Genomic DNA, 71,780 nt, shown 5'->3' on the forward strand with positions numbered 1-71,780 from the left:
CGCTGCGCCGGACTCACCCGTACCCATGTTACCCCCTCGTGCTATTCCTACAGCAATCCCGATTAATGATCATCGCATGCGTACTAGGGCCAAATCGGGATTTCATCAACCACAAGAGCGCCTAAACCTTGATACCACCATCTCTCTCACTTCACTCCCAAAGAATTACAAAACTGCTCTACTTGATCCCAATTGGGCCGCTGCCATGCAAGAAGAATATAATGCTTTACTTCAAAACAACACATGGCAACTTGTTCCTCGTCCTCCCAATACAAACATTGTTTCTGGCAAATGGATTTTTCGCCAAAAGTTTCACTCCGATGGGAGCCTCTCATGATATAAAGCCAGGTGGGTTTGTCGTGGCTTTTCTCAGCAACAAGGAATTGATTACGATGAAACCTTTTTCTCCTGTTGTTAAACCTAGCACCATTCGTACCGTTCTTAGTGTTGTTGTCTCCTCTTCCTGGCCTATTCACCAACTTGATGTAAAAAATGCTTTCCTCCATGGTTCCCTTCAAGAAACTGTCTACTGTCAGCAACCTCTAGGTTTTGAAAATCCATCCTTTCCAACTCATGTCTGTCTTCTTCAAAAATCTCTCTACGGTCTTAAACAGGCCCCAAGAGCTTGGTTTCAATGCTTCTCCTCCTTCATCCAAACAATAGGCTTCACTCCATCTCTCTCCGACACCTCTCTTTTTGTGTATCATCAAAATTCTGACACTGCCTATTTACTTCTCTATGTAGATGATATCATTCTCACCGCATCCTCTCAAAAGTTCTTAGATCATATTGTCTCTCTTCTTAGCTCTGAATTTTCTATGACTGACCTAGGACTCCTTCATCATTTCTTAGGCATTACTGTTGTTCGAGATTCCTCCAGCCTTTTTCTCTCCCAACGCTAGTATATTCTTGATCTACTTAATTGTGCTGGTATGCTTGACTGTCAATCCTCTCGCACTCCTGTCGATACTAGTTTTAAACTTTCGGCTGCCGATGAACCCTTTTCAGATCCTACTCTCTATCGTAGCCTAACAGGTGCTCTCCAATATCTCACCATTACTCGTCCTGAAATCTCTTTTGCTGTTCAACAAGCATGTCTCTATATGCATGATCCACGGGTTCCTCACTATAATCATTTTGTTTGTGAAAAGGTTGCTCTTGGTCAGGTTCGGGTGCTTCATATTCCCTCTACGGCTCAGTTTGCTGACATTTTCACCAAGGCACTGCCTACTAAGCCGTTTCAAGATATCTATTTTAGTCTCAATGTCGTCGAGCCTGCCGTTGATACTGCGGGGGGATGTTAGAGTAGTTACTATCGTATACGACTCCAAGTCCAAGTCAGTTTTGTAACCTTACCCCAAGTCGGTTTGTACCCTCTTATATACCCCTGTATGCCGCACTAAATCAATTAATAAGCATCAGTTTTATTCCTCTTTCAGCGAGGAGATTGGGAGGGGAGGAGGAGTCGAGGCCGGCGGCGGCTAAGGGTTTGCCCACCGCTCGCGGGAGAGACACGGGCACGATTGTATGGACGGGGCCTGGTGGATGAATGCATGATATGGGTTCTGTCGTCCGTCGCGTGTGCATGGAAAAAGCTGGCTGGCATACGCCTGCTCTGCCTATAGCTATAGGGGCTAGTACCGTAGTACCCTGGTACAGTTTGGCCAGAGCGCCTGTACACGCACGCTAGACTGTAGCCACCTCCTTTGGCCTTTGCGTGTGACTAGAGTTCTTGTGCAGTTCTCTGCCACCCCACCGAGGATTGGAAACGGTGGAAAAGCAGTGAATAAATGGCGGAGGGCGTGAGTGCAACACCCTACAACTTTGCGAGGCTCGCTCGATGGTCCAGCGAGTACTCCAGTCCAGATAGACCAGTCTATGGTGGCGGTGACAGTAGCGCAAGTGCAACACTGCTGTACCCAACCATGAACTACTAGACATCATTGGGCCCTCTGAAGGAAATATGCCCTAGAGGCAATAATAAAGTATTATATATTTCCTTATATCATGATAAATGTTTATTATTCATGCTAGAATTGTATTAACCGGAAACATAATACATGTGTGAATACATAGACAAACAGAGTGTCACTAGTATGCCTCTACTTGACTAGCTCGTTAATCAAAGATGGTTATGTTTCCTAGCCATAGACATGAGTTGTCATTTGATTAACGGGATCACCTCATTAGGAGAATGACGTGATTGACTTGACCCATTCCGTTAGCTTAGCACCCGATCGTTTAGTATGTTGTTATTGCTTTCTTCATGACTTATACATGTTCCTCTGACTATGAGATTATGCAACTCCCGTTTACCGGAGGAACACTTTGTGTGCTACCAAACGTCACAACGTAAATGGGTGATTATAAAGGTGCTCTACAGGTGTCTCCAAAGGTACTTGTTGGGTTGGCGTATTTCGAGATTAGGATTTGTCACTCCGATTGTCGGAGAGGTATCTCTGGGCCCACTCGGTAATGCACATCACTATAAGCCTTGCAAGCATTGTGACTAATGAGTTAGTTGCGGGATGATGTATTAAAGAACGAGTAAAGAGACTTGCCGGTAACGAGATTGAACTAGGTATCGAGATACCGACGATCGAATCTCGGGCAAGTAACATACCGATGACAAAGGGAACAACGTATGTTGTTATGCGGTCTGACCGATAAAGATCTTCGTAGAATATGTGGGAGCCAATATGGGCATCCAGGTCCCGCTATTGGTTATTGACCGGAGACGTGTCTCGGTCATGTCTACATAGTTCTCGAACCCGTAGGGTCCGCACGCTTAACGTTACGATGACAGTTTTATTGAGTTTTGATGTACCGAAGGAGTTCGGAGTCCCGTATGAGATCGGGGATATGACGAGGAGTCTCGAAATGGTCGAGACGTAAAAATCGATATATTGGACGACTATATTCGGACTTCGGAAAGGTTCCGAGTGATTCGGGTATTTTTCGGAGTACCGGAGAGTTACGAGAATTCGTATTGAGCCTTAATGGGCCATACGGGAAAGGAGAGAAAGGCCTCAAAAGGTGGCCGCACCCCTCCCAATGGTCTGGCCCGAATTGGACTAGGGAAGGGGGGCGCACCCTTCCTTCTTTCTCCTTCCCCCTTCCCTTCTCCTACTCCCACAAGGAAAGGAGGAGTCCTACTCCCGGTGGGAGTAGGACTCCCCCCTTTGGCGCGCCTCTCCCCTTGGCCGGCTGCCTCCCCCTTGCTCCTTTATATACGGGGGCAGGGGGGCACCCCAGAGACACAACAATTGATCCTTGAGATCTCTTAGCCGTGTGCGGTGCCCCCTCCACCATATTACACCTCGATAATACCGTTGCGGAGCTTAGGCGAAGCCCTGCGTCGGTGGAACATCATCATCGTCACCACGCCGTCGTGCTGACGAAACTCTCCCTCAACACTCGGCTGGATCGGAGTTCGAGGGACGTCATCGAGCTGAACGTGTGTAGAACTCGGAGGTGCCGTACGTTCGGTACTTGATCAGTCGGATCGTGAAGACGTACGACTACATCAACCGCGTTGTGATAACGCTTCCGCTGTCGGTCTACGAGGGTACGTGGACAACACTCTTCCCTCTCGTTGCTATGCATCACCATGATCTTGCGTGTGCGTAGGAAATTTTTTGAAATTACTACGTTCCCCAACACCCTCGGCCTAGCTCCAAGAAGAGGTAATAGCACTGCAGGTCCCAAAACTTGCATGTCAGGTGATGGTTTGATCCTTGAACTTGAAAAAGTGGATTATTTCATCCCTCAACTTGTCATGGATGTGCAAGTTTAGTCCACAGCCAATCAGAACTCGCCAAATGGATCCAGCTGGGCTGGGCCGGTCAGCGCCGTGAGTTTTTCAGTTAGCCCCCTGCCTTTATCACGAATCAACCCGCAGTACTCCTCGTCCCCCTCGAAGCAAAAAACACCTGAATTTATTTTGTCCCCCTCCCCACCCCAATCATTCATCCACTTGGCTTGGTTGCTGTCTTGCTCGCGCCGACCGCGTGCGCCGGGTGCTGGCTGACGTCAGCAACCATGGTGGCGTCGTCGCCGGAGTACACCGGCGGTGTCGTCCCTCCTCCGACCGCGCATCAAGTTCGCCCGGACGGCGTCTTTCCTCCCGACTATGGTGCGTCCTCCTCCCCTCTCTGCTCTGTTCCTCCCTCCTCCTCTGGTTTGATCGTCCTGCCGTGTCATCCGCAGCACCGGCGGATCACCCCCTTTGGATAGCGTTGCGGGTATTTACGGTGGATTTCTGTGTCTATACAGCTTTCGGCGCTGCGAAGCTGGTTATTGAGGTGGTCGTTGATTTCAGGCTAGGGTTTAGGCTGTGAGATTTAGGATTTCGCCAAGAAGCTAGGGTTCTTGTGTTTCATGTTGTTTCGTGCACAATGTATTATTTTGACCAGTTAACATTGACCAGCAGAACACATTGGTGCGAAATTTGTTTTGGTTGTAGGGTTGACATTGAACAGCAGGGCGCATGTTTGTACTTTTAAAAACATGAAATTTGTAGTTGTAGTGCTGCTGTTTAGTAGTTGCTCAGCAGTTTAGTAGTGGCACTACATCATTAGAATGCCTTTTTGTTGTTTTATCTTGCTAGATCAGTTATCTGAATGTAGTCAGGTAACTGAATGTAGTCAGTTAACTGAATTTAGTCAGTTAACTGAATTTTCAGGTAACTGAATTTAGTCAGTTAACTGAATTTAGTCTTGAAGATACTATTGTTGACTGTGGTTGGTTGAGTTTGGTTGAAGATTGTGCTTACCCTGTTTCTTGCAAAAAGAATGCATAACTGAATTTCCTGAGTGAACTTGCAGCATGCAGTTAACTGAATAAATTCAGTGAACTTGCTGCTTGGAGTTAACTTGCAGGTTACACAATTTAGTCATATGAATTTATTAAGCAGAGTTGCAGTTATTTTACTGTTCAGTTATCTACTTAGAGGTTGTTTGAGATGTGATATGCTTTGTCTTACATAATGCACTTTCTTGCTGCAGTTTGTGATTCAGCAATGGGACAGATTGTGGACACCCCTTTCTTTACACTGGAACTTGAGCATGGTGGGCTTTTCTGTGGACCAAGAAATAACATGGAGTACTATAATCCTTCTGTGAAGGTGATTGACTATGTTGATGCTGGCACATTCTCATATTCAGCTATTGAAGAGCACTTGCTATGGTTGGGATATCCTGTGGCTGAGCACATAATTTATTGGTGCATGCCTGACAAAATGATTTCAGATGGTATGTTGAGAATTAGAGGTGATGAGGATGTGCAACACATGATCAGAGCTAGTAGTCAGCATAAGGTGCTTGCACTAATGGTTGACCATGCAGATTTCATCGGTAATTGCAGGGAAGATTTGGTATTGACAGTGCCAACAGTTCACAGTTCTGTCACGATGGCCAGGTCAAATGTTGTTGCAGCAGCATCTTCTCACAGCCTCATTTCAGTAAATGTTGAAGATTCCATTTCAGAGGTGGCAGCGGATAACATAGAAGCAGACAACTTGGTTGCTAATGTAACAGAAACAGAGACTTTGCTAACTGATGGTGCAGCAGCAGATAACTTGCTGACAGATGGTGGAGCAGCAGAGAATGTGCTGTATGATGGTGCAGAGGATGCAGTGCTCTCAGATTCAGAGTTCAGTGATAGTGATTATGACATAGATGATGGAGATGATGATTTATATGAAGACAACATTGATTTTGATGTTGATGAAGAAGCTGAGCAAGTGGAGGAAGAGGTGGAGCCAGACTATTTACTTGAGGATGAAGATCTAAACCTCTCTGTTGAAGAGCAAGAGCAACTGAAATACAAGTTCAAAGCTTTCAATTCCAAGGTGGACATGAAATCCCCTATATTTAAATTAGGGATGGTATTTTCTGATGTGGTTGAGCTCAGGAAAGCTCTTACTGCTTATTCTATAAGGAACAGAGTGCAAATCAAGAAGGTGAAGAATGATAAGATGAGATTAGAGGCTGTTTGTCAGAGAGGTTGCCCATGGCTGCTTAAAGCTAGCAAGGACAACAGGACTGGAGGATTTGTCATCAAGGCCTACTTTGGAGAGCATCTCTGTCAGAAAAAGTGGAAGTTGAAGGATTTGACAGCTAAGTTTCTTTGCCAGTTTTTCTTGGATGAGTTCAGAGATGACCAGAAGATGTCACTTGCAACCTTTTCAAGGAAAATTACTAAGGAATTCAATGTTACTCCTAACAAATGGAAGCTTGCTAGGGCTAGAAAGCAAGCACTTAATGAGATTCATGGTGATGAGGAAGAGCAATTCAGTAGGCTTTGGGACTATGGTCAAGAATTAAGGACCAAAAACCCTGGGTCTACATTTCTGGTCACAACCTCACTAGTGAAAGATACAAAATTTCCATTTGGCAGGAAATGTTTGAAAACATTGTACCGGTCATATGATGCATGTAAGAGAGGGTGGCTAAAGGGCTGCAGGCCAATCATCTTCATTGATGGTTGTCACATGAAAACAAGGTTCAAAGGAGTGCTACTCAGTGCTGTTGGTATTGATCCCAATGACTGCATATTCCCAATAGCAATGGGATGGGTGGAAGTTGAATGCACAGGTTCATGGGAGTGGTTTCTCACCACTCTCGGAGATGATCTCAACATCACTAACACTGCTCCTTTCACAATCATGAGTGACAAACAGAAAGGTTTAATAAATGCAGTGCACAAAGTTTGGCCAGATTCAAAACACAGGTTTTGTGTCAGACATATTTACCAGAATTTCAATGAGAAGCACAAAGGAGAGGTACTGAAGCAAGACTTGTGGGCAATTGCAAGATCTCCAAACAAAGTGAAGTGGAGAGAAAACTGTCAGAAAATGGATGACCACAGTTCAGCTGCTTTCCACTGGACTGAAAGACCAGAGTGGAAAACTTGGTGCAAAACATTCTTCAGTGAATTCCCCAAATGTGACATCCTTCTCAACAATAACTCTGAGGTTTTTAATAGGTAGTTTGGTGGTCAGTTTGCTAAGTTGTTTTGATTTTAACATATAACCCATCTGTACTGCTAATTATCATATCATACTAACATGTTTTCTTCCTATCTGTATGCAGCTACATCCTTGAGGGGAGAGAGATTCCAGTGCTCAGCATGCTTGAGTACATTTTCTATAAGATGATGAACAGGATTGTTAGCAAACAAAGAGAAGCTATTGAAAAGTGGACAGGCCAGAGAATATGTCCCAAGATCAAGAAGAAGTTAGATAAGAACACAGAGTTTGCTGCTAACTGCCATGTAACAGAAGCTGGCCAGCAAATCTTCAGAGTTCAGTCTGGTAACAATAGCTACACTGTGGACCTCTGCTTGCACACTTGTGATTGCAGGAGATGGCAGTTATCAGGAGTACCATGTGGCCATTGCATAGCATGTTGCAGGGAGGAGAGAATTGACCCAGAGACACTGGTTCATGACTGCTATACTGTTCAGACCTTTCTCAAAGCTTATGGATACACTCTTGTCCCTCTTGCAGACCCTAAGGAGTGGGAGAAACAGAATGGCTATAAGGTGTATCCACCAGTGTTCACCAAACAGTTGGGTAGACCCAAGAAAAACAGGAACAAGACACCAGAGGAGAAGATCAAGAAGGGTGTTAGGGTTTTGAACAAAAAAGGTGTTACAATGCACTGCTCTATTTGTGGGAGAGCTGATCACAACAGAAAGGGGCATTACAGATGGCAGGAGGCTCTCATTGAAGAAGGGGTAGAGGTTGTTGATGAGAACTATGATGACCCAACATTTCTTCAGGTGCATGCATTTTACAATACTTGAATTCAGTTCAATTCATTTCACTGAATTTTAATGCATTTGTTGTACTTATCTGAATTGCACTACATTTCACTGCATTTTACTGAATTTTACTGAATTTGTTGTACTTATTTGAATTTGTGCAGAACATCTTCCCTAACCAACCAGACCCTTTACTGGATCCAATTGACACACCATTCAGTATGGTCTACAACATGACTCAGAGAGAGCTTGCAAGAAGAGCTCCTCAGAGGGTTCATGGGCCACTGCCTGAGCAATCTGCATTTGTTGCTGCTGCTGGTGCTGCAATACCCCAGCTAAGGGTTACTACAGAAATGAACATAGGTAGACAGACAAGGGCAACCACAATAGCTGACAGAGGAGAAGGATCTGGTAGGGGAAGAGGAAGAAAAAGACAAAGAAATCCAGATGCAGGCAGAGGAGCAACTACAGAGAGAGGAAGAGGGTCAAATTCAGTTGTAGGCAGAGGAAGAGGGTCAAATTTAGTTGCATGCAGAGGAAGAGGAGCAAATGCAAATGCAGGTAGAGGAAGAGCAGCAAATTCAGTTGCAGGGAGAGGAGAAGTTCCATCTGCAGGGATAGGAGCAGCAGCAATAGCAAATGCATATGCTTGGAGAGGAGGGGCAGCAACAGCAAATGCATATGCTTGGAGAGGAGGAGCAGCAAATGCAAATCCAGATGCTTGGACAGGAGGATCACTGCCATTTGTAGGGAGGGGAGAAGCAATGCCATTTGCAGGGAGAGGAGGATCACTACCATTTGCAGGGAGAGGAGGAGCAATGCCATTTGCAGGGAGAGGGGGATCAATGCCATTTGCAGGGAGAGGAGGATCAATGCCATTTGCATGGAGAGGAGGATCAATGCCATTTGCAGGGAGAGGAGGAGTAGCAACAGCAAATACACATGCTTGGACAGGAGGATCAATGCCATCTGTAGGGAGAGGAGGAGCAGCAACAGTTCCATATGCAGGATGGAGATGGCTTCTGTTTGGAGATCAGAGGACAATTCCTGATCTCAATGCTCCTGATGATGATTTCATGGCACCACATGAGTGATTTGGTGACAGTTATTGTCTGCCATTCTTTTTTGTTAAGGCCTACAGTAATTTTAAATTATGGACATGCCATTTTTTATAGGCAAACAGTGGCTTATATTGCCTACAATGGCATTCATTGCCCTTTTTGATGGCAAACAGTGGCTCACAATGGCATTCATTGCCCTTTTTGTAACTAAATTTGATGATGCATTTCAGTGATGTAGTTTAAGTTGGAATTTACATGGATGCAGTGTTAGTGATTCAGTTAAGTTAGTGAATTGAAGATGCAGTTAACTTAGTTAACTGGATTTTTCTGATTTTTGTTGTGTTAACTGAAATGAACATTGCTTCTTTTAACTGAAAAAGGTTTAAAATAATATCTTCAAAAAGAGGTGCTAGGTTAACAAAATCATGATATGTTTTGGAGTGAATACTGCAGTTGTGAACTAAAAATAATTTTCCCAAAAATTGGTTGTCCTGGGGATCGAGCTCAGGACCCTTTGTGTGATAGGCTGAGCTCCATGCCAGTGCGCTAGTACTAGTGATCTGCTAGATACTAATTGCCACGTTTATTATAGTGATATAAACTGTACATGCTGGTCAGAGCGGTGCCGTTCGCTCTTCCATTCCTATTAAGAGGCCACCACCCACCACCCACCGCCCCCACTCACCACTACCGTTTCACGACGCCTCGGGCTCTACGCTCCCCACCTCGCACTCCACCTGAGAAGAAAACCCTCGCCGGCCATCTCGACGCCGCCGCTGACGCCATGGACAGCCACCCTGCATGGCAGAGGATGGTCGACAAGCTGGCAGGAGACGACCAGGTCGCGCGCGCGGAGCTCCAGGAGATAGGCCGGTGGTTCCCCAGCGTCGACATGCTTAGAAACCATGCGCGGGGTCTCATCGACCAGATGACCGACGACGAGAAGAGGCGCGCTCTCGTGGACGGCCCAGGTACGCCTCCGGCCAACATCCTCCGCTTCGCAATGGCGGAGACGTGCTCCGACGATCCGAGGCAGCGCGCGCGTTGGTGGATGTACAAGTCCGCCACCACGCCGCAGCCGCAGCCGGATCCGACGCGCGTGTGGTCGAGGATGCAACACGTCCACGATGTGGTTCTGGCCCTGCCTGCGCCGGTGCCCCTCGTGCACGTCGACGACAAGGACGTCTCTCTGTCGTCTGACTCGGAGTACTGCAAGGTGGACTCCGACAACGACTCGGGCTACAGAGGGGATTCTGACTCCTCTGCGTCGTATGCCTCGTCTGGCGATGAGGAGGTGTCCGTCGTTGTCCTGTCGGACAACGAGGAAGAGGACGAGATCCAGATGATGGCGCCAGTCCACAACGCCAATGAGGACGACATAGACCTCCCAATTGACGTGGAGGTGCTCCCAGATGTGCCTGACATCGTCAAGCAGGAGGTGATGGATGATGCAGAAGAGGAGAAGGTGGCAGCGGCACCACAGAAGCCGGAGAAGACGAACAAAAGGCCATTTGCAGGGGAGGTGCGCCGCTCGGAGCACCTCAAGCACCTGAAGAACTGAAGATGATGGACAAGAAGATGATGCAGTAGTTAGGTATGCTGACTAGCAAGAAAATTCAGCATATAAGTTAGTGATATTTTGGTTAGTTTATGTTAGGTGTGCTCTATATATGCAGAGCACATAAGTTAATTGTAATGTTGCACTTTTGCTATATTGTCTGAACTTTCCTGCAATGTTTAGGACATCTGGATGCTATCTATATAGTTATTCTGCTTTGCAGTGCCAATTATGATGTGGCATGCTGCTGCTGCTTTGCAATGCTGCTGCTGCTTTGCCAATCTGCTGTTGCTGCTGCTTTGCCATGCTGCTGCTGCTGCTTTGTCATGCTGCTGTTCCTGTGCACTTAATTTTTGCTAAATACATAACTGAATTTTTGCTAAATACATATCTTTGTTAACTGAATATAACTCATTTAAATTCAGTTAACTGAAAGATTCAGTTAACTGAAATTGTAGTTAACTAAAGATATCTGATTTAAATTCAGTTAACTAAAGATTCAGATAACTGAATTTGTAGTTAACTAAAGATTTCTCATTAAAATTCAGCTAACTGAATTCTTCAAATAACTCAATTTGTAGTTAACTAAAGATTTCTCATTTAAATCCACTTAACTGAATCTTCAGATAACTCAATTTGTGTTTAACTGAAGATATCTCATTTAAATTCAGTTAACTGAATCTTCAGATAACTGAACTTCAGTTAACTACAAACTAAGTTAATTGACACTGTAAAAATTGCACTTATCTGGAGACATTCAGATAACTAGTAACAATAAAAGCAGTCATACAGATTTAGTTAACTAAAAGCATTCATACAAATTCAGTGCATTACATAATACTGGCATTAAACCAACAAATTCAATACAACTAATTAATAGATCTTCTTGAATGAATTACTCAAATTCATCTAAGATCTCCTTCACCCTCCTTATCTTGCTCTTGGTCTCCTCCTTGTGCCTGAACAAATCACCAATCATGTACTCTAGTTTCTTCTTCTCCTTCTTCAGCTCATCCCTGTGTGACACCACTTTATCCAAATCTTCCTTCATGTTGTCCATCTGTTGCTTCATCTCATCCCTCTCTTTCTCTGCCTTAGCCCTCACAACCTGATGAATGCTGCTGGTAGATTTATCAGACATCTTCTTCTTCTCAAGCTCTTCCTTTAGGTCAGAAAGAGCAAGTCTTGCATTGCCCAATTCAGTAATTGCCTGCTCCTTGTCAGCCACCATCTTAGCAAAATCTAGTTTAAAAAACCTCAGATCATTTTCCATCTTTTCCTTCTCTTTCACAACCCTAAAATTTTCTTCAGCAAGAACTACACTTTCCCTGAGCCTTAGCTTCTTCTCATCATCATACATGCCCCAAACCCTAGCTAAACTCATCTTCACAGTGGCAGGCCATTCAGGGTCAATCCACTCTACAAAGTTGCATTTAGGTATTTCCTACCAAATAAGAAAAGAATACAACTTTAGATAAATGAAAATGCTTAGAGCACTATTGATTCATTTATATTTATTTAAATTCAGTTAAGTTCATTGAACTTCATTTAAATTCAGATAAGTTCAGTTTGTTGATTTACATTCAGTTAAGTTCACAAACAACATGTTGTTAACTGAGAAATTCAGTTAATTTAAATATTGTTAAATGAAAAAAAGATGTTGTTAACTGAAAAGTTCAATTAACAGACTGCAGTTTTCTTCAGTCAACTGAATTTGGATATAGCTGCAGTTATATTCAGTCAAATGAAAAATTCAGTTAACTAACTGCAGTTTTCTTCAGTTAACTATATTGCTGCACTCTTATACAGATCACAGTGACATGACACATTCCAATAACTGTAAATCTACTAACCTTTTGTGCACAACCAAGATACCTCCTACCACTGTCAACAGATTCAAAGGACACAAACTTCTCACAGACGCATTGGTGTTCGCATCTAGCTGAAAGATCTGGAGCAAGGCCACTCCACTCTGAGCAGAAAATAGTGGCAGCAGCAGGAGCCTAGAACACATTATTGTCAGCACAAAATTGCCCATTTCTTAGCAGCAGGAGCCCTAACCCTAACTACCAGTGAGTATGTATGTACTGGAGGTGGACGAACTAACCTCACTTGTCACAGAGAAGTCGTCCGACGACGAGTTGGATCCTTCACTCCAAGAAACCATGGCCGCGAGCTGGAAGGTGGCGTCGAGATGGACGGCGGCGGCGATCTGGAGCAGACGAGCTGAAGAAGAAGAAGCGGATAGGAGAGTGGAGAGGAGAGAGCCGACAGGATAGGATATTCCAAAGGAATATACCCACAAGTTAACTCAGGTGTAGTACTGCGGGTTGATTCGTGATGAAGGCAGGGGGCTAACTGAAAAACTCGCGGCGCTGACCAGCCCAGGCCACCTGGATCCACTTGGCGAGTTCGGATTGGCTGTGGACTAAACTTGCACATCCATGACAAGTTTAGGGACGAAATAATCAGCTTTTTCAACTTCAAGGACCAAACCATCACCTGACATGCAAGTTCAGGGACCTGCAGTGCTATTACCTGCTCCAAGAAGCTGACAACGACACGCGGCAGGCGTGGAGCCCAAAGCAATCACCTTCAGTAGCCGGCGATAGCAGCTTCTTGCCAGTCTCGCTGGGCTGACGGGACGTCCACGTGCCATGCAGTGCAGGAAAAATTGCCCTGCTCGTGCGCGGCCAGTGCGCCGCCGGTGCGGCTGCCTTTCCCCCACGGTGGAGCGTGGCATCCATAGAAGTTTTTTTATTTTCTCCGTTTCTTTTTAGTCATTTTTTCTATTAAGGATCATATGAAATTTGTCTGAGAGTTTGACTAGCTGTATAAGAAAAAAATATCAACATTCACAATATGAAATTATCTTTCATACTGTATAACTTTTGTATTGTAAATTTGGTCAAGCTTTATGTAGTTTGACTTTAAACAAGTTTTATACGCAGAGTAAAACGAAACGGGGGGTAGAAGTTATTATGACCTCCTTCGTCTATGCAAAAAAAAGGTGTGGCTTCGAACATGCATCGTTACTTCTGTTGGTGTAGACGGAGCCCGCTCCACTCCTCGACGGGGCCAGCGCATGCAGTGCGACACAAACCACCGTGGAGATCTCGGCGGCACCGCTTTTGGGTTTGTTCCGGCCCGGCCGGTGCATGCTGCCGAACCGGGACATGCAAGAGACAGGAACGGGGGCGGCAACAGTAGTGGGACTGGAAGGCGCAATCAATCAATCGCTCGACGCGCTCGCTCTAGGTAGCCACCTCTACCTCTACCTAGCCCTAGCCGGCTAGCTGCATGCGACGACGTGCACGCGTCGCGTACGTACCCTGCGCCGCTGCCGGCGGTGGCAGGGCGAGGCAACACGCTCAACAGTTTTGTTCGAGCCTCGGCTCAGCTCCCCTCCCCTCTATTTCGGTTTCTCTGCTCGTCAGCGCGCGGCGCACGCCACCACGCAGGACACGCGGCCATGCCCTGTGCGTGCCGCCCGATCGGAGGTTTTTCTGTGGCCTGCTCGATCTGACAAGGGAAGTGAGTTCAGCTCGGCCTCTGCTGCAACTGTGGTCGGTACTCGTACAAGCCGAGCAACGCCCCAAGCCCCCAATACTTCGCCAGAAAGTACGCGCAGTTGTGTAAAGATCACGGCATTGAAAACGTACGTGCAATTCCACCAGAATCGCCCATGCTATTGCTAGCTGCTGCTTCTGCCTCCAGTTCTGCCGGTGCTCATGAGCTCATTTACCGCTGTGCATAAGACTTTTTTTTTCATGGAGGCTTTCATCTGCATCCGAAAGATGCATGCGGCCATATTATTAAAAATTACGAAAAAAACCATAGTCTTAGATCCAGTACAGCTTACAAACGAAGCAAAAAAAAAATCATTGCCACAACCGGCCGGAGAATAGGACAAGATCGCTAAACACATATCCTATTATGAGACCGTCATCCAAACCGGTTGAAGATACTCCGTGCTACCATCTCTCACTGGTTGCACCCAGTAACCAAAGGCTCCCTGGTGTCCGTAGGAGTGAGTAACGACCACGTACTAATCCATGCCGTAGCTCTAAAGATAACCTGTAAGAAATTTAAGATGTTTTGTCTGTTAAAGATCATATCGTTCCTGATCCATATAGCCCCGAATACAAGATGCAGTAATATGGTCTACTCCAGTTATCCACGTCCCAAATAACGCATCAATACTACCTGGAGGAGTAATGTTAAAGGCTATATGAATGGTTCGCCAAAGTAATTTCGCGAGAGGGCAAAATATGAAGAGGTGTTGTATTGTTTCGCCTTGATCACAAAAACAACATCGTGCACTACCTATCCAACGTTGCTTTAGCAAATTATCTTTGATAAGTATCACTTGCTTGTGGACAAACCACATGAAAATTTTCATACACAAGGGAACCTCAATTTTCCAAATATGTATCGATCTCGGGACTGTGCCGAGTAGATTTTGGCAATCAGGCGTTAACATCATTTTGGCAACCAGGCGGTATTTTTCATGGCTATAGCATGAACAATTCTTCTCTTTACAGCATGGCAAATCATGGGCATTTTATGGCAACTTTCTTCTGTTGTAGGATGACAAATTTTTTCCATGAGTGAATCTCTTGTGCGTATGCAATTTACTCTGCTGCAGCATGGCAAACTCCTGACAATTTTTTTGCTAGCTTGGCAAAATTTCATTTTCAACATGGGAAAAAACAAGTTAAAAAATTTGCACACCATTTTGCTCTGAAATTGCACCTTTTGTAATATGTAAAGAACAACAATAAAATAGTTTAATATTCACGCTCCAGGATAATTTACACACATATTTCCATAGTAAGTGCTTGTATACTAACACACACACACAGAAACAAAAAAAAAGGACATTCTCTAAGGAAATGATGAAAGAGAGGCATTGGTGTTACTCTTTAAGAAGAAGGAATAAAATAAAGAATGACAAAAATTACACAAAAATTGCATTTTTTGTAATACGAAAAAGCAATCATATTTTTTTGCGGGTGAAAAAAAGCAAGCATATAACAGTGGATTTTTTTTTGCAAAAAGTAGTTTTTTTATTAAGAAGGAATAAATTAATGACATTGATATTATCCTTACAGAAGAAAGAAAAGAATCAAGGAGATCAAAGAAAGAAAGAATCTAACTAGGGATGGCTGCCTTAATAAATTATGCAAGACTTGGTTTTCTATTTCTCTTTTTATTTATCACAACGACTTTATTCATAAAATAATAGCAAGGTCGTTTACATAATGATGAAGAATAAAGTCAGGGACATTGGATTCCCAAGATTCAGACTTATTAATGCTAAAACAGTGTTTTGCCAAGCAATCTGCTACCATATTTGCTTCTTTGCTGCAGTGGACAAAATCAATACTAGCAAACTCCATGGCCATGAAAGAACACTCTGTAATGATTGAAACATCAGTTCCCATATAGACATTTGGATCAGAGATGTCCTTCAACACCAACATATTGTCGGACTCGATGATGAGTTCAGTGCAACCCAAATTTTCTGCTAGGATCAAACCACTTCGGATAGCCATAACTTCCACTGAATCTGCACTAGAAACATGGGTAGCACACAGGTCCCTGGTGCCAGAAAATTACCTCGATCATCTCGAGCTATCGCTCTGCAGGCTCCTGTCATATTTTCCACAAGAAATGACGCATCAACATTGATTTTAACAACTCCCTCACTTGGCTTGTTCCAGCTATGATCGATCTTGCGTATAGGCTGGTTGATTGTTCTGCTGACATGATTGGCTCTCTTTTAGTAGATTGGCGTCTCTGCCACCAAATGAACCACATAGCGACAATAATCAATTCGTCTATTGGTATTTCATGCATCATAGTGCGAAGTCGGACTAAAAATCTCTAGGTTGATTGATCCTGAGCGGTCCTGCCGCACGGCCCGATCAATTTCATCATTAAGACCCAACTCGGTCCAAACCTCTGATGCCCGGGATCCTGTGAACAAGCAGTGTTGAATGTCCTCAAGTCCAATCTTATAAAATGGGCATTGAGGAATCAGTTGAATATGTTTGCTTGCTAGCACTCCATAGCACAGTAAAACCCCCTTAAGAACTTTCCAGCCAAAATGTTTAATCTTTCCCGGGAGGCTAAGTTGCCATAACTCCTTCCAAATTGTATTCAGATGAACACTACTCGGGCTGTTAGAGCTTGAGTAATGATGTCCAAACTGATGATCAAACTCAACATGGTAGGCCGACCGGACTGAGAAAGTTTCGGACTTGCATTTTTATTTCCCAGCTTTGTATTTGTGACATTATTGCGGCAGAAGCCGTTTAGTTAATAAAAGGCAGCGACGTATCCTCAAAAGAAAATCCGGAAAATAATATTTTTCAAAAAATAATGAATTAGTGGCGTTGATATTACCCTTTAAAAATAAAGAAAATGAAAAATAAACTAAAAAATCTTGCACACAACTTTTGCATTGCAATTGTCACTTTTTTATAATATGCAAATAATAAGTATATAATAGTGCCATTTATATACTCTAGTAGGAGTATAATTTACACACATGTTGTATAGTGCTTGCATGTGTGCATTACACCCACTCAACATCTGAAAAAACCACAAAAATGGTTAAAAATGGAAGAACGAAAAACAATAGCAAAAACACAAAATCTAAACAGGCGGGTAACAGGCTTCAAGCGCATAAAAAAAATCAACTGACCCCATCAAAAGCAAGTCAAAATTTCAGCCTAAAAGGCAATTGATTTTCCCAAATTTAAAAAATAGGCAATTTACATATAGCTAGAGTGAAAAAATGTTCTTCGATCTTTTTTCTGTTGGAGAACCGCATTGTATCTGGAACATTTTTTTTAGACATTCTCGCTAATATATCCACAACTTTTTATTTTCGAGAATATTCATATCCGCAATTTTTTTTAGGCAAACGCACAAAGCTTTTATTCAACCATCACCAGGTTTACGGGGACGAAAACAAAGATCTCCGGGCTGATGTGTTACTGAATTTTTTGGGCCCCACTTATCAAAGAGGCAGTTTGCAAGGTCCAACAATGACACAGTCCGGCTCATTATATAGGTTTTATGTTTCGGCCCGAGGAACAAGTATTTGTGGGCTCAGGCCTGCGAACCACCAAGTAGACTGGAATTCGAGGCATGGCGGCGGAGGGAGCGGAACTTGGTTCCCCGGCGCCGGCGCAGCCGCCGGCACCGAAGCGGCGGAAGATCGAACCGTCTCGGAGGTACCCAGCGCGCATTTCCTCGCGACCCTTTCGATTATCCTCAGCATGATTGCCGCGTGCTTCCAACTCCCCAATCTGGTGGATGATTTGCCTAATCCCGGAAAAGAATTCTACGAGACCAGGTCTCATATAATTTTTTTCCCCTAATCCCTCACGATCGCGCTGCGCCGTCCTTTAGTTTCGGGAAGAAATCGCAAAGGTTCCGACCTTGGTTGTGGGGCGTGCCAGTGGTGTGGGGTGGCTACAGGTGTAGTGTTCTTTTAGGTAAAGATTCCGGACTGGCCTGCCGACTAGCTGATCCTGTCGACGAGCATCGCTATACGTTAGGTTTTGGTGTTCTTTGAAAGGGCCTTTGGAATGTGGCAATGTGCTTGTTTATCTATTTTCTGGCAAAAGTCTCGATATTCCCATGGGTCCTTGTTGATTGAGGCGAATATCGGGCCCTTTTGCATTTCTGTCCTGGACATATAAATTTTCAGGCAATGTTTGGTATCGTCCACAATTGAGTGGGGAAGTGGGTAATTTGATGACAGAAAGAGTAGCTCCCATGTCCCAGTGGTGAATTCTTTGGGACGATTGATCCCGAAATATCAACTGCACATATTTTCTATCACTCTTTCAACCATTGTTCCGTTCATTCAATTCCTCCAAGCATGCACCATAACTGAAAACGTGGTGCAGTCTATGTCACGTTCTATAGATCCTTTGTATATAGCTATTACAAGTCATTGCCGCCATTAAATCATTGCACCAAACTAGCCATTCAGTTAGTACTTTTACCTTGTGTGCCTGTATCTGTATCTGGTTGTCAGTGTTTAGTTCAATGACATTATCAACCTGAATGCACTAGAAGTGTACCTCCTAAGTTGCCTGAATTGAGAACAACACCAACCGTATGCTAATTGATGACTTGATGCACTGACAGTCACCATGAAAATGTTTTGTACCATCAGAAAATTGTGCATTTGATCTCTTACTCCTTACCCATTCTTTTTTGCAATTCACTGTTGCTTTGCACTCACTAGTTACTAAGAGCATCGATTTTGTTGCTGTTGACTATGCCTTGCTGCTGACTGTAATTTGTCATCACTTTACTTTCTTGTCTAGTATGGTAAATATTTTTTTGATGTGCTTTGGAACACAGGAGCAGACCACCTCAAACTGCTGTTGATAAGGACAAAGTGGCGGCATCATCCAATTCATCGGTATGCTCAAATTCCTGACACGTTGATTGGCAACTTATACCTTCTCTCCTCTTTTTTGATTTCTCATAACATCCTTTCTTGATATTAACACCACTTTTCCAGGTTTCAGGTACACCGCTAGCAAGAGTGGATCTCAACAAAGTTAGAGAGGCAAAGATATTTGCTGTCCTTCAAGCACAGCACGAGGGATGCCTGGGAAGCTTCAAAAGCTTTGATTCTCTGTTTGGAAATTATCTTGTTCCTGTTACCCCAAGTGATGAATTCTTCGAGCAAATTGCAAAGAAGTGATCCAACAAATTTGACAGCCGTGAAGAGGTAGGATGATGATCCTGTTCTATCCTGCTACATCCTCGACATTATTCCTGCTAGATTTACTAACAGAAAAATAGTGAAGATCTCAAGACAAAATGTATTTTATTTGGAAATTGAGGTTCTGTGCTTCAAATGAGAAACCGATTTTCATGCATGCCTGTAGATACCCCTACCTTGTAAGATCCCCACAGTATCAAAACGTAAAACTACTCCTTTTGCAGTGGTATAAAAGAGTGGCATTTTGGCAAGTATTTTATACCGTCATCTTTTAATTTTCAGCGGGACTTTTTCCCAGGCTAGGATACCCCAGTAGGCCAGTAGGATGTATATCTTCATGGGTATCATTTTATTCTTGTAGTCTTCCATTACCTAGCCATCTTTCCAATTATTGATGGGATTCTTTCTACCACTTCTTTCCTTCCAGCCAGTTCAACAAATATCTTGGTACTACCTCCGTTCGGGTTTATTATGCCCCTTGTATTTTGGGTTCAAGTTTGACCATGCATTTAACTAAAAATATATAATGTCTATGCTACACAAAGTATATTATTGGATCTGCATTTGAAAGAGGTTTTCTATGGTGTAGTTTCGTATATAGTTTATATTTTATTAATTAAATTAATGGTCAAACTTTGGCTCAAAATGAAAAGGGGCCTAATAAACCCGAACGGAGGGAGTATCAAACAAGGCTAGGAAGTATGCTTGATTCTGAAACCCACATTTCCCTGCAAGTACTAAAGAAGCAATGAGGAGACAACTCTCTGAGGAGACTACTGTACTTACCTTTAAGACTCTTCCTAGATCTAAATTGCTAAAGTCTTTGAGGGCTTCTTCGATTCATTCTTTTTTCGAAGCACGGGCAGGAGCTTTGCCATTCTATACAAATTTAATTAAGGAAACAAGCACAACGGGCACATTACCTAGCTAAAACTAGGCAAAGACCACCGTTAATACACTGAGCCATGACAACACAAGCAAGCCCAAACTCAACATATATTGCAAACCCTACCAGTTGTTCGCAATACCATCCTCATCACACTTGCTTCACCAACTTTGACTCCCAGCAAGTAGTTGACGCCTCCAACAAGGAGCATAATTGGTTTGGTGCCAAAAATAGGCATGCCAATGTTTGGTATTGTGCCAAATATTGGCTACTACTTTTTTTTAAGGGAACAAATGGTATTCCATCACATTAGACTGCTGGTTAAATCACCAGCTACAGAGTTCATTACAACATTAGGGAATTGGCCTAACCAGATTTCATAGGTGCCATTCCCTAAACTAGTTCCATGTGCAACTAAGGCATGCGCTGCATTATTACAAGACCTTGGACACACATACAGATTTACATTATCAAAACCGACTCTCATTTGAAATTTTATCTTCTGGAACAGAGCTCCAAAGTGGCGCTAGGTCGTAGTCCTGACTTGAGATTGCTTGTTTCAGTACCCTGGAGTCCGTCTCAAAGATGGCTTGGTGACACCCCATGTTGGTTGTTGCATTAATCGCGTTTAAAAGTGCTAGTGTTTCAGCATGTAGGGCATCAGAGATATGTTCCAGATTTCCTGCACCTGCAGCTATAAGCGTTCCACAATCATCTCTTACAGTGAACCCCCACCCTCCAGTATGTGTAACTTCATGAAATGCACCATCGGTGTTTATTTTCAGAAACTCACTTGGTGGAGGCGTCCATTTTTGAGTATTTGCTTGCTTCTGGGTCATCCTCCTCAACTTGAGATTCCTGTATTCATAAGTATGGTGACTAATAGAAGACAAAATATCAAATGAGGATTTAATTTTATCTCCTGCATTAGCTTTATTTCTTTGGTGCCAAATTAACCAAAGTAATGTACACACCTTTAGACATTCTTCTTCATTTAGCTTAAACACTTCTTCCAGGAGGCATTGAGGATTAGTGCATGGTAACAATTTCAGTCTGATATGTTCCATTTGGGCTATGCCCCACACCTTTCTCACATCTTTACATTTCAGGAAGCAATGTCCACCATCCTCATCAAATCTAAAACATATTGGGCATCTAGTATTCACAATATTGGCTACTACTTGATTGGTTACCGAGTTGTCTTGTCTATCTCACATAAAGTTGTCAATATTTGGCAAGTCTTGGTATTGCCAATATTTGGCAATTCCAACATTTGGCTAGCCAAATATTGGCAGCAAACCAATCATGCTCCGTAACAACATATGAGGTTGTCACCATTGTCGGCTCTGACCCAAAAGCTAAGCCCTAGCATTGACATCCGAGGTTGTCCCCCTTAGTCGGCGCCGGCCTAAAACCTTGAGTGTCATAGATTTGCCTCGAGCAACACCCTACGTATCACAGATCAAGCACTTGTCGCCCGACTGCATTGTGAAACCTTACAACATCTCCACCCGCCCACTCTAGGCTCGGCGACGCTTTTTGCCGAAAAACGGCCAGCCACGCCCCCAACGCCCCCCTTCCCCAGGACGTCAAAATAGTGCCGGCAAACCCAGGCGAAACCCAACGCGTTGGGGGGCTCTTGGTGGCGTCGGCGTTAGTTTCGGCGAATCGTGTCTCCCCACATGTCCTTTTTCTTGGCCCACTTAATCATTTCCCTTACAAACTTTTGGTTGGGTAGGGTGTGGCTGGGAAGATGCCCTCCCCATGCACTCCTATTTCGGCCAGATGAAGCATTTGGCCCCCCAAGACACTAACTTTTTTGGTTCGGTGGTGTTCTTGGGGGCTCCAACGGTTGGAGATGCTCTTAGTAACTCTCACCCTTAGACTGGCTGCGCCGAGCTGCTTAAGAAGGTAAATGGGCCTTCTTGTGCTTTTTTTTATGTTCGTCATAGGAGAAGTGGAGAATAGAGTGGATTTTTGGAACCCAGGTGTATTGGAGGACCTTATTTTAAATACTTTGAAAACCACATTTAAGGTTTCAAAAAATTCTGAAAAAAAATCTACATGATCATATGGATGTATATTACACATGTGTAAAATTTGGTGATGAAATAAGTAAATATGCGACCTATACAAAAATGACAAAATGGTGATTTCCAAATAGTGAAATGCATGCACTGTTCATTTTTCCAAAATCACGATTTTGTCATTTTTGTGTAACTCACATGGTTACTTATTTCAGCATCAAAATTTACACATGTGTATATAGATTCATATAAACATGTTGATTTGTTTTCAGAATTTTTTGAAACTTAAAAATAGCATTTTGGCACAATTCAAAAAATAGGGCTCCAATGCACCCGAGTTCCAAAGTGACTTTTTGAAGTGTGGAGAAGCCATTTAAAATAAGGTAAGTGGAGCATAGGAATATACTAGTAGAAACTTGTGGCGCTATTTAGGCATTTAATTCAAGAGTGAATTCCTTTTTTACCTCCAAAATTCGTGTTTGTGTGTAAAATCTCAATTTAGGCAAGTGTGTGTGACACATTTGACCCCATTTAGTATTTTCCTCAAAGTTGATGCTGACTGTGCATGCCGCGCGTGGGGTTTATTTTGCCTTTTTCTTTTGGGTTCGCTCCGGTTTTTAGATGCTCCAACCGTGCCCAGCCAGCCACGTCCAACCTGTACCTACCTGCTCGAGCCGCACCCGCAGGCCCTCACCTCCGCGGCTCCCCGGATCTCCGCCCGCTCCTCATCAGTTGGAAAAGGCGTGGCTAGGTGCCTAGGTAGCATATTCTTTTTCTTCTTCCGAATTGGTTTGGTAGCATCTTATATCATTGAAGTGCAAGACTGTATAGCACGTTACAGAAACGAAAAGCGGCGAGACACAACGTGGGTTGCCCTGCCCTCTTGGTGGTTTACGGCGGCGCATCCATCCAATCGGTGCGTCGGCCACCCCCGTGCCCCATGCTGTCGTGCGGGTCGCCGCCGTTCCGCGTCTTGGCCACGCGACGCTGCCGCCGGCGATAGGGTGCGATCACCGAGGCGCTATTCTGTTTTGTACCGGAGAGGGATAGGAGCGGAGGCAATGGCTTGGTTGGCGCTTTCTTTCGCTCCCTGCCGCTCTTGACCCCACGGCCGAGCGCGACGCATTCTTCACCCGGCGCTGCCTCGAGGCAAATTTGACAATTTTGAACGGCGCCCGACACGAAGGCGTCACACTACACTGTACAACGCCTGATTGACAGGCGCTACACATCTGTCCAGCATCGCATCTCGGACTGCCTAAAAATTACTAAGTCAATGTGACCACTAGTGCAACGCCTAGACGTTAGGCGCTACACTGTATAATTCTCAGTCGATGCACATTGACTTAGTAATTTTCAAATCATCCCGGTGCGACGCTGGCTAGGGATGCAATTTACGACGCTGGCAGTATAGTGTGGCGCCTTCGTGTCGGCACCACTCAAAAAGTCAGCTGAGTGAATTTTTTTAGGAACAGTTTATTTTGTGAAATGATTTTATCCACAGGTCAAATTTGCGACACGTCTACCCGCGCCGTCATGGTCGCGTCAGCCGCCCCTAACAGTGGGCCCGATCCGCACGTGACCCCGTATCTTGCAGCCGCTTTCTCCTGCTCGCTTCCGCTTAACTAATCACTTCCTTTCTCCTGGGCGGTGGGCCTAATTTCCAGTTCTGTGACAGAAATGATTACTCGCTGAGTTGCAATTTACGATAACACCCTTATTCTCTCTCCTATTGCATCTTTTCACACACATAATAACCTCGTAAAAGTTTCGAGATTACACCCCGCGCACCCACAAAAGCCCGGGAAAGGCATGCACCGGCGCCACCCCTTTTACCCCGCTGGACCGATCCTGGCCGTCCGGGCGCACCTTCGGGAACTCGCGTCCGTTCACGAGCAGGAGTACATCCGTAAAACACTTCCAAAGGCGAGGGGATCTATTCGCCTGTAAAAACGACAGATTCGTGGCCCTCGTACCACTCTCGCTCCCACGCTCGCGCAAGCGGAACTGGGGAGAGCAGGACAGAGCGGGAGAGGCTGCAGCGGCGCAGCCCCCAGCTCGGAAGCAGACCTGGTACGACTGGTTGAGGTTGTGCGATGGCGAAGGGGGCGGTCGCGGGGACGGCGGTGGTGGTGTGCGCCGCGGCCGCGGCTGCGGCGGCGGTCGGGGTGGCGGTGGTGGTGTCGCGGAGGAGGAGGAGGACGCGGGACGCGGAGGCGAGCAGGCGGAAGAAGATGGCCGACGTCATCGAGGAGCTGGAGCAGACGTTGGCGACGCCGACGCCGCTGCTGCGCGGCATCGCGGACGCCATGGTGGAGGAGATGGAGCGCGGGCTGCGCGCCGACCCCCACGCGCCGCTCAAGATGCTCATCAGCTACGTCGACAATCTGCCCACCGGGTAATACCCTCCTCTGCTTCTTCGGGTTTCCTCTCATCATCGCTGAGTGGCATGAGCGGCACGTCCGTTTTTGTGTCAGTCTTGGCTGGGAATTGCGTAGTCTTCATGCGGTTTGGAGTTCTGTAGTCTTCAGGCGGTTTGGAGCATGACTTGAAAAAGGAAAAGAAAAAGGGAATTGTCGAAATAAGGTTCGATTTTTTTTTTAAACTTGCTATGATACATATTGGTTCTGGAAGAAGGATCCGTTTTTGCTTTTTCCTCGCCGGGTTGTTGGTTCTATGTGCACCTTCAGCAATTTGTGAATATCTTCCGACATGACGCTCAATTATCAGTTTTGATCATATAATATGCCTGCATGAAGAATTATGATATGGCTCAGAACACAAGGATTTAAATAAAAACGTCACATACTGTTCGGTTTGTAGTGTTTGGAGGATGAGTAGAGACATGTGTACCCACATGCCTTCTCTAGTTCTCTTAATGAATGGACCATTTGTATTTCCTACCCACTTGTCGGGCTTACTATCAAGGCACCATTAAGGTATGGGTTTTTCCTTTTTCCAAGGCAGGATCCAGGTAATGAGTGTTTGTGTGCGTGTTCTTTTTTTTAGTCGGCATCGAAAATTTGTTGTATGTCGTATTTTATACTACCGATTTCTCAAATATTGTCCATTAGAATGATGTTGCCTTCTTAAAAAGAAATACTTTGATTGTGTTATACTGTTGTTTCTACGATATGTTGGAGACTGAAAAATCTGGAGTGGGAAGTACTCCTTCTGTCCTAAAATAAGTGTCTTAAGTTTAGTACTCCCTCTGTCCCAAAATTCTTGTCTTAGATTTGTCTAAATACGGATGTATCAAGTCACGTTTTAGTATTAGATACATCCGTATCTAGACTAATCTAAGACAAGAATTTTGGGACGGAGGAAGTACAACTTTGTACTAAAGTTAGTACAAAGCTGAGACACTTATTTTGGGACGGAGGGAGTATTTGATGACAATCGTCTATGAAAATCCCATGAACAACTTGAGAACTAAATATGTGGAACTTAGAAGACACGTTTCAGACATGAACCCATGAGTAGTATGTTAACTCTAATTGCATAACTAAAAGTCTCATAATATGTGTCCGGCCAAAAGTGAAAGATCTTGAATTATCTCTTTCTGAAATCTTCTGCTCATCTTTCCTCTGCTTTAATGACTTGTCCCACTACTTCAGGGATGAGCATGGGCTGTTTTATGCACTGGATCTTGGTGGGACCAACTTTCGTGTTCTACGGGTTCAGCTTGGAGGAAAGGAGAAACGTGCTGTCCAACAATATGAAGAGGTGCCCATTCCACCTCATCTGATGGTTGGGACTTCCACCGTAAGTGCATTTGATTGCTCTGCTAAGTCCCTTGTATCAGATTTCTTGTTTATTTTTACATGGTTTACTTACTTACAAAAGCACAAATACAGGAACTATTTGATTTCATTGCGGCTGAGCTAGAAAGATTTGTTGAGACTGAAGGAGACGATTTCCACTTGCCTGAGGGCAGGCATAGGGAACTGGGTTTCACCTTTTCTTTCCCAGTACACCAAACATCGATATCGTCAGGCACCCTCGTTAAGTGGACAAAAGGATTTTGCATCAATGGCACGGTAAAAATCAAATTATCACAGTACATACTTGGTTGAGAGAATGATAAACTAATAGCTCTTACCGTTATCTTTGCCGACCATGGCCTGCTCAAAAGCGAAATTTCTTATCAAACACATTTTCTCTATGAAATTTTCCTGTTCATCTTAATATGGCAATTAAACTTCTCCGATTTTGTTCCTCTGAATAGACTTATTAATTGGACAGAAATTATCTTATAGCATTAGGGCTCTCCTAGAGTTTGACTTTTGAGTACTCTCCCTGACAAGTGGCAATCAACCACCTTGCACTGTTCTTCAGAATATTAGAAGTGTCTTTTATCCAATATTAGTATCTACTATGTTTTGTTTCGGTTTTGAACATGTGTAGCCCATAACATAGATCATGTCTAGAAAGATTACTTTTGATGTGATAGATATCCTTCTCAAAACTCATTGTATTTCTGTCTACCATCAAATATCCTCTAACCAGTGTGTAACTAGCCATAGATCTCTCACAAAAGCATAACTAACTGATACAACGCACAATTTTATATTGAAAAGTAGATTCGTGTTTTATAGGCAAGTTCAAATCTGTAGCCAAAAGTAGCGTTATATTTCTTATACAACTGCAGTATACTAAATTACTAAATAGGACTAACAACCATACTATTCATGTGCAGTCTTATTATAGTATGGAGTCTAGACCAACCAAAATAAGTTATGATCTCTTCCTTTCCTCCTATTTCATGGCAACTTTAAACATCTTTTTAACTATATGTATATATATATACCCGATTTGCCATCGCTGTTGTGCTGTTAGGTACTAAAATGTATTAATATATCCGTGAAACCAGAGTTGTATTTGATACATGACTATACTAGTCCTCAAGTTTTTCTGTATACTGCATCCTTACAATCTGGCCTCACTGAATAAGCAGTAGAAATCATTCTCTTGTTTCCTTTTTATCCGATTAATTTGGGGATTTGTATCCTCTTGGTGAACCTAGAGGCGGCCTTTAACCTTGTTTTTGTAATATAATTAGCCAAACTGCTTGCATTACTGCATAGCTAGTACTAAAAAGACATATATCGATGCTTGAAATAGAGTGGTTTCTGTATGCAATTGAATGCTTATCACTGGAGAAGACATGTTTTTCTTATAGAGTTGTAACACTTCTCAACATTTTTTTTTGACGCGTACTTGTCAACATTTCTGATTAATCTATATCATTATAATCTCGACCCACTAAAATAAGCTGTATTGATCTTTCTCTTTCTTCTCTCATTGTTACAAGAAGTTCTACCATCTTAGGATGAACATGGAAGCTTCTTTTAACCTTGTTTTTAGCAAGATACTAGTAATAGATAATGGACGACTGCATTGGTGTTCTCTATGATTGATTTCTGTGCGATCAGGTTGGGGAAGATGTGGTGGCTGAATTGAGCAGTGCTATGGAGAGGCAGGGGCTTGATATGAAAGTTACAGCTTTGGTACGGAAGCTCCTTTGTTCGTTCAATTATGTCGCATCTTAAACATTTCAATTTCCTATGCATTCTGATGATGGCATTGATCTTTTAGGTTATCTATGTTGATGGAACACAAATGTTATCCACTTATTACATCACTAGATAATTTCTACGTCACTAGATCTGACAACATTTTTGCGCAGGTTAATGATACTGTGGGCACGTTGGCTGGTGGGATATATGCTGATAATGATGTCGTCGCTGCTGTAATATTGGGCACTGGGACAAATGCAGCGTATGTTGAGCATGTAGATGCAATTCCAAAATGGAAGGGACCACTACCTAGATCAGGAAACATGGTTAGTGTCTGACTTCCTTTGTGTGCTTGGAATACTGAAGGTCTTTTGCACCTTGTCCAGTCGTATATATATCCACTGCAATTTTTGTGTTGTAGTATGATATTCACTTCAGTTGATAATTCAACAATTCGATTTTGATCTTTGGCATGCTGCAGGTCATCAACATGGAATGGGGGAACTTTAAGTCAGACAAGCTTCCCCGTTCTGACTACGATATTGCCTTGGATTTTGAAAGTTTGAACCCCGGCGAGCAGGTATGGTTTGTCTATTCTGGTTATTCCTGGCTATGTGTGGGTGTGTCATCTTGTCTCACTCTTTGCCTCAGATGTATGAGAAGATGATTTCGGGCATGTATCTTGGAGAGGTTGTGCGAAGGATCTTGCTTAGGCTGGCTCATGATGCTTCCTTATTTGGTGATGTTGTTCCATCAAAATTGGAGAAACTATTTGTACTGAGGTGCGCTTCCATGTCCCACCCATTGAATCTTTAGCTTTATTAATAGAAAAAAAATAAGAATATAATTCAATATAATCTATATTGTGTGACACACTTACTCTAAATTATGTTATTTATTATGGTTCTATCTGTATATTTTTGTACTCTTGGTTGTATTGTACATATATGAAACTAATGAATCAATAGGTTAACAGTTTGGCATTTGGCAGTATTTTGTTGGTAGGTCTGGTCTCCATAGTTTGCGTACACTGTTATTTATGAACATAAAATTTAGAGGCAACTGTCTGTAATGTTTTCCATTTTTCGACTCCGTTTTAGTTTTCTAGCGCATGGAGCAAAGTTTTCTGAAATTTTCTGTATGCTTTGGGATCAGCCCTTTCCAGCCAGCTCAGAAGTTTATCATAAACTTTGCTAATCATAAGGGTCTCCAGTATAACCATCGCGAGTTTGTGGCTACTGGATTTGGACCTTGGAGCTCCCAGACTCCCACTACGCAAAACAAAACAAAATGAAAGAAGGAAAAAAAAACTCTGTCACTGTCCCCTTAAGGCCCTACCATACACTAATCTCACGAAGAAGTGACGCTCTGTTCTGTCTTTCAATGAAAATGAAATGGGGTTTCTCCTGTCAGTTAATTACTCCCTCTGTAAAGAAATATAAGAGCGTTTAGATCACTACTTTAGTGTTCTAAACGCTCTTATATTTCTTTCCAGAGGGAGTAGATGACAATGTATGTCCTTGGAGTGAATCAGCAGAGTACACATATACAGTGGGCACAAAGAATAGCATCTTGGCTTTGACTATGGGCATATTAACTAATGATATTCCGTCATTTTCGCTTGAATAGCTCAAAGGCCTAATGAAAGAGGTAAATTCCATGCTTTGAGCGTATAGTGTACACGATATTTAAGGGGGAAAAGCTTTTCCAGTGATATATCATGACACACAATTCATTCCAATCGATCGCAGTTAATGAAGGAAGCTAATGTGCTTAACCTGAAGAAACTTTATTTTTTGAAACGTCACCGGGGGGCAGCAGAAAAACTGCCCACCTGAATTTTCCATTAACTTCACATCAAACCAAACATAGAGAGAAGGAAGAAACTTTATTAACCAGTAGTAACTTTCAATTGTGGTATTGCAGGACGCCGGATATGTCAGCCATGCATCATGACACCTCACATGATCTCAAGCACCTTGGTGCTAAGCTGAAGGATATCCTGGGGGTATGTATGAATATGATGATAGATATACTCTAGAGAGGATATTGCTGAACCTGACCTTCAACAACCAATGACTCCTTGTCACATGCTTGAACTTACATCTAGGTTGCCGATACTTCGCTGGAAGCAAGATACATAACCCTTCACGTCTGCGACAAGGTCGCGGAGAGAGGCGCGCGCCTGGCTGCTGCCGGCATATACGGCATCGTGAAGAAGCTGGGCAGGGACAGAGCGCCGACTGACGGCAGTCCGAAGCAAAGGACCGTCGTCGCCATAGATGGAGGCCTCTACGAGCACTACAAGAAGTTCAGCTCCCGCGTCGAAGCGACGGTCGCGGAGCTGCTCGGTGAGGCGGCAGCCTCGTCGGTCGTCGTCAAGATGGCCAACGACGGCTCCGGCATCGGTGCCGCCCTTCTCGCGGCCTCACATTCCCAGTACAATGTCGTCGAGTAGTCCTAGGAGAGGGAGTGAGCTCCTGGCGCAGCTTCTTGCTTTCGCCTGGATCACTTATTTTGCCATTTCTCTCCACCGATAGCTAGTCTTGTGCCAATGAGTTTCGTTTGCAACCGCGGGAAGGTGGAAACGGAGGCGGAGGTTAGAATGACGCCGCTCCTTTCCTGCCAATTCTTTTTCCCTAAACCTGCAAGTTTCTGTTGCGATGCCATGTCGCGAACCAAACAGAGGAGACCTGCATCTGATCTTCTACAATTCAGAATAAGGAGGGTGGTATATCACATAATCGAAACATTTATGATTTCTTCTGTTTCGTGATCCACATACTTTATATATGCAATACATGTTCAGTTTTTCCAAACTGAAAATGGCTCCTCCACCATGTGCAGCTACCATGGGATGTGGGTAATGTAAGTCAAATAATCTTTTTTTAACCTTTTTTTTGCGGGTGTTTTTTTTAACCTGGCTAATCAATCAAAAGAATGTGGAGCTAGGTTTGGAATTGTAACCCTCTCCTCTCCTACAGTATGCTAAACTTGTAGTACTACTTGAATGAGCTTCATCCTTTGCCTGCTTACAGGCGCTGTCGCTCCTTAATTCAGACAGTGCTGTCGAAGTCACTCGTGTACTCCCGGAGCGTCTGCAAGAGCGGAGTCGCCCTGCCCTTCTGGTGCGTCTGCTCGGAACACTTGAGCAGCATCTGCAGCACGACCTTCACGTTCGGCCGCGACGACGGCGGCGACTGTCGTGCACATCACGCCTAGCCTGAACACGAATTCGATCTCCTCCGAGAACCCCGCGTATCTGATGCGACTATCTGTGGCTTCGGGGATGCTTCCTCTTGATTGGCACAGGCGTCACGCCCATTCCGCCAGGTACCCGTCCTCGCCGCCGTCGTTGGCGGCCCGCCCGGTGGTGAGCTCCAGGAGCACCACGCCGAAGCTGTACACGTCCACCTTCTCCGTCACACTCGTCGTGTTAGCGCACTCTGCACACCAGCATATGACGGTGTGAAAATCTAGCTACTGACGAGTGACGACCAGGGATGGTTTGGTTCCTTACCTGGAGCCATGTAGCCGAACGACCTGGTGTCGGGCGTGCCGGCCTGCACCAGCATCGTGGCCAGCCCGAAGTCTGCGACCTTGGTTCGGAACTCGGAGTCCAGCAAGATGTTGCTGGTCTTGACGTTCCGGTGAACGATGGGCGGGGAGCACTCGTGGTGCATGTAGCAGAGCCCCTGCGCGGCGCCCACGGCGACTCTGATCCTCGTGGGCCAGTCCAAATCACCCTCGCCGGACGACGCGGAGTGCCCGGCGCCGTGGGGGAGAGCGTGCCTGTGGAGCCACCCGTCGAGGCTGCCGTTGTCCATGTGGTCGTACACGAGGAGCTTGTCGCCGGAGTCGGCGTGGGAGAGGCAGCACAGGAGACTGACGATGTTCTTGTGCCGGACGCCGCCGAGGATGCCGGCCTCCGACTCGAACTCGCGCTCCAGCCTCTCTTCCACCTTCCCGGCGCTCCCTATTTTCTTCACAGCCACGGCGCCGGCCTTGCCGTTGTACCGGTTGGTGTACGCGGGTAACGCGACGCGGTACACGCGTCCCGACCCGCCGCTGCCGATGAGATTCTCATCGGTAATCGCCCGGAGTATGTCTGCCTCCCCGAACCCCAGATTGGTTTGGAAAGACGTCATCTTCCAGTATTTAACAAAAAACTACTCCCTCCGTCCGGGTTTATTGGGCCCTTCGACAAGAACTCAAGGACCAAGGCAATGTATTAACTCTAACAGCCTCTGATTTCGGAGCATGCAAGTAGCCAACCCCCATTAGCTCGCATTTATTCCACCCAGCTGGTTTAACGCTTCGTCTCTGCATGCAACCAATCAAGGGCACGTCTAGCACTTGCCCGCTGCAAAGGCATGCAGCTGGTTGCATGCTTCGATTTAATTGCACTTAATCACGCCTACCTCCAGCCAATGACTGTACAGCATGCGGTGAGTAATCGAGGCAAAGTAAACTCGTAATTGCAGCGGCCTTATAAAAGCAGTCTCTGCGTTCTTTGCTCTCGGGCCTAATAAACCCGGACGGAGGGAGTACCACAATTCGTGGAACCATGCTTACAAACTACCACTTTATAAATTTATGCCAAAAACTATCATTTTCTCACTAATCCTTGACTAAAAACTATCAAATCTGAAAGGAGCCCGATTCGGCTCTTTTAAACGCGTTTCTGACTAGTTGGGCTCACACGTCAGTGTCTATCTTCTTCCTCCTCCTATATCTCTCTTAGGCATTTCAACAAACACCTCGTCTTCGTGCCCACGGCCGAGAGCTCGCCGGCGAGGTAGTTGCCGGCGAGCGAGAGTACGCGCAGCTCGGTGGCTGGCCCATCCAACCCCCGGCCGACCCTCCTCCTCCTTCTCCCCCTCTGGCCGGAGCACGACCTCCAGCAGGGCGGCGGTGCGCCCCTCCATTGCACGCGGCGGCGCTCCTCTGGCCAGAGCGCGGCGATGCACCCCGGAGCACGACGGCGGTGCACCCCTCGGCGCCGGCCGGCAAGGAATAGCAGCAGGCGCGGGCGACAAGGAGCAGCAGGGAGCAGCCGGCGTGGGCGGCAAGGAGTAGCAGGAGCAACAAGCGCGTCCGTGCGCGACCATGGCTGAGCTCGAGTCCGGGCGCGGTGACAAGGAGTAGCAGGGAGCAGCCGGAGCGGGCGGCAAGGAGTAGCAGGAGCAGCAAGCACGGCCGGGTGTGACCATGGCTGAGCTCGAGCCCGGGCGCCGCGGCGGCCATGACTAGCTCCTACCATTAATCCATGAAAAGGAGAGAGGCCAACTCAATGGCGAGGCTGCGGCGAGTCTGAGAGAGGCCAGAGGCGAGGCTGCGGCTATGGCGCATGGGGGCACGGTGCCGGACTGCTTCGCCGCGTGCGTGGGAGCCGGCGCCGGCTGCGGCTGCATGTGTGCGCGCGCGCTGGCGCCGGAGGAGGAGAGGAAGGCTCTGGTGACCGGGAGCAGCCATGTGGTGCGGCTCAGCGACCTCGTCGTCCAGGACGCTGGGCTTCCATCTGCTGGCTGCCGTCGCGTGCTTCGCCGGGGTGTTGCCATTGAGAAGACCGCGGAATGCACATGAGGTGTTTGAGGAAATGCCAGAGAGAGGGAGGAGGAGGAAGAAGAAGATTGATGCTGATAGGTGGGCCCATCCTGTCAGAAATGCGTTTAGAAGAGGTGAATCGGACACTTTCCCGACATGGTAGTTTTTAGTCAAAGATTAGTGAAAAAGTGATGAGAAGTACTTCGGTACAAAACCCACCCCCCATAAACGTAGAAGGGGTAGTATTGTCCATATTAAATTATGTATTTGTGTACCTGTAACGCCCGGATAATTAGGCTACAGTAAACCTCTGTTAAAGATGCCACGTCACCACGGTTACTGTTGATAAACTCCCGTTAGGTCAAACCGTTTCAAAATTCAAATTCAAATTAATGTCAACAATAAAAGTTTTTTAAAATTTACAACAAAAATGTTCGGAAGGTGCCATATTTTGCATAAGTAAATATGGTGTAATAAACACATTTTTATAAAATGCCTAGATAATTTAAAATGATTTAAAACAAAAAAAATAAATAAAAAGAAAGAAAATACAAAAGAGAAAACAAACAAAAAGAAAGAAAGAAGAAAACCACCTGGACCGTGGCCCAACTGGGCCAACCCACCAGGCCCAGCCGGCCACCCACCCCACTCCTTATCCCCTCACCCCTCTCCCAGTCAACCACCGACACCCCCCACTCCCCTAGGTAAATATCTCCCCTCTCTCCCCTGATTGGATCGGGATCGAGAGGAGGAGGCCGCCGCTCGCCGCCCGACGCCACCTCGCCCTCGCCGGCCTGCCTCCTCCTCCCCACCGGTCTGCCTCCCCCGTCGTCGTCGTCCTCGACCACCACCCCGACCCCCACTGCCCCGTTCCCTACGCCCCAATGTGAGCCCCGCCGCCGCGCTCGTCTCCGAGCGCCCTCGCTCCCTCTCTCTCTCCCTCGCGCGACCCCGCCTGCGCGCGCGCTCGCGCTCGTCACTGCGGCCGCTACCGCCGCCCACGCGCCCCGCTCAACCACGCTCCGGCCGCCCTTGCTTTCCCCCCAGAGCCCCGCGCCGACCGCGCCCGCGCCCTCTGCCTGTGCCCGCGTGGCCTGCCGCCTGCAGTCACCTGTTGGCCTTGTCGTGCTCCCGCTCGGCCCATGGCGACGCTCGCACCCGCTTCCCCTCCGCTGCATGCCCGCCGGCCACTACCTCCCCTCGCGCCGTCGCTTGCCCCGCGGCTGGCACCCGCCACCGCAGCCGTTGCAGCTCCCCTGCCGCCTTGCCCTGCAGCCGCCTCCACTGCCCCTCGTGCGACCCCGCCGTCCTCTGCTGCAGTCCGGCACTCGGCCGGCCTCGCCGGTGCCTTTCCCGGCCAGCCTCGCCGTGGCCCCGGTCGTCGCCCGACGCCGGTGCTCGTCAGTGGCCGCTCGACCCTCGCCTGGTCGGGCATCGCCAGCGCCCGTAACCCACGCGCCCGCTAAGGCCCCCTGGGCCAATGACAGGGGGGTCCCAGCCCCCTGAACGTTAAAAAAAGATAGAAAAATAATAATAATTAAATTAATTAATTAACTAATTAATTAGCTTAATTAATCCCGCTTAGTTAAACTAATTAAACTTAATTAACCTAAATATCTAATTAAACTAACTAATCTGTTAGTTAGGGCAATGTGTCAATGACAGATGGGACCCACACGTCAGCTTGACCCAGTCAACACCTCTGCTGACTGATGACGTCATGCTGATGCAGTAATGCCATTTTCGGATTAAATTAATAATAATAATAATTTATAAATTGATTTAAATCTTTAAAAATGAATATAAAATAATCCGTAACTCGGATGGAAAAACTTTGTACAAGAAAGTTGCTCGGAATGACGAGACGAATCCGAATACGTAGCCCGTTCGTCCACCACACATCCCTAGCATAGCGAACATGCAACTTTCCCCCTCCGGTTCATCTGTCCGAAAACGCAAAACACCGGGGATACTTTCCCGGATGTTTCCCCCCTTCGTCGGTATCACCTCCTACCGCGTTAGGGCATACCTAGCACCGCGTTTTGCCTCCTTATGTTTTGTGATGCTTTGTTTGCTCCGTATTTACTGTTTCTTCCCCCTCTCCTTCTCCGGTAGACTACGAGACCGACGCTGCTGCTGCCCAGTTCGACTACGGAGTTGACGACCCCTCCTTCTTGCCAGAGCAACCAGGCAAGCCCCCCCTTGATCACCAGATATCGCCTATTCCTTCTCTATACTGCTTGCATTACAGTAGTGTAGCATGTTACTGCTTTCGGTTAATCCTATACTGATGCATAGCCTGTCATTGTTGCTACAGTTGTTACCCTTACCTGCTATCCTACTGCTTAGTATAGGATGCTAGTGTTCGATCAGTGGCCCTACACTCTTGTCCGTCTGCCATGCTATACTACTGGGCCGTGATCACTTCGGGAGGTGATCACGGGTATATACTATATACTTTATATACATGCACATGTGGTGACTAAAGTTGGGTCGGCTCGTTGAGTACCCGCAAGTGATTCTGGTGAGGGGGCTGAAAGGACAGGTGGCTCCATCCCGGTAGAGGTGGGCCTGGGTTCCTGACGGCCCCCGACTGTTACTTTATGGCGGAGCGACAGGGCAGGTTGAGACCACCTAGGGGAGAGGTGGGCCTGGCCCTGGTCGGCATTCGCGGATACTTAACACGCTTAACGAGATCTTGGTATTTGATCTGAGTCTGGCCATTTGGTCTATACGCACTAACCAACTACGCGGGAACAGTTATGGGCACTCGACGTCGTGGTATCAGCCGAAGCTCTTCTTGACGTCAGCGACGGAGCGGCGCGCGCCGGATTGGACTGGAACGCCTGCTAGACTAGGTGTGCTTCCGGCCGCGTATGCAACGTGCAGGTGTGCAATGGGCGATGGGCCCAGACCCCATGCGCGCATAGGATTTAGACCGGTGTGTTGACCTCTCTGTTGAGCCTAGGTGGGGCTGCGACGTGTTGATCTTCCGTGGCCGGGCATGACCCAGAAAAGTGTGTCCGGCCAAATGGGATCGAGCGTGTTGGGTTATGTGGTGCACCCCTGCAGGGAAGTTTATCTATTCGAATAGCCGTGTCCCTCGGAAAAAGGATGACCCGGAGTTGTACCTTGACCTTATGACAACTAGAACCGGATATTTAATAAAATACACCCTTCCAAGTGCCAGATACAACCCGGTGATCGCTCTCTAACAGGGCGACGGGGAGGGGATCGCCGGGTAGGATTATGCTATGCGATGCTACTTGGAGGACTTCGATAGGACTAGCTATCCCCCTCTTATTCTGGCATTCTGCAGTTCAGTCCACTGATATGCCCCTTTACACATATACCCATGCATATGTAGTGTAGCTCCTTGCTTGCGAGTACTTTGGATGAGTACTCACGGTTGCTTTCCTTCCTCTTTCCCCCCTTTCCTTTCTACATGATTGTCGCAACCAGAGGCTGGAGTCCAGGAGCCAGACGCCACCGTCGACGACGACTCCTACGACACTGGAGGTGCCTACTACTACGTGCAGCCTGCTGACGATGACCAGGAGTAGTTAGGAGGATCCTAGGCAGGAGGCATGCGCCTCTTTCGATCTGTATCCCAGTTTGTGCTAGCCTTCTTAAGGCAAACTTGTTTAACTTATGTCTGTGCTCAGATATTGTTGCTTCCGCTGACTCGTCTATGATCGAGCACTTGTATTCAAGCCCTCGAGGCCCCTGGCTTGTATTATGATGCTTGTATGACTTATTTATGTTTTAGAGTTGTGTTGTGATATCTTCCCGTGAGTCCCTGATCTTGATCGTACACGTTTGCGTGCATGATTAGTGTACGGTCAAATCGGGGGCGTCACAGTACCCGCCGTCCGTCGTAGGGCCGACCGCCCGTGTACGTCCCGGCCCATACGCCCGCGTCGTACGCATACCGTGCGGTTCGGTAGTGCGATCGGGAAAGGAAAAAAATGACGCCCCATCCCGACACCCCATCCCCGCGTACGAAACTGTGACGCCCCTGATTTGACCGTACACTAATCATGCACGCATACGTGTACGATCAAGATCAGGGACTTACGGGAAGATATCACAACACAACTCTAAAACATAAATAAGTCATACAAGCATCATAATACAAGCCAGGGGCCTCGAGGGCTCGAATACAAGTGCTCGCTCATAGACGAGTCAGCAGAAGCAACAATATCTGAGTACAGACATAAGTTAAACAAGTTTGCCTTAAGAAGGCTAGCACAAACTGGGATACAGATCGAAAGAGGCGCAGGCCTCCTGCCTGGGACCTCCTAACTACTCCTCGAAGCCGAACTCCATGTAGAATCATCCTCGGGATCTCTAGCTCCTGGAGTCCAGCATCTCGTTGCGACAATCAGGTATAGAAAGGGGAAAAGAGGGAGAAAAGCAACCGTGAGTACTCATCCAAAGTACTCGCAAGCAAGGAGCTACACTACATATGCATGGGTATATGTGTAAAGGGCCATATCGGTGGACTGAACTGCAGAATGCCAGAATAAGAGGGGGATAGCTAATCCTGTCGAAGACTACGCTTCTGGCCACCTCCATCTTGCAGCATGTAGAAGAGAGTAGGTGGTAAGTTCACCAAGTATCATCGTATAGCATAATCCTACCCGGCGATCCCCTCCTCGTCGCCCTGTTAGAGAGCGATCACCGGGTTATATCTCGCACTTGGAAGGGTGTGTTTTATTAAGTATCCGGTTCTAGTTGTCATAAGGTCAAGATACAACTCCGGGACGTCCTTTTACCGAGGGTCACGGCTATTCGAATAGATAAACTTCCCTGCAGGGGTGCACCACATAACACAACACGCTCGATTCCATTTGGCCGGACACACTTTTCTGGGTCATGCCCGGCCGCGGAAGATCAACACGTCGCAGCCCCACCTAGGCTCAACAGAGAGGTCAGCACGCTGGTCTAAATCCTATGCGCACAGGGGTCTAGGGCCATCTCCCATTGCACACCTGCATGTTGCGTACGTGGCCGGAAGCAGGCCTAGCCTAGCAGGCGTTCCAGTCCAATCCGGCGCGCGCCGCTCCGTCGCTGACGTCAAGAAGAGCTTCGGCTGATACCACGACGTCGAGTGCCCATAACTGTTCCCGCGTAGTTGGTTAGTGCGTATAGACCAAATGGCCAGACTCAGATCAAATACCAAGATCTCGTTAAGCGTGTTAAGTATCCGCGAACGCCGACCAGGGCCAGGCCCACCTCTCTCCTAGGTGGTCTCAACCTGCCCTGTCGCTCCGCCATAAAGTAACAGTCGGGGGCCGTCAGGAACCCAGGCCCACCTCTACCGGGATGGAGCCACCTGTCCTTTCAGCCCCCCTCATCAGAATCACTTGCGGGTACTCAACGAGCCGACCCGACTTTAGTCACCACATGTGTCATGTATATAAAGTATATAGTGTATACCCGTGATCACCTCCCGAAGTGATCACGGCCCAGTAGTATAGCATGGCAGACGGACAAGAGTGTAGGTCCACTGAGGGAACACTAGCATCCTATACTAAGCAGTAGGATAGCAGGTAAGGGTAACAACTGTAGCAGCAATGACAGGCTATGCAGCAGAATAGGATTAACCGAAAGCAGTAACATGCTACACTCTTCTAATGCAAGCAGTATAGAGAAGAGTAGGCGATATCTGGTGAACAAGGGGGGGGGGGCTTGCCTGGTTGCTTTGGCAAGAAGGAGGGGTCGTCAACACCGTAGTTGTACTGGGTAGCAGCGGCGTCGGTCTCGGTGTCTAACGAGAGAAGAGGGGGATGAAACAATAAATATAATGCAAACATAAGCATGACGATGGAAGACATGTCAATTCGCGGGGCTAGGTGTGCCCTAACGCGGTAGGAGGTGGTACCGGCGAAGGGGGGAAACATCCGGGAAAGTATTCCCGGTGTTTTGCATTTTCGGACAGATGAACCGGAGGGGGGAAAGTTGCGTGTTTGCTATTCTAGGGATGTGTGGCGGACGAACGGGCTGCGTATCCGGATTCGTCTCGTCGTTCAGAGCAACTTTCATGTACAAAGTTTTTCCATCCGAGCTACGGCTTATTTTATATTAATTTAAAAAGGATTTTATCTTTTTCTAGAATTAACAGAATTAATTTAATTAGAAAAAGGCAATTATGATGTCAGCATGATGTCAGTAGTCAACGTTGACCGTTGACCTGGTCATCCTCACAGGTGGGTCCCACCTGTTAGGGACTGCTTAGCTAATTAACAGTAGTTAATTAGGTTAACTAGTTATTAGGTTAATTAATCTTAATTAGTTAATTTAAACAGAATTAATTAAGTTAATCAATTAATTAATTGATTGATATTTTATTTATTTATTATTATTTTTAATTCCTTTTTTTAACGTTCTGGGCATGGGCCCCACATGTCATTGCCATAGGGGGCGGGGCCCAGCTGTCATAGGCCCTAAGGGCCATAGTGGGTTCGGGCGACGGGCGAGCGAGCACAGGGCGCCCGATGGGCGCGAGCGCCGAGCGTGGCGTCGCCCAAGCGGGAGCGCCGGCGAGTAGGGAAGCTGCGAGGCCGGGCGGAGTGCGGCGAGGGAGGCAGAGCGAGCGATGGCCGGAGTGGCCAGGTCACGCGCGGGGGAGGGGATGTGAAGTAGGGCGAGGCCAGCGAGTGGCAGGGGCGGGAGGCCGCGCGAGGCAGGGCGCGCCCGCGAGCAGAACGAAGCAGGACGGCGGACGGCAAGGGCGGCAAGTGAGCGGGGCTCGCGTGCGACGGGCGCCGGAGCGGGTGAGCTACGGGCGCGGGGGGAAGAGAGGAGGAGAGGAGGGGCTCACGATGGCCGTAGGGGATGGGCGGTGGGCTCGGGGAGGAGGACGACGAAGGGGCGGCGTCCGGGTCGCCGGCGACGAGTGCGGCGAGACGACGGGGTCGATGGCGAGGCGCAGGAACGCCGGCCTCGGCACGGGACGAGGAGGAGGCCGAGGCACGCGGGGAGATGGCAGCGTCGGCGGAGACCTCAGGCAGCGGTGGTCGGCGACGGGGTGTCCGGGCGACGGCGGGATCGAGGCGGTGAGAGCTGGGGCGCTCCCGATCCAGATCGCGGGGGGGGGGGGGGGGGGGGGAAAGGGGGTCGCTCCCCCGATCCAGAAACGGGGCGGCGAGAGGGAGGAGTGGGGGAGAGTGGGGTGGTTAGGGTTTCTGGGAAGTAGGGGTATGTGTAGTGGGGTGAATAGGTGGGCTGGCCGATTGGGCCAGGTGGGTCGGCCAGCTGGGCCGTATGGTCCAGTTGGCCAGGGGGCTTTCTCTCTTTCTTTCTCCTTTTTTTCTTTTTACACTTTTGTTTTGTTTTCTATTTTTATCTTTCTTATTTTCTTTTCTGTTTTATTTATTTTAGTTAGCAAAACAGTTTTTAAAAAATACAACCCCTACTCCTAAATTAGCATAATAACATAGGCCACCTACTCCAAAAAGTTTTGGTGATTATATAAACTATATTAACATTTGTTTAGTATTTAAAAGCATTTAAATAATTGTTTTGTTGCTATTTTTACTTACTATAGTGCAGTTAAATACTTTACAAAAGTGTGGTTTCTTCACCAATATTTAATATGGACTATTTGGCTCACTCCGAACATTTTAGTTTTAATATTTGTAAAATTTTATTATTTGCTTTTATTTAAATTTTGAATTTGTTTCGGTTCTAAACTATCGAGAGTTTATCAACAGTAAACGGGGTGACGTGGCATCGTTAACGTGGGATTACTGTAGCTTAATTATCCGGGCGTCACAGAAACCCTAGCGGCATCAACGCCGCCGTGGTCCACCGTCGTCACGACGTCGGGCGGCATCCGTAGTCACCCACGCGCTGTGTCACCGGTGTCGCGTGAAACCGACACCCCATCCCCGCCTAGGAAACCCTAGCGGCATCAACGTCGCCGTGGTCCACCGACGTCACGACGTCGACCCCGACGTGCCCGTCTAGTCGCGAGCACCGACGACGTCCGTAGTCACCCACACGCCGTCTCACCGGTGAAACGCCCAGCGCTCCCGCGTCAACGTTCTGTCCTGGTACGCGCCCTCCACGACGTGGGTGGCAGTAGCGCATCGGCGTCGACCCCAGGCGAGGACCCCTCGACGGCGCACAGTAGGTTCTCTGGCTCTTTTTTTTCTTTTTGATTTGTCCATTGCATTTTTTATGCAAAATGATTCCCTACTTAGCTAAATTAGAGAGGAGAGTAGTGACCTCTTAATGACCTCATAATGATTTTGTATGTTCAAATTTGTATGCATGCCACATAGTCATGTCACTGTTGACGAATTTACTGTATTCGCGATGATGTTGTGGAATGTTGGCATTGATCTCACACCTTATTTGTATGTGCATAGATGGAGCAAGTAACCGGATACGCCGGTGATGATTCCGGTAGCGATAATGGATCCTCGTCATTGAATGCGAACCAACCTCCCGGAGACAACTATATGAGTCAGGATGAATCGTACAGTGGTAATGTAAGTGCCTTCAATGTTGACCAAAACATATTGAATACAAACTAGTTATTTGACACTTACATGTCCTTTTAAATTTGTACAGCTACATGGCAATGATGACGATGAGGAATATGATATAGATGAACAATTTTATGTAGATAGTGTGAGCCAGGTATGTTGAAAAAATTGTAGGGCAATGATTGACATTAAAATTGTATGACCACTTATTTTACTTTACATGTGCACGGATAAATGCTAATGGTGACAATGAGCGTAATAATATAGATGATGACAATGCCGAGAGTGAGGTCGATGCATCTCGTAGTGGGAGCGGTAGCCAAGTAACTTCTTTACATTATTTATGGTTAGTAACAATACAAGAACAGATTGACATGCAAGGTTATATGTCATATTTTGCAGGGAGGTGTTGATGGTCCTAGCGGGAACGATGAGCACAGCGATGATGATCAGTTTGACCTTGACATGTGCTATGATGAATATCAGCAAGAGTCACTTGATAGGCATTGGGCAGTGATGGTAAAGACATTCAGGTCATTAGACGAGGTGTACACGTTCTACAACAAGCACGCGAGAGAACGTGGGTTCAGCATCAGGAAGGACTCGCTAAAACGTTCAAAGGATCGCGCAAGGACTGTGCGCTTGGGGAGGTATCTCTGTCCCGCCGCAGGAAAACGACAGGCCAAGTTCTGTACCATGGAAGCCCGGACCCGCAGGCTTAGACCGGAGAGTCGATTCTTATGCGAAGCCCATTTGACAGTTAAGCTTGATAAAAAGCTCAATCTTTGGTATGTCAGCAGTTTCTTCGATGATCACAGCCACACTCTTGCACGACCGGACGAAGTCCCTTTCCTCCGATCTCATAATCAGATCAAAGCATTTGAGAGAGCTGAGATCTTAGCTATGGCTGGAGCTGGGATAAGAAAACATATCATTTCTGACAACGTCGTTAGCAGGTATGGGTCCTATGCAAAGTCACCGTTTCAGAGGACAAAGCTGTATAACATGTGCTATAGGGAGAACATGAAATTGCTTGCACAAGGTGATGCCGATACTGCCATAGGAATCATGTTGACCAGAAAGGACAGAGATCCAGACTTCTTCTTTGAGCAAACAGTTGACGCTGAAGGCAAGCTCCAAAACCTGTTCTGGTGTGATTCGCAGTCACGCCGGGATTATCTAGACTATGGTGATGTTGTCGTCTTCGACAGCACATACAAGATGAACAGGTATGGAATGCCGTTCATCCCTTTTGTGGGTCTGAACAACCACCGTTGCACTACGGTATTCGCCTGCGCCATTGTTTCAGACGAGACTGAGGCTACATATGTTTGGTTGCTTAACACGTTCTTGAAAGCTAACTGTGAGAAGAGGCCCAAATCTGTAATTACCGATGGAGATGCAGCGATGATAAGGGCTATCAGGAAGGTGCTTTCTAACGTGTGGCATCGTCTATGTTCATGGCATATTGAAAAGAATATGCAGAAACACCTCAACCACAAGTCATTGAAGAAGTTCAGGGCATTATTGTACTATGCCACTACACATAAGGTTTTTGAGGAGAGATGGGCCGCGTTTGTGCGCAAATGGCAGACGGAGAGAACGAAAACATGGCTCCATAGGATGTACTGGAAGAGGACGCTTTGGGCTGCATCATATTTGTCTGGTGGGTTTTTCCTTGGTATGCGCAGTAATCAGAGGAGTGAGAGTCTGAACTCCAGCCTGCACCTTCATCTTGACTATGGTATGACGATCGTTGACATGATTGTACACTACGAGAATTGTATTGTTCGCCTCCGTGAGAATGAAGCTTATGATGACTACACGGCCTCACAGACTCTTCCAGTAACAGTGACTGAGTGTCAGGCCATTGAGTCGTATGCTGCGAAAGCATTCACGCAGGCAAACTTTTATATGTTGCAACAAGATATGAAGAAGGTACAGGAGCTTGAGGTAATTGATAGACTGACAGGGACCGATAGTCAGAGATTTGTGGTTGCGTGGAAGAATAACAGGGATCACAGATTTAATGTGGACTATACGCCAGGTAACTCGGCAGAAACTATAAAGTGTAGTTGCCGAAGTATGACTCGCAAAGGGCTTCCTTGCAAGCATATTCTTCATGTTTTGAATGCACTGAACTTACCTGTGATACCCAAGTGTTGTGTCCTGCGAAGATTCTCAAAAAAAGCACGAGCTGGACTGCCCGTGAAGCGCACCAGCGATCTGTTTGCGTGGGGTTGGTCGAGTGGTGAGGACAGAGCTAGATATAGTGAGTTGACCATCAAATCTTCAGAAGCATGTCATGTCGCATGCAGTAATCCTTTCTTATTCGACAAGTTGACGGCAGCTCTGGATGATATTATAGCGAATAAGGACATTCAGGGAAATGAAGATGATAGTCAGCGAAGCTTCGTGAACAATAATCCATTTGAGCCTAACCGAGATCATATTCTGGTTCGTGATCCAGTAAAGGTTTCGACGAAGGGCGCACCTAAGCAGAACAGTAGAGGTCGCGGTAAGGGTGGCCCAGATGTGACAAAAAATGAGAGGCCTAAAGCATTTGACGAGAAATCTGGACGAAAATGTAGCATATGCAGCGGCTCAGGTCATAACAGGAGCACATGCAGCAAAAATGAAGAGTATGTCTATTCTTTGTTTATGTTAGTTTTGTTGTTTCATTTACGGTACATTGATTCTCATAGTTTATTCTATGCGGCAACTGGGCTTGAAGACAGAAGTGAGGACGGTGCATCTGTTTTACTGCATCCATTTATATGTAACTGTATGTCTTTTTGCTTTGTTTATGTTACTTTCGTTGATTCATCTACCGTACATTGATTCTCACAATTTTTTTTATTTATTCTATGCAGCAACTGGGCTTGAAGACTCAAGTGAAGACGATGCAAGTGTTTTACCTCTTCCATTTATATGAAAAACATTTGTTAAATTTATGTTCGTGTTGAGTATTTTATATTGTGAAACAAGATTATTGCCTAAAGACCGTTGTTATTTGAGACTTGTTATTTTCTGTCCACTACAATAAAATTACTGTGGTGACAATTGTTATGTTGAGACATCATTATTGTTGATATAAATATTCACTATTCATTGTTTATATTATGAATTCTGCATGTATTCACTACAGTTCCGTCGACTGTCAAATATATTAAAATAAGAGAAGTACTCTGCGAATTATTGTTGAAAAAGAAAAAAAAAGGAAAAAAAATGCCCGCCCGTCTCCACAGCGTGTCTTACTAAGCCCATCGTTATCAAGCCCACCGGGCGACTACAACAGGCGTTTCAGAGCACGCCGTGGAAACCAGGCCCAACAGGGCAGCATCGACGGGGTAGTAGACCAGAGGAGTTCAATGTGCCGACGGGAGCTGGGTATATAAACTGGTCGTCGCCGCCTTCGGCCGGCGAGGTGGGACTAAACTAGCGTTAGTTTCCCTGGCGCGTCGTCTCAGCGGGGGTTAACTGGGCCGGCCCACGTCGCGTCTGGCTGTCTCCACGTCGCCCCGCGGCCGACGCAAGTTTAGTCCCACCTCGCCGGCCGAAGGGGACGACGACCAGCTTATATACTCAGCTCCCGTCGGCACATTGAACTCCTCTGGTTACTACCCCGTCGATGTACCCCGTCGATGCTGCCCTGTTGGGCCTAGTTTACACGGCGTGTTCTGAAACGCCTGTCGTAGTCACCCGGTGGGCTTGATAACGACGGGCTTACTAAGACACGTTGTGGACGGGCAGGCAATTTTTTTACCTAAAATATTTTTTTAGCTTTTCTAAACTAAACTAACACCCAGTGTGTTGTAAACCAACTTTTTGCTAACAAAATAACACGCAGTGTGCTGCCATAGTTTACTGTACAAAAACTTAACGACGACACGATTACATATATGTAAATCTAAACATTATTGTTGTTTTTGTAAACTATTTTTTTTGTTTTTCTAAACAAAATCGCCGCGTTTTTTTTAATAATGCGCTACCATAGTTTAGTGTACAGAAAATAAACGAGATCGTATTACATATATGTAATTGTAACATTAGTGTCAAAAAAAATAGTTAGTATTAAATATTTCTTCAACAAAATATCGTGTACACATACAAACGGTAAGTACGCATATAACTATTCGGAAACAAAAAATCATGTAAACAAAAAAAAGACTGATTATATAATATTTATGAAACAAAATATCATGTGGACATAAAAAACGTAATTAAGTGTATAATCTTTTCGGAACAAAATAGTGGCAAAATCAATAAATATGTCTATTAAATAAAATTTATAAGCAAGTGCGCAAAGCGTTTGGAAAATATAGTCCTCCAGTACCACCCAATCACATGCAAAACTCCTCCGCGGCGCATCTATTTCTTCTTCTTTGATATCCGAATAACTTTGTTTTTCACTTCATCAAGCTTGTTTCTTTCGGAAAAGATAAGTTGCGCTATCATTACCTCTCTCGAATCATCAATTGACCTCTGGGAAAAAAGTGGTGTTAGCACAGCGTTCATTGTACATCGTAGTATAAACATTACTTGCGTACCTGTGAAAATAAGCCTGTCCATTTGTCACCATCCCAATATTGAAAGCATCGAAGGAGAAATATTCCACACGAATTCCTAGTGCATACAATTTACGAAGATTAAATATCTACTGTACATACAGGACCGGCATTCTGTCAAAGTAAGAACTCACCCATCATGTTGTTTTGGCATGTCATACATTTGAATAGGCCAATTGGAAACATCCGGATAATTCACAATTCCGGTTGCATTTGCTTCTTGGATATCTTCTGCTAGTTGTTTTCTCTAAAGATATGATTAACATGGTGGAAAGAATGTCATTCAGTGTACTAAAGAAAACGAATGTTACCAAATGCACATTTGAAAGTTAAACCTACCAGGTCCTCAACAAGTTCTCTAATAACACTGTCAAGTTTTCCGGTCATCAACGAGTCAAGAACCTGAAACTCTCTCTTCTCGCTATGCATGACGACAGTAACCCAGTGAGTGTTTTCCTTGTTTAGAGGAATATAAGTCTGCATCACAAGGACCATAAAACACAATCAGCACATACTATCGTATGTATGTACCATGTAACCAATCAAACTTACCTTTGATTTTTTGAAATACTCGTCCTCACATCTATTCACGGGTCCATTATTATGCGAATCTGCTTCATAATCGTTACCCGGCGGTCTTCTTTCCGGGTCTAATGTGAAGCAACCAATATATCCTCCAAGTTGTCAACATGAAACGATCATCATTAACTTTGTCGACCAAATATGATGAGTATGCATTAATTACCTATAAATAATGTGTCAGATTTAACAGTGGTATTTTCGAATCAATTGTAAAACAATATATGAAATTAACTTATGTCGCCACTTAGCCACTCATGGTTAATAATCTGACAAACTCTCCGCACAGTGAGACCTTCTTCCATGCCATCATTGAAAATTTCTGTTTTGGCATGTTTTTGTGAATACTCATGCGCGCGCACGTACTTGATGGACGCTTTCACCACATCATACCCATCACTAGATTTGTTAACACCACCATTTTGGAACAATTCTGTAACACACAACTCAAATATTTATAAACGCAAATATATAAATAATTATTACGCAAGAACAATTAGAAACACAAAAAACTTACTTCCTTTCGCAGAACGTTTTGCACGCTTGTTCGGTTTAGGAACCACATAAGGAGACTTGACATGTTGTGATCCTTTGCGGTTGCGCCTGCCAGTAACCTCCTCCACTTCCTCTTGTACTCCTCGAGAACCAAGCAATGCATGCGATGTGATCTCGTCCGTCCCTAAAGATGTGGCAGCTTTTTCATCTGATACTTCTGGTACTTGGATAGGATCATCCATATCACCCTTGAAACTATCCCAGTACTCAGGTGTGCAGTAAAAAGGTGTGTTTCCACGAGAAGTTACATCAACGCCGTCATCATCCTTTTGCAAATTCATTTTGGAAGGTGTGTGGAACCGGTCTGAATCATCTTTTTGATATACAAACTCTTTTTTCGAAGTCCACCATCGTTTGAAGACTCATTAATGCCTCCGTACAGATTCTCTTAGTCTTCTTCCAGGTTACTGGGTTTGTAGAAGATGCCGGTTTTGTTTAGTTTCTTAATCATCCTCTGCAAGAAAACATTTCATCTTAGTTCTTCAATTTAGTGATGGACATTAAAGTGACGTGCTCAAGTGTTACCTGTGCGCATAACTCTGGCAAACGAAGCATTTCCTTCCGAAGCTCATTAAATCACACTCAAAATCCGGTCCATAGTAGGCTTCTGGCTCGAAGCCTCCAAGGTACTGCCTTCTTTCCTCGTTCCAGTAACGTTAGATTTTTTGCTACTAGCTTTCTTGGTTTTTTGAGCTTCTTCTTCTGCAATTGTTTTCAGCATGTACTCCTCTGTAATGTTGTCATCGATCTACAAATGCAACAAGAGAATTATACATACAAACCATATGCACACTTAATTTTATTTCATAAATGTAAAAAAACATGATTACTCGGATTACCATCCCAACACCACGACCATATTCATAGTCGTATTTGTCTCTTCTCACAGCCATATCTTCCGTCCAGTTCCTCATCAGCGGGCTCAACAATGCCAACGGATCATATTTTGGACCGGTGATTGGTTGCACCTTCTCCCAGTATAGGTACTGCAAAACACATAAACTAATTAAATTACATGTTCTTCCGTGACATTTTATAACAAAAGTGTTGAAATTAATAAATACAACGTACTTGCAAAAGGGCGAGGTTCCCCTGGGGCCACTGCCTAACATGGCCGTCCTGCAGAAGCTTACCAATCTCCGACAAACAGAATTGCGAAGTGAATGCATTCCAGTTGAACTTCCTTATCAACTTAATATTTTGCACTAAGGCATAGTATTTCTTCGGAACGTATTCATGAGACACTGGTGCAATTATAGTTCCTAAAAGAACTAGAAATGTCATCTGAATAAAGTCATCGTCAGTGCTCTTATTCTTCACAATCTTTTCTATGAGATCATCAATCATGATCTTACCATTTTTCTTTCTAACAAAACTAACTGGTATTTTTTTGGTTGCTTTTTCTCCTTCGGTACTAAGAAACCCAAAAACATCCACTCCATTGTTTTTCCAACCAAATATGGAGTACACATCATCAGGCCTTAGTGAAATAAGGCCTTTACTTCCAGCAGTACTTCCAAAACTCTCTTCGACCATGAATTTTTTGCTACTTGGATTGTAACCTTGGAGTAAAAAGTGAAGCAAAAAATCACGCATCTGTATCGATGGTATTCTAAACATGCCCTGCATATCCGTCTCATAAAACCGGAATTTCTGACTTGGTGACAGTTTGTCAACTAGGCTAACCCACTTTTGAACAGAACATGGAATCACACCGTCGATATTCATACTGCATCAAATAGTTTTCTGTCACATACCATCATACTGCTATGAGCCTCATCGTATAAAAAAACAGACAAAAAAAAACTTACACGACGGCGACGGTGGGAGAGGCACCGGCGGCGTATAGAGGGCGACGGGTCAGGGTACGCAGGCCGGCGCGGGCGCACCGACGGCGTTTGGACGGTGGGGCGACGGTGGGAGAGGTACCGGCAGCGTATAAAGGGCAATGAGTCAGGTCATGGCAGGCCGGCGCGGGCGCACCGGCGCCGTTTGGAGTGTGGGGCGACGGGCGGCGTACGTCGGCAGCACGTGCAGATCGCGGCGGCGGCGAGACGGGCTGGACGTACAAGGAAAATTTGCATGCGCGTCGCCCGAGCGCTGATTGCAGCGTCGTTGTTAGTGGGACGGCCCCATGCACGCATGCGCGTCGGTTAGCGAGACGGCCGGCGTTTTTTTTTCATATAGGGCCTCATTTTCTTTAACTAAATAAAATAGGCTCATTTTTTTAAACTGTATCAATTTTTTTTACCTTAACCAATTTTTGTTAACTTAGCCAAGCGTGCCTATTTTTTTTACTTAATCAAGTAGGCTCATTTTTTTAACTTAGCCAAACGTGCCCAATTTTTTCCCACGTGCTACAGTGCCCTTGCAGGGCACGCACGCAAAATTTTGTCGTGTTTTGAGTCCGTATGGATTTTCTACGATTTTCCGGGCCGAAAACCCCTAAAATACTGCCCGGACGTGACGCAACGTGCGTTCGTTGTAGGATTTCGTTCATTTTGGCCGTGGGGTGCCCGGGTGGGGCCCCACACGCGCTGGCAAAAGTTGGGTGCATTCCGTGAAACCGCTCAGGTACTTGCTGTGGAAGGGGGTGGTTTCGGTATGGGCGGAGGGGACCCTCGGTCGCACGTCTCCGCTTCGCATCCGCCAAACGTGCCCCTTTTTTTCCCACGTGCTACAGTGCCCTTGCAGGGCACGCACGCAAAAATTTGTCGCGTTTCGAGTCCGTATGGATTTTCTACGATTTTCCGGGCCGAAAACGCCTAAAATACTGCCCGGACGTGACGCAACGTGCGTTCGTTGTCGGATTTCGTTCATTTTGGACGTGGGGTGCCCGGGTGGGGCCCCACACGCACTGGCAAAAGTTGGGTCCATTCCGTGAAACCGCTCAGGTAGTTGCTGTGGAAGGGGGTGGTTTCGGTATGGGCGGAGGGGACCCTCGGTCGCACGTCTCCGCTTCGCATCCGCCAAACGTGCCCATTTTTTTCCACGTGCTACAGTGCCCTTGCAGGGCACGCACGCAACGTTTCAAGTCCGTATGGATTTTTTACGATTTTCCGGGCCGAAAACCCCTAAAATACTGCCCGGACGTGACGTAACGTGCGTTCGTTGTCAGATTTCGTTCATTTTGTCCGTGGGGTGCCTGGGTGGGGCCCCACACGCGCTGGCAAAAGGTGGGTGCATTCCGTGAAACCGCTCAGGTACTTGTTGTGGAAGGGGGTGGTTTCGGTATGGGCGGAGGGGACCCTCGGTCGCACGTCTCCGCTTCACATCCGCCAAATGTGCCCATTTTTTTCGCGTGCTACAGTGCCCTTGCAGGGCACGCACGCAAAAATTTGTCGCGTTTCGAGTCCGTATGGATTTTCTCCGATTTTCCGGGCCGAAAACCCCTAAAATACTGCCCGGACGTGACGCAACGTGCGTTCGTTGTAGGATTTCGTTCATTTTGGCCGTGGGGTGCCCGGGTGGGGCCCCACACGCGCTGGCAAAAGTTGGGTGCATTCCGTGAAACCATTCAGGTACTTGCTGTGGAAGGGGGTGGTTTCGGTATGGGCGGAGGGGACCCTTGGTCGCACGTCTCCGCTTCGCATCCGCCAAACGTGCCCATTTTTTTCCACGTGCTACAGTGCCCTTGCAGGGCACGCACGCAAAAATTTGTCGCGTTTCGAGTCCGTATGGATTTTCTACGATTTTCCGGGCCAAAAACCCCTAAAATACTGCCCGGACGTGACGCAACGTGCGTTCGTTGTCGGATTTCGTTCATTTTGGCCGTGGGGTGCCCGGGTGGGGCCCCACACGCGCTGGAAAAAGTTGGGTGCATTCCGTGAAACCGCTCAGGTACTTGCTGTGGAAGGGGGTGGTTTCGGTATGGGCGGAGGGGACCCTCGGTCACACGTCTCCGCTTTGCATCCGCCAAACGTGCCCATTTTTTCACATGCTACAGTGCCCTTGCAGGGCACGCACGCAACGATTTTCCGGGCCGAAAACCCCTAAAATACTGCCCGGACGTGACGCAATGTGCGTTCGTTGTCGGATTTCGTTCATTTTGGCCGTGGGGTGCCCGGGTGGGGCCCCACACGTGCTGGCAAAAGTTTGGTGCATTCCGTGAAACCGCTCAGGTACTTGCTGTGGAAGGGGGTGGTTTCGGTCTGGGCGGAGGGGACCCTCGGTCGCATGTCTCCGCTTCGCATCCGCCAAACGTGCCCATTTTTTTCACATGCTACAGTGCCCTTGTAGGGCATCCACGCAAAAATTTGTCGCGTTTCGAGTCCGTATGGATTTTCTACGATTTCCGGAAAATATTTAAAAAGTTGGGTTTACAAATATTTAAAAATATTCCAGAAAATTCATAAATGTTAATGAATTTAAAACTATTTCAGATAATGTTAATGAATTTAAAATTTCTCGGATTCATAAATATTAATGAATTATAAATATTCTCTGGTTCATTAATTTAAAAAATTTAAAAATATTTCGGAAAATGTTAATGAATTTAAAAATTCTCATATTCATATATGTTAATGAATTTAAAAATATTCTCTGATTCATAAATGTTAATGAATTTAAAAATATTTCAGAAAATGTTAATGAATTAAAATATCTCACCTTTTTAATTTTATTTTTGTTTTTTATTTGTTATATTTTTTATTTCAAAATTTCAATTTTTTCATCCACCGGGCTTTACTATATGCACATATTTTAACAAAATCTGAACATTTATAAAACACTTTATAAACATTTAGATACATTTATGATTTTTTATTCAGTTTTCTTTTTTATTTTATGTGTTTTCACGATTTTTTTGTGCTACAATTTTTCGATAATTGCATACCTTATTCTGTGCTATGTATATTCGATGGAATTTTTTTAAATATATTGTGAACATTTTTATGCATGGGTCGGAGAATTTTCAAAAAAATTCAAAATAAGCATTCAATATTTTGCTAATTTTTGAACAAACTTTGAAGACAAATTAAAACAAGATTCGAACAAACTAGATTGAACATAGAGATATTTTACATAGTCCATTCAACACTACCGAAACGAAACGAGTTTATCCGAACCTAAACGATACATAGTTCATACTTAGAACATTTTAAAAAAACAACTACTCCTCGTCGTCGTCGCTAGCCGCGAGATCGATGAACTCCGCCGCGCCGTCACCGTCGTCGTCGTCGCTAGCCGCGAGATCGATGAACTCCGCCGCGCCGTCACCGTCGTCGTCGTCGTCGCCGCTGACCTGGGCTAACCGCTCCCAGTCGATGACGTCTTCGTCCGACGACTCCGACGCCTCCGCCTCCGCCTGCGGGACCACCGGCGGAATCGCCGCCGCCGCCTGGATCGCTGCCGCCTGCTCGGCGGCCTCCCTCGCAGCCGCCGCTGCAGCCACCGACGCCCGCAGGGCGACGACGTAACCCGGCGTATCGTCGGGATGGCGGTCCTCCCGAAGAACCACCTGCTCCGGCGGCAGTTCCACCTCCGGCGGGGCGGCGGGGGGGGGGGGGGGTTCGACGGGCACCGGCGCAGGTGGTGGAGGGCCCCGACGGCCGCACGCTTCTGGACGAGGGCGCGGGACAAGAAGGCGGCGGCGGTCGCCGATGAGGTCTGGCGTGACGCCGGACTCCGCCAGCCAGTACGCGCCGATGACGGCAGCGTAGTCTTTGCTGTCCCAGAACGCGTGACAGCCGGCGATGTTGTTGCGGCCGCCGGTCCGCCTCCGCGGTGGCGCCGGGCCCGCGCCTCGGGTAGCCGTCCTTGTCGAGTTTCCAGTTGTGCGGAAGACGGCAACCCGGCGGCACGAGGAGCCCAAACCGGTACAGCTCCTCTGTCTCCGGCGTGCTCAGGCTCGACGGCCACGCGCTTGGTCCGTCGTCGCCGCCCGTGCCGGAGCTGCTGCCGCGGTGGAACGACATGTCGCCGGCGGCCTTTTGGGAGGTGGAGTCGGGAGGAGTGGTGTTTGCGGCGACGGGCGGACGGGGGTGCGATTTATAGGGCAGACGGCAGGGCAGCGGGCGGACGGGGATGAAATGCGACGGGCGGGTGGGTGGGCAGCTAATGCGACGGGCGGACGGGTCGGCAGTCGAGGGCGGCGGCGCGGCAAACGAGGGGACGGGGCGGCGGGGCGGCAGACGAGGGAACGGACGGGACGGGGCGGCGGGCCGCAGTTCACACGCCACGACGCGCTTTCATCGGGCGACGCGCGGATTGACCAACCGACGCGGTTAGACGTACGTACGTCGCCACAGTAAAAAAACGCCGTCGGGGACACGCGTACACGTACGTACGTCGACGGGCCGTGCGGGTACGTCGCGGGGGCGGGGCTGCGAAGGGGAAGGGGCAATGACCATTCTATCAATTTTTTAAGTTTTCAGGTGAAGGGGTATAGGACGATCTGGACCGTTAATGTTTTCAGGTGGTTGTACCGAACAAGAAGTGAAAAGTGATAGTTTTTGGCACAAATTTGTAAAGTGGTAATTTGTAGGCACGGTTCACGAAATGTGGTAGTTTTTTTTTAAATACTCTCCGGGCACCGTCCTGTGCGGCGCGTTTCCTTTTCGTGATGTCGCGGGCGAAGGCCACGATGAGGACAACGAGCATGCCGCCAATGAACAGGAGGCCAGTGCGGAGCGCCGGCCACATGCCCCCGGAGGAGGAGGTGGCTTGTGATCCCGCGGCACAGGTGCGCACGCCGGTGAGGTAGCCTGGCCCCAGATCGGCATGGCAGAGGCCGGGGTTGCCGAGGAAGCTCCGATCGTAAGCGGCGGTGGCGAGCCCTGCCGGTACCTGGCCTTCGAGCTGGTTGGATGACAGGTTGAGCGAGCTGAGCTGTAGCCCGGCAAGCGGCGGCGGTATGTCGCCGGATAGCTTGTTTGACGACAGGTCAAGTGCGTCGAGCACCCGCATGGCGCCCAATTCAGCCGGTATCTGAGCGTGGCTACGCTCCTTGGGATCTCGCCAGAGAGCGTGTTACCGGACAAGTTCATTGCCTGCAGCAGCGGCATGCCGTTGCCGATGTCCGCGGGGAGCTCGCCGTGGAGGTGATTATCGGACAAATCGAGGTGCCGGAGCGAAGCGCATCGGTACACGCTGGTCGGGAAGGCGCCGGTGATGTCGTTGTTGGAGATGTTGAGGCTCGTGAGGCGGGAGAGGCCGCCGATGGCGTCGGGAAACGGGCCGGCGACGCCGGTGTTGGCGAGGGAGAGGCTGGTGACGCGTCCCAGGTCAGGTAGGGCCAGGTGCAGTGGTCGGTCGAGCCGTTCCATGCCGCGAGCACGGGCGGGTTGCCGAACGCGCGCTTGAGCTGGATCAGCAGATGCCTCTCGTCGGCGGCCTGGGCGGCCGCGGGGTGCAGGATGCAGCAGGGTAGCACGAGCAGTAGGAGGAGGGACGCGCGACATGGCAAGGCTGCCATGGTTCGCGGCGTTTCTGGGTTGGTGGTCTTCGTGTGTTGCGGCCGAGGCGGGTAGTTTTTTGTTTTTGTTTCGAGAAACGTGCTTTTATATAAAAGTGTTGAGGCGCCAAGGCCCGAGGCGCCAAGGAGGCGGGGGGAGACGTGACTGACTGGCAGTCTATTCCGTCGACGAAGCTTCGGGGTCAGAGGATGCAGGGGTCTGCGGCCCGTCCGCGTCCGTCGGCGGGCACATGCGGGCGTCTGCACCATTTAGCTGCTTTGCCTAGTTAGTACACTACCAGTTTCGCTGCTTTGCCTAGTGCGTACAGTCAGCTTTTTCTCCTGGTACGTACGCTAGTTTGCAAACCAGCTACAGATTTCACTGTCCATCTGCGAACTAGCTTGAACATACGTACATCATTGCTAGCTTTGTATCAGTTTCACATTCAGATTTCAGTCTTGAACATACATCAGTGCTAGCTTGAACATCAGAGTCAGGTTTCAGATTTCACAGTGCTGAAGATGTACTTGAACAGCAGATTTCATAGTCCTGAACATACATTCGGATTCAGTTTGCAAACTAGCTGCTTTTTCCGTGTGAATACATCAGTGCTACAAACACGGCGTGCAAGTGACATTCAGATTTCAGGGCACGCCGATATACTTGAGAATATAGAAAGCCTAAGATCAACCCGGCAGCTCGCAGTCGATTCACAATCGAGCCAGCGGAAAGGGCAGGGCCAGGAGGTGCTCCTTCGGGGCCAAGGAGGGGAACGCCGTTCCCGAAAAAAGAATCAGGAGAGGAGAACGCGGCGCTTCGCTTCGTTGCGACTTGTGACGTAGCAGGCCTCGCAGGTCATGTCCGCCAAGTCTGCTGCGTTTCTTTGGCCTATCAGTGAAGCCATTTACGTGATTTAGACGACGCGGACCAAGCGGGCACGAGGACTTCGGGGTGATGGGAGTGACATGGCTTGGCTCGTGGTCAGTGGTTTTCTTCACATGGATAATGATTCAAGTAGCGGACTGGCCGACAAAAGATCAATTAATTCGAATATCTGCGGGAGGAGGACTAAATCTACACTCCTAAATAATGTACCAATAGCAAGTCATATGGACCGTTCGATCTTTCCAATCTAACGGCTCAAATTTAATGGCCTGTCCGTGATATAGTACTACGTGGCTGCATATAGACCATTGAATATGTCGATCTGACAGCTCACATTGCACGGATTCGCGGTGCACTCCTTCTTTGTGCTGCGAGCATGCCAATCTCGGATGAAGTCTGTAGGATGCACGTGATCCTCCCATCACTACCAGAAATTTCTAGCAGCTACTCCCTTTGTACCACGTATTCGAGAAAACTCCCTCTGTACCATAATACGTGTCGCTGGGGAACCTGTACTGGTTTTCCCCAACGATAAGTATTTTGATACAGAGGGAGTAGAATGCATGCGACAGTAGCTGGTTAGATTTGTAATACGTACAATACTATAGCGACAAGCAGGCTATCATAACGAGAGAGAGAAAGAGAAGGCATGCAGTAGAGCAGCCTATGTGGGAGAATATCAGGTGATACCGCCACTTATATGCTTCCATGATATTAACTAAAAAAACAAATTTATACAATTCAAAAAATTCTGAAAGAAATCGTGGATGTTCGCAACATATGTGTCTACAAACCCTAGAAAAATAAGATCCAAATTCAAATTGTGCAATGAGAAAAAAATAAGACAAATTCAGCATGCATAGTGTCAATAAAGACAAAAACATGAATAGTGTGAAAAACTACACTATTCACAACAGATTTATCTTTTTTGTTTCTCAAGTATATATTGAATTTGGATCTGAATTTTTAGGGTTTGTAGACACATATGTTGAGAACATCCATGATTTTTTTCAGGATTTTTTGAAACCTTTAAATTTGATTTTTTTTTTCGAATTAGTATTATGTGAGCATATAAGTGTTGGTATCATGGGGCATAGTCACATAAATAGGAAAACAATTTTCTACCGTGGAAGCAATTTAACGAATTAAAGAATGACAAACAAAAAAACAATGTAAGATGTGTCACAACTATTTTTTTACTTTTTGAAATAAATTCATTTTACAAATGTTATTACCCTTGTTTTTTCTTTGATTTTATCAATCAAGTCTAATTTTTTATCAACCAAAGAAACATAATAAATGTTTGAATTATTATTTTATTCATAATGATGAATAACTTGCAACATGGTACTCTTCCGATTGCTATTGAATTGTTTATATATTTATAATTTTAATTATTTAGATAAGCTGAAACATGCCATGCATCGTCATGATGCACATAACCAAATATGAAAAGACCACAACCGGTCAGGAAAAAAGATTTCATGACTTGATCGCCTTTATAATTAATACTTGATTATTTGAAGAGTTGCATGACTGTATCCATGGTAGTTCAAATCATGATACTTAAAATTACGTACACATATGTGTGTTTATAACTATCTCTACATGTGGCAAATCAAACTGTGGTTGGATGATTAGGAGGACAGTGGTATCCCAGCCCACCGGGGTGACACTCGTACTCGCATTTTTCTAGATTTATTTCAGTCCTTTTGGCAATATGTGTTTACTGGAGGTGACGTTTCCATCGACTTCGAAGGCATCTGCCGTGACTTCATCAATCTTAAGATGATGTTCTGGTTCAGTCTCTTGGAGGTATTCATAGGGTTAGCGTGTGCGTGCGTGCGATCATAGGGGTGGTGAATGTACGTGTGTGTATATGAGCGTCATCGTGCACTGTGTTAAGAAAATATCTCTACACGTGCATGGCACGTCTGATTTACTAGTATATTGAATGTTTCTAATAAATTATACGGTCAATGGGACATTTCTTTTCAAATTTGTACTAGTTGAAATTTGGCTTCTTGACTGCCAACAAGAGCTAATGCGCGTATAATTGGTTCAAACAAACATACAATTTTCCACTTCATGACTACACAAACACAAACACAATTGACAAAAAAATTAAATGTAAATGATATAATCAATGCATCATCCCTAATTTGCAGTACCGATCTGACTAATTCATCTAAATCAATCCTAATCCAGAATTTTGGATCTGCAACATAGTACAAAACAATGGGGAGACTGACCGTAGGATTTTCTTGCACCTCGGTAGACATGGTCGCTGGGCGCCACATGACAGCTTCGCCCGTCGCCGCTGGTCCGGATTGGTTGTGCAGTGCCGCCGCCGGCAACACTTCGCCCAACTAGCCCTATACACACGCACGCAGCGAGTCATGCGGCTGCGCCGTAAGAGTTAATAGATTTTTTTGAGACTCTGAAACAATTAATAGATGAGAGCTTGAAGTCGGCGGGCGCGGGGCTGGCCCCCACTTGTCCCCCATTGGGCTCCGCCATTGTTGGAGGAGGTGCAACACGCAACATGAGGGCATGAACTATGGAGGCATCATCATACCACTGCCTCAACATTTCACATAGATAAAAATAACTAAAGCCATGGTTTAGTTTTACCTTCATCCAATGGAAGCAGTAGTATTGTTCCCCGGTTCAACAACTCTTCCTTTTTATATGATACAATAGTGTGGTCCTTTTGGTTGTTATCCTATCCTTCCTCATTGGTTGCCTCATCACCTTTGTTAGGGTTGATTCAAGGCAGTGCACACATGAGAGCCTGAAATCAGCGGGCACGGGATAGCATGGCCAGCTACATGGAGTCATGTTGACGGTGGAGTTGGAGTCTGACGGAGGACTTCACTCAGTGCTAATGGAGGGGCTATGGTGTAAGATGTCGGAAAATTAGAGCCTATTTCAACGGTTAAAAGTGAGAGTGTAAGGGCATATTTATCCCTTAGTTGTTTTGGTGATTGATGACAATGCTTTTGCGGACTAATCGTGTGCATTGAGTATTTCGGACAGTTCATCACTAGGCACAAGACGATTTGGTGCCCCTCGAAGACTATTTAAGACGGCGTTTCTCTACGTTTCTTTTCGGTGGATTTGAGTCGTAGGAAAGCCGTACTATTAAGAGGGGTCCGCTTTGGAAAGGTTTGGGTGGAATCGTCACGTACACATCAACTCCTTTCGCACCTCCTTTCCTTTGGCACGTTGGAGCATCCTCCGTCTTTTCTCATCTATGCAAATTGTCATGTTTGCTGAACTTGGGCATGCGGTAGTACTGCTCCTAGGAGCGGTAGTACCGCAGGCCCTTGCGGTAGTACCGCCCCCAGGCGCGGTAGTACTACAAGCGCCCACGGTAGTACCGCTCCTTCGGAGCTGTAGTACCGTGGCCCCAGGCCAGGCGCTGCTGCGGCTGCAGTAGTAGGGGCGGATGTAATTTGTTACATCCACGCCCAACGCGGTAGTACCGCGGCCTGTGCGCGGTAGTACCGTGCGTTCTGGCCTGGCTCAGCAGCTTGCGCGGCAGTAGGAGCGGATGTAATTTTTTACATCCACACCCCGCGCGGTAGTACCGCTCCTGGCTTGCAGTACTACCGTGTCGGATTTTTGCATAGGTCCCAACTCAGTGGAAGTTGCCACAGATGTATTTTTATATGTCCGTGCCTTCCCAATAACTAGTCTATCCCTGCCTTGCGGTAGTACCGCAAGGAGGAGCGGTAGTACCGCGCCAGCGGTTTTACCGCCCTATGCTTCAGTGCATCTGGGCTGGTCTGGTTTCTGTTGCACGGGCGGTAGTACCGCGGGGCCCTGCGGTAGTACCGCGTGCCCTTGCGGTAGTAGCGTGTCCCTGGTGCGGTAGTACCGTGCTACGCAGGCTGAGTTGGTGGATAACGGTTGGATTTGTCCCTCCACTATATAAGGGGTGTCTTCTTCTCCGAGTTGACCACCTCTTTCATCCCCAAGCTCCATTGTTGCTCCAAGCTCCATTTTCGCCCGATCTCTCTCCCTAGCCAATCAAACTTGTTGATTTTCCACCAAGAGAGATTTGATTCCCCCCACTAATCCCTTGCGGATCTTGTTACTCTTGGGTGTTTGAGCACCCTAGACGGTTAAGGTCACGCGGAGCCATATTCCATTGTGGTGAAGCTTCGTGGTGTCGTTGGGAGCCTCCAATTAAGTTGTGGAGATTGCCCCAACCTTGTTTGTAAAAGTCCGGTCGCCGCCTCCAAGGGCACAAATAGTGGAATCACGACATCTCGCACTGTGTGAGGGCGTGAGGAGAATACGGTGGCCCTAGTGGCTTCTTGGGGAGCATTGTGCCTCCACATCGCTCCAACGGAGACGTACTTCCCCTCAAAAGGAAGGAACTTCGGTAAAACATCCTCGTCTTCACCGGCTCCACTCTTGGTTATCTTGTGCCTTTACTTGTGCAAGCTTATTTGTGTTATATCCCTTGCTTGCTTGTGTGCTTGTTGTTGTTGCATCATATAGGTTGCCCACCTAGTTGCATATCTAGACAACCTATTTTGATGCAAAGTTTAATTTGGTAAAGAAAAGCTAAAAATTGTTAGTTGCCTATTCACCCCCCCCCCTCTAGTCAACTATATCGATCCTTTCAATTGGTATCGGAGCCTCGTCTCTTTATTAAGGACTTTGTCGTCCGAAGAGTATGGTTGACACCGTAGACGGTGTGGAGGAGCACTCCGGTGCGAAGCCGGTCTCGTCTACGGCCGATGGGGGAACCGCGGTCTCTCGTGAGGAATTCAATGTGGCTTTGGACACGTTGAAAACCTCCATGACGACCGAGGTTGAAAGCATGTTTAATAAGTTCATAGAAGGGCTTAAATTATCCACCGCACCGATGAAAGTGGGTGATCCCACTAACAAGGTGACGGATGCTAACTTCGACAAGGGGGAAGCTACTAGTGAAAAGGCTACTTCTTCTAGTGGTAAAAATGGCACCGGCATCTTTGCCCATGTGGAACCTCCACTTATTTATGGTGGACCGATTCCCTCCACTCATTTAAATCATGCCGGTCCTCCCCCTAAGATTGTGAAAAATGAGGACTTTGATTCTTGGGTCTATCGCTTTATGCGTCATTTAAACCATGTTAATATCTCTGGAGAATCATTGAAGAAGGTTTTTATCCGCATGATCGAAGCAACTTCACTCCTAGAGAAGCCGCGGATAATCAATTCAATGAGAATGCTCTCTTCATCATCCAAGATGCAATTCCACCCGAAGATCTTGCTCATCTTCGGCCCTTCTCCATGGCTAAGGATGCATGGCGCCAGGTTGTCTCGCTCAATAGGGGAAGCACAAGCATTCAACGCTCCAACTATGAAGTGGTGCAAGATGAAGCCGATGAGTTTGCAATGAAAGAGGATGAAGAACCTCGTGAGCTTTATCGGAGGTTAACTACTCTCGCCGTCTCACTCCGAGATCACAGGAGCAAGGATACGGATGACAATTGGATCAAGCGCAAATTCCTCAAGGCCATGATGCCTTACCACAAGGCCATGTCCTCCGACATTCGTCAAAGGCCGGATTTCCACACCTTGTCCTCAAGTGAAGTTTTGGATGAGTTCGTGGCAATGAGTATCTTGGACAAGACCGCCGGCAATGCGGTGTTACGTTCTCAAAGAGCAAAGAAGCCCAATCTTGCATTGAAGGCCAAGGTTAGCGTGGAAGAAGAGGACGAAGAGGAAGAAGAGGAGAGCAACCCCGAAGATACAAAGTATGCTTATCATGAGCACATGGCTCTTGCTTCAAGGCAATTTTGGAGTAAGAAGAACACAAGGCCCAACTTCAACAAGAACAACTCAAGTGGCGCGAAGGTCAAGCAACGAGTGAGGACTTGCTATAATTGTGGCAATGTGAGCCACTTTTTTGCGGAATGTCCTTATGAGAAGAGGGAAGACAATGGTGGCAAGCTCATCCGAAAGGACAAGGCCAAGTCTTTCCCCAACAAGAGCAACTTCACCAAGAAGACTCCACCCAAGGGGTTGGTGGCACAAGAAGAGTACAATGAGGATGATGATGATGAAGACGGTGAGTCGGTTGCCGTGGCCTCCATTGCCATTGCAAAAACTCCACGGGTGTCTCTCTTTGACTCACCCAATGAGAACATCACCGCCAAGTGCCTCATAGCTAAAGCCACCAACAAGGTAACCCCCAACATCAAAACTACCATCATTAATAATCCTTCTTTGACGGATTGCATTGATGAACATGAGGGGTCTAATGTGGAGGAGAATGAATTTGAGTCTTTTATGAGTAAGCTTAAGGGTAAATCCAAGAAGCACTTCGTTGCTCTCTTGGAACAACTTGGTGAAGCCAATGACATGATCGAGGCTCACGAAGATACCATCTCTAAGATGGAAGGGCATAGTTGTGACTATGCCGATGAGATTTCGGATCTCTCCAATGCTCTTGAGGAAGAGCGAGGTATTCGTTTGGCTCTTGAGGAGTCATACAACGATGACCACGCTAAATTAAAGAAAGATCTTGATCATGCTCTTGTTGTATCTCGTGTTCTAAACTCCGAGAAGGCCAAGCTTGGGGTTGATCTTGCTAGACTCAAAGAGGAGTTTGATTTACTTGACAAGGCTCACAAGGTCTTGAAGCGTGCTCATGCTAGCCTCAAAGAGTCTCATGATCAACTCCAAGTAAAGCTAACCAAGGAGAAAGCCACCTTTCCTCATATGGTCTTGATTGATAATGCAAATGCTACTAACCCGTGTTGTGAGCATGTGCATCTTGTTGAGGAGAATGCTAAGTTGAAGAAGCAACTTGAGAAAGGCCTTGTGTTGTGTATACAAGGTGAGAAGAACCTCAACAACCTTTTGGGCACTCAAAAGGAAGTTGTGGCCAAGGAAGGAATTGGGTTCACACCCAAGTCCAAGAACAAGAAGAAGAATGACAAGACCAAACGACCTTCTCCTCTCAAGCAAACTTTTGTGAAGGAGGGATAGGGTGCTTCCAAGGAGAAGAAGAACAATGTGAAGGGTGGTAGTGTCAAGAAGGGCAATGCCACCCCCTCCAACAAAGCCGGCGACTTTAACCCTTCTTATGTGTTGTCTCGTGCTAGTGATGGGCATGTTTATGCCAAATTTGTTGGTTCTCCTTATGAGTACATTGAGTGGTCTATTTGGGTTCCTAAGACCCTTGTCACTAACATCAAAGGACCCATTACAAAATGGGTACCTAAAACCAAGCATTGATCTCTTGTAGGTGTTTGCTTCCGGTGGGGGATCATGGTTGCTCGATAGTGGAGCTACAAATCATATGACCGGAAGCAAGGATTTGGTGGTGGACGTTCACAAGATTCCATCTATGCCCACCAATGTCGAATGGGGTGATGCCTCATCCTCTAAGGTATTGGGACTTGGCAAGGTTGTCATTTCTCATGATCTCACATCAAGAAGGTCATGCTTGTCGAGTCCCTTGCATACAATTTACTTTCCGTTCGTAAACTTGCACTCATGGGCTTTGCCACTTTCTTTGATGTTGATACCGTGACCCTCTTGTGGAGCAAGACTCTTAAAGTAGCCTTTGTTGGGCATGTCGAGAACGGTCTCTATGTGATTAACTTTTCGGAGCGACACACTAAGACCACGACATGCCTAATGGCTAAAGTTGACGTGGGATGGCTTTGGCATCGCCGTTTAGCCCATGTCAATATGAGATCTTTGCAAAGTCTTCTCAAGTGGGACCATGTTCGTGGACTAACAAATGTTAGTTTTGCTAAAGATCGTGCTTGCAGTGCTTGTATCGAAGGAAAGCTTCATGAAAAGGCTCACCCTCCCACGACTATCATTTACTCGAAGAGGCCTTTGGAGCTCCTTCACTTGGATCTCTTTGGGCCTCCATCCTTTGATAGCCTTGGGGGTAGAAAGTATTGCTTGGAGATTGTGGATGACTATTCAAGATACACTTGGGTGTATTTCTTCAAGAGGAAGAGCGAGACCCAACAAACCGTCATTGACTTTGCAAATGAAGCCCAACGTCAACACAATCCAAAGATCTTGACAATAAGAAGTGACAACGGCACCGAGTTCAAGAACTACACCTTGGATGAGTTTCTTAGTGATGAGGGGATCAAGCATCAATATTCCGCACCATACACCCCTCAACAAAATGGTGTAGCGGAGAGGAAGAACCGGACGTTGATGGATGCGGCAAGGACCATGATGGCGGAGTTCAAGTCTCCATACAACTTTTGGGCCGAAGCCATCAACACCGCGTGTCATGCATCCAATCGGCTCTACCTCCGCAAGGGCTTGAACAAGACTCCATATGAGATACTCACCGGTAACAAGCCCAACCTCAAGTACTTTCGGGTGTTCGGGTGTAAGTGTTTCATTCTCAAGAAAGGTGTTCGGTTGTCTAAATTTGGGACTAGAGCTTATGAGGGCATATTTGTTGGTTATGCTACGAACTCTCATGCTTACCGTGTCCTCAGTAAGTCCACGGGACTTATTGAGGAGACGTGTAATGTGGAGTTTGATGAGAATAACGGCTCCCAAGTGGAGCAAAGTGGCACTTGTGATGTAGGTGATGAAATTCCTCCTCAAGCCATAAGAAGAATGGGAGTTGGTTTTATCCTACCCATTGAGGAACCCCTTGTGGCCGAAGGAGAAGGACAATGCTCCACTCAAGTGGAGCCATCACCAACCCAAGGCCCACACGCTTCCGAAGAACAAAGTGAAGGCCCTCAACCTCATGAACAAGACCAAGGGCAAGATCAATCTCAAGACGGTGTTGAATCACCAAGTGATGCCCAAGGTCAAGTTCTCTCCTCCGAGCAAGTTCAAGATCAAGAGCATTCTCAAGATCAAGAACAAGCTCAAGACGACGCTCAAGATGATCAAGTGACCGCTCCTCGACTCACCCCCGAGGAGGAATTGGAGCGTCGTGTTGCCAAGATTGCATCCAAGCTCTCCACCAAGGGTCATCTCATGAAGAATGTGCTTGGAAGCATTCAAAAGGGGGTAAGCACTCGTAGAAAATTGGCAAACTATTATGAACATCACGCATTTGTCTCTTGTGTTGAACCCCAAAAGGTCTATGAGGCGCTCGAAGATCCGGATTGGCTCAATGCCATGCATGAAGAACTCAACAACTTCGAGTACGACAAGGTGTGGAGATTGGTGCCAAGACCAACGGGGAACCACAGTGTCATTGGAACCAAGTGGATATTCAAGAACAAGCAAGATGCTCATGGGACCATCGTTCGCAACAAGGCAAGATTGGTACCACAAGGCTACTCCCAAGTCGAGGGTATCAACTACATGAAACCTTTGCTCCCGTTGCTAGCCTTGAATCCATTCGTTTGTTGATTTCTTATGCTTCTCATCATAACTTTAAGTTGCAACAAGTGGATGTGAAGAGTGTTTTTCTTAATGGTCCTATTAATGAGTTGGTGTATGTCAAGCAACCCACCGGGTCCGAGTATCCCTACTTCCCCGATCATGTGTATCAACTCGATAAGGCACTCTATGGCCTTAAACAAGCCCCACGTGCATGGTATGACCACCTTACCGAGTTGTTGCAAGATCGTGGATTTGAAGTTGGGAAAATCGACCCCACTCCTTTTACTAAGAAGGTCAAAGGGGAGTTGTTTGTGTGCCAACTATATGTTTATGATATTATCTTTGGTTCCCCTAACAAAGCTTTCAATGAGGAATTTGCCGCTCTCATGACTTCAAAGTTCAAGATGTCTTCGATGGGAGAGTTGAAGTTCTTTCTCGGGTTCGAAGTCAAGCAAAGAAGAGAAGGAACCTTCATCAACCAAGCCAAATATACTCAAGACATGCTCAAGAGATTCAAGCTAAGTGATGTCAAGCCGGCCTCCACTCCAATGCCCGTCAAATGCCAACTTGACATAGATCCCAGTGGTAAAGCGGTGGATCAAAAGGTATATCGCTCCATGATTGGCTCCTTGCTTTACCTTTGTGCATCTAGACCAGATATCATGTTGAGTGTGGGAATTTGTGCACGGTTTCAAGCCGCACCTAAGGAAAGCCACTTTGTGGCGGTCAAGCGAATCTTTCGATATTTGGCTCATACCCCGAACTTTGGCTTATGGTATCCAAGAGGTGCAAACTTCAAGCTTGCAGAATATTCGGATTCCGATTGGGCGGGAGATAAAGTGGATAGGAAGTACACTTTTGGAGGGTGCCAATTTCTTGGTTGCTCTTTGGTAAGTTGGTCTTCCAAGAAGCAGAGTTGTGTGTCTCTCTCATCCACCGAAGCGGAGTATGTGGCCGCCAGTAGTTGTTGTGCACAACTTCTTTGGATGAGGCAAACTTTAAAGGATTACGGTGTCATTTGTGACAAAGTGCCTCTTTGGTGTGATAATGAAAGTGCCATCAAGATTTCTCTCAACCCGGTGCAACACTTTAAGACGAAGCATATTGAGATTCGGTATCACTTCATCCGGGATCACATTAGGCGAGGGGAGATTCAGCTCAACTACGTCAACACTCATGATAACCTTGCAGATATTTTCACGAAGCCCTTGGATAAAGCAAGATTTTGCGAGTTAAGGCATGAGCTAAATATCATTGATTCGAGCAATGTTGCTTGAACCCTTGCACACCCCAGCATACTCAACTTGTTATCTTGTTCAGGTGTAGGCATGGACATAGGGGGAGTGTTGTTCTCTCAATGAACTCTCCCTCCCCCATTATGCATAAATTGATCAACTCTTTCACATTAGCCATTGTTGATGGTACTTGTGCTTCAAAGACGAGTTTTGGTCATGGGCCCAAGGATAATTCTTCGCGGTGCCATACCAATTGACTCAAACATAGGTGGCTCCGGCCACCGCCCTCTCTTTGGAGAGGTTGTGTTGCGTGTTTTAGTCCTTGTTGTCTCTTGTCTCCCTTTCGTCGTGTCGAGCTTGTGTGTGTTGTCTCGTGTGTCAGCGTTTTGGTGTGTCCATTCGCTTGAAGGTTGCTTTGCAAAGGCCTTTTGTTTTCCCTTGTTCTTGAAACTGCATCTTCTTGAGCACACGGTACTACCATGGCCTGCCACGGTCCTACCGCGAGAGCAGCGCACGGTACTACCGCACCCAGCGTGGCAGTAATTTTTTACTACCGCCTGGGGAAGCGGTACTACCGCCCACGGTACGGTACTTCGACCCGGGCGGTACTACCGCGCAATCGAGGGCGCGTGGGGGTTAAGAGCGGGCAGGGGGAGTTCCAACTCCCCCATACCCATTCATCTTTTTCTTCCCACGCCGTCTCTCTCTGTCGCTCAAGAATGGCGCCGGAGACCCTCGCCGGATCTCCGTCTCCGGCCGCTCTCCTCGGATTCCATACGGTGGGATCGTTCCCCACCACGTCCTCTTGCCATGGAACAAGGTTTCTTCCCAAATCCCTCTCTCTTTGGTTCGTTCTTTCGTTTCTAGGTTTTTGGGGAGATGCATGTTGTTCTTGAGATTTTAGGCTAAATCTTTGCAAGAGTAGGATGTAGGAGAGTAGTAATGCATAGAGATTGTACTTGATATGTTGTCCCATGGTAGATTTGATCAACCGTAGTACCGCCTCGTTGTCACGGTTGTTATCAGATCCAGTTGGGGATTCGGATCTGATACCGTGCGGTACTACCACCACTCCCGTGTGGTACTACCGCGCCTCAGGAGCGGTACTACCGCGCGAGACGCGACACTAAAATTCTACTGCCGCTCTGAGACCCGGTACTACCGTGCCTCCGCGCGGTACTACCGTGACGAGGAGCGACACTAAAATTTTAGTACCGTGCAGACAAGCAGTACCATCGTTGTTGTCCAATCTCCGTCATGGCAATTACCAAGTGCGCGTTCTACTTGTTTCCCTTATTTTGCTGTGGTCTTTGCATTGATCCTTCTCGCTTCTCGTGCGTGTTTTTGTGTTTTGTGTCTTAGGTGGTGGCTCCGGTGCACCTGCTCGCCGTTCCAATCCCAGCCGTGACACGGGTTCCAAGCGTCTGCGCAATCAAGATGAAGCTCCAGAGGGCTCCAATGCCCCCCAACGCAGGACCAAGACCACCGCCACCAAGAAAAAGGAACCCTCCATGGGCATGGATGAGATACCACTGGCTGAGTTTATCTCTCGAAGGAGGATCAACCCTTATGTGAATCCTCGTGCCAACTTCAGAGGGAATGATCTGTTCTGGACCAAGCAGCAGAATCTCATTTATTTGGATGTGATCAAGGGCAAGCAGAACACCTATGTGGGTGTGCACTGGATTGATATGAATCACATGAGGGAGGATAAGCACCGTGCCTACTTTGGTGAGGCCTTGGATCTCGTGGAGCAGTTTGCCATTGAGGATGTGATCTCTTTCCACCTGGACTTTGATCCCGAGCTTGTGGCCCAGTTCTTTGCTTCGGTTCACTTTCATACTGATGAGGACCGGAGGATGACCTGGATGACCAATGGACGTCAGCTGATTGCTACATGGAAGGACTTCATGGATTTGCTCCATGTACCTGATGAGGGGCTCAACACGCCCGTTGGTGTTTGCCCTCATGCCAACTCCGAGTCAGCTAACAAGAACAAGCTCCAGCAGTATTATGTTGAGAAGCTCCTTCCAAGTGGCAAGAAGGCGTGGGTTCTGAACCCTTTCCTTGACATTATGCACCGGATCTTCTGCAACTCTCTCTTCCCACGCATTGGGGACAAGGACAAGGTGCATGCCTATCTTGTGGACATGATGCTCATCTGTGAGGAGGCGCGTCTCACTCAGACTCAATCGTTGGACGTCTCCCACATTATGTGATGCGAGCTTTAGTTTGCGGTGTTCAACCGTAAGGTTCCCATCTATGGACCTTACCTGTTTCTCTTTATCTCAAGGACGTGGGAGAAGCTCTACCCACAGGATGAGTTTTTGGCCCCTGACTGGATCTGTCATGACCACATCGGACTCCGCATCAAGCCCTAGTGGGCTAACACTACTACTCGTGCTGAGGCAGCGGCTGCTAGGATGGATGTTGATGAGGAGGAGATTGAGGAGGAGGACGCAGATGAGGATAGCTCTGCTGGGTATGCCCCTCCCTCTTCTGAGCCTCATGGGCTAAGAAGCTGAAGGCCAAGATGAAGACCTTGTTCTGCATGCAAGCCAAGGGGCAGTACCGGACTCACGTTGCCTCCAAGGAGAGTCACCGCCGTGACAAGAAGATCATGAAGGTTTTTGGAGAGGATGTTACCAGCGGCTCCGAGAAGTACATCACTCTAGAGGTTGAGTGGATGGCAAAACAAGGCTACAAGTGGACTGATTCTGAGGAGGAGCCCATCCCCGCTGCCGAGTCCGACAAAGAGCGTGCGAGTGATTACTCCGCTTGAGCCACCACTTGTGTTGTAGGTGTCCTCTCTGCCTTTTTGGCGTCTCGATGCCAAAGGGGGAGAGAGTGTATGATTTGCGAGTCGTGTTCGCGTTTGTTTCGTTGCTTTAGTTCCGTCGAACCTCGTTTGCTTTGGTTTGGTTTGCGCTTGTGAGACCTTTCTATCATATGGTGTAAGACATATGCACTCTATCGTACCGTTTGAGCTTATGTTATCTTGTGCTATTTACATTATGCTCATTTCTATCATCTTGCTTAGCGTTAGCTTTATTGTTGCAAGATATGCCTTGTCTATCAAATATAGGGGGAGTGTTGATCCTAGTATGTGTGCCATGCAGTCCAAAGCATTTTTTTATAGCACACATCTAGGGGGAGCCCGTCGATATCTTATAGATGTGGGGTTTGCCCATGTTCATTTTATCTCCTTTTGTGCAAATCCCGTATTGTCATCAATCCACCAAAAAGGGGGATATTGTAAGGGCATATTTATCCCTTAGTTGTTTTGGTGATTGAAGACAATGCTTTTGCGGACTAATCGTGTGCATTGAGTATTTCAGACAGTTCATCACTAGGCACAAGACGATTTGGTGCCCCTCGAAGACTATTGAAGACGACGTTTCTCTACGTTTCTTCTCGGTGGATTTGAGTCGTAGGAAAGCCGTACTATTAAGAGGGGGTCCGCTTTGGAAAGGTTTGGGTGGAATCGTCACGTACACATCTACTCCTTTTGCACCTCCTTTCCTTTGGCACGTTGGAGCATCCTCCGTCTTTTCTCATCTATGCAAATTGTCGTGTTTGCTGAATTTGGGCATGCGGTAGTACGGCTCCTAGGAGCGGTACTCCCGCAGGCCCTTGCGGTAGTACCGCAAGCGCCCACGGTAGTACCGCTCCTTCGGAGCTGTAGTACCGTGGCCCCAGGCCAGGCGCTGCTGCGGCTGCAGTAGTATGGGTGGATGTAATTTTTTACATCCGCGCCCAACACGGTAATACCGCGCCCTGTGCGCGGTAGTACCGTGCGTTCTGGCCTGGCTCAGCAGCTTGCGCGGCAGTAGGAGCAGATGTAATTTTTTACATCCGCACCCCGCGCGGTAGTACCGCTCCTGGCTTGCAGTACTACCGTGTCGGATTTTTGCATAGGTCCCAACTCAGCGGAAGTTGCCACGGATGTATTTTTATATGTCCGTGCCTTCCCAATAACTAGTCTATCCCTGCCTTGCGGTAGTACCGCAAGGGGGAGCGGTAGTACCGCGCCAGCGGTTCTACCGCCCTCTGCTTCAGTGCATCTGGGCTGGTCTGGTTTTTGCTGCACGGGCGGTAGTACCGCGGGGCCATGCGGTAGTACCGCGTGCCCTTGCGGTAGTACCGCGTCCCTGGCGCGGTAGTACCGTGCTACGCAGGCTGAGTTGGTGGATAACGGTTGGACTTGTCCCTCCACTATATAAGGGGTGTTTTCTTCTCCGAGTTGACCACTTCTTCCATCCCCAAGCTCCATTGTTGCTCCAAGCTCCATTTTCGCCCGATCTCTCTCCCTAGCCAATCAAACTTGTTGATTTTCCACCAAGAGAAATTTGATTCCCCCCACTAATCCCTTGCGGATCTTGTTACTCTTGGGTGTTTGAGCACCCTAGACGGTTAAGGTCACCGCGGAGCCATATTCCATTGTGGTGAAGCTTCGTGGTGTCGTTGGGAGCCTCCAATTAAGTTGTGGAGATTGCCCCAACCTTGTTTGTAAAGGTCTGGTCGCCGCCTCCAAGGGCACCAATAGTGGAATCACGGCATCTCGCATTGTGTGAGGGCGTGAGAAGAATACGGTGGCCCTAGTGGCTTCTTGGGGAGCATTGTGCCTCCACACCGCTCCAACGGAGACGTACTTCCCCTCAAAAGGAAGGAACTTCGGTAACACATCCTCGTCTTCACCGGCTCCACTCTTGGTTATCTCGTGCCTTTACTTGTGCAAACTTATTTGTGTTATATCCCTTGCTTGCTTGTGTGCTTGTTGTTGTTGCATCATATAGGTTACCCACCTAGTTGCATATCTAGACAACCTACTTTGATGCAAAGTTTAATTTGGTAAATAAAAGCTAAAAATTGTTAGTTGCCTATTCACCCCCCTCTAGTCAACTATATTGATCCTTTCAGAGAGACATGTGGATCGGACTTGGGACGGATGGTCTGATGAAAACATGATACTCTACATTGGTCGGTGATGATCGGAGGTTCTCTATAGTAGGGGTTGAGGCATTATGGGCTACCTACCCAGGAGACTCAGTCGGTATAGCACATGCTCGACGCGGTGATCACGACGAGCGTTGATGTGAGAACAAGACACTGCGACAGACCAATGCACTAGTAGGAAGACAAAGTGTGCAAAAGGTGCTAAAGTAGTGTTGGCGAGAACCAGGGTTCAAGTTGGTGACTAGGTCTATCGGTACCTGAAGATGAACATGAGTTAACCATGAAAAATCTGAGAAAGTGGCGGAAAGTCTGAAGTTGTCAAAAACTGAGAGAGTACGTGGTCGTATATTCTGTGGTGTTCAGTGCATATGGCAAGGTGCAGATGACAAGTGCGATAGCTTTGGGACATGTAAAGACTATACAGAAGAAAGGGTGAGACAACTACGAATTTGACTCAGAGTGACACAAGATGAGGGTAAAATTCCTTCAAGTTTCAGACATCAATGGAGAAAGAGCTAGTATATTGAGTTCGGGGAACTCTTATATGTGGCGTCCAAAATGTGAGTCATTCACTTTCAGAAACAAATACTTCAGAAATTGGGAGGCGCAAACTAGAGTAAAGGAGTAACCTAATTTTGCTCGAGAGTT

General features: G+C 46.8%; 2 protein-coding genes, 1 long non-coding RNA gene and 1 pseudogene across 3 annotated transcripts; 2 read left to right on the top strand and 2 right to left on the bottom strand.

Annotated features, from left to right (window-relative positions):
- The first annotated feature begins 17,475 nt into the window (after positions 1-17,475).
- LOC123074708 (uncharacterized) lies at positions 17,476-19,304 on the top strand. Its single transcript, XM_044497478.1, has 3 exons — positions 17,476-17,633; positions 18,778-18,838; positions 18,941-19,304. The coding sequence occupies exons 1-3, from the start codon at positions 17,548-17,550 to the stop codon at positions 19,124-19,126; spliced, it is 333 nt and encodes a 110-aa protein (XP_044353413.1). The 5' UTR covers positions 17,476-17,547; the 3' UTR covers positions 19,127-19,304.
- Positions 19,305-23,985: 4,681 nt separating this feature from the next.
- On the top strand, positions 23,986-30,359 carry LOC606367 (hexokinase-6). The gene is made up of 9 exons (XM_044501731.1): positions 23,986-24,458; positions 25,678-25,825; positions 25,918-26,100; positions 27,496-27,570; positions 27,750-27,905; positions 28,061-28,159; positions 28,231-28,361; positions 29,506-29,587; positions 29,690-30,359. Exons 1-9 carry the CDS (start codon positions 24,157-24,159, stop codon positions 30,035-30,037), a joined length of 1,524 nt encoding a protein of 507 aa, XP_044357666.1. The 5' UTR covers positions 23,986-24,156; the 3' UTR covers positions 30,038-30,359.
- Positions 30,360-30,543: 184 nt separating this feature from the next.
- On the bottom strand, positions 30,544-31,684 carry LOC123079059 (receptor-like serine/threonine-protein kinase At1g78530; annotated as a pseudogene).
- A 16,365-nt stretch (positions 31,685-48,049) lies between these two features.
- On the bottom strand, positions 48,050-48,450 carry LOC123079060 (uncharacterized). Its single transcript, XR_006437832.1, has 3 exons — positions 48,398-48,450; positions 48,166-48,312; positions 48,050-48,074 (listed from the first exon to the last, which is right to left on the bottom strand). It is a non-coding gene; the product is annotated as an uncharacterized lncRNA (long non-coding RNA).
- Between the last annotated feature and the right edge of the window lie 23,330 nt (positions 48,451-71,780).

The sequence above is a fragment of the Triticum aestivum genome, chromosome 3D (genome assembly GCF_018294505.1).
Source record: "Triticum aestivum cultivar Chinese Spring chromosome 3D, IWGSC CS RefSeq v2.1, whole genome shotgun sequence".
Taxonomy (NCBI): domain Eukaryota; kingdom Viridiplantae; phylum Streptophyta; class Magnoliopsida; order Poales; family Poaceae; genus Triticum; species Triticum aestivum.

Excerpts from the sequence above, each read along its gene's own strand:
- LOC123074708 (XM_044497478.1), top strand. The coding sequence starts at position 17,548 with ATGGCGGCGGAGGGAGCGGAACTTGGTTCCCCGGCGCCGGCGCAGCCG. Across the intron at positions 17,634-18,777 it reads AAGATCGAACCGTCTCGGAG|GAGCAGACCACCTCAAACTG; the intron begins GTACCCAGCGCG and ends TTTGGAACACAG. Across the intron at positions 18,839-18,940 it reads CGGCATCATCCAATTCATCG|GTTTCAGGTACACCGCTAGC; the intron begins GTATGCTCAAAT and ends CCACTTTTCCAG.
- LOC606367 (XM_044501731.1), top strand. The coding sequence starts at position 24,157 with ATGGCGAAGGGGGCGGTCGCGGGGACGGCGGTGGTGGTGTGCGCCGCG. Across the intron at positions 27,571-27,749 it reads ATATGAAAGTTACAGCTTTG|GTTAATGATACTGTGGGCAC; the intron begins GTACGGAAGCTC and ends ATTTTTGCGCAG. Across the intron at positions 28,160-28,230 it reads GTTTGAACCCCGGCGAGCAG|ATGTATGAGAAGATGATTTC; the intron begins GTATGGTTTGTC and ends TCTTTGCCTCAG.